We start from the raw sequence: 72,089 nt of genomic DNA, 5'->3' as shown, positions 1-72,089 counted from the left end.
TCCTCAAGCCCGTTTTTCGCGTAGACTTCCGCTTTTGGGCTGTTTTCGCCAAATTCGAGGGTCGGAATGCCCCGAGTGATTATAGAAAGTTAAGAGAGATTTGGGAGAGATTTGACATACTAGGAGAGATTTCACATATAAAGAGATATTTGGGAAAGATTTCACATTCGTAGAGAGATTTGGGAGAGATTTGACATTCTTGGAGAGATTTCTCATACAAAGAGAGATTTGGGAGAGATTTGACATTCTTGGAGAGATTTCTCATACAAAGAGAGATTTGGGAGAGATTTCACATTCTTGGAGAGATTTCTCATACAAAGAGAGATTTGGGAGAGATTTCACATACTTAGAGAGATTTGGGAGAGATTTGACATTCTTGGAGAGGTTTCTCATACAAAGAGAGATTTGGGAGAGATTTCACATACTTAGAGAGATTTGGGAGAGATTTGACATTCTTAGAGAGGTTTCTCATACAAAGAGAGATTTGGGAGAGATTTCACATACTTAGAGAGATTTGGGAGAGATTTGACATTCTTGGAGAGATTTCTCATACAAAGAGAGATTTCTCATACAAAGAGAGATTTGGGAGAGACTTCACATACTTAGAGAGATTTGGGAGATATTTGACATTCTTGGAGATATTTCTCATACAAAGAGAGATTTGGGAGAGATTTCACATACTTAGAGAGATTTGGGAGAGATTTGACATTCTTGGAGAGATTTCTCATACAAAGAGAGATTTGGGAAAGATTTCACATACTTGGAGAGATTTTTGATAAGAAGAGATAGAGTGAAAACGATTGAGAGCGGTTTCGTGTGTGACGAATGTGAGTGTCCGGCTTCGCAATGCAAGGTCCGTAAACCATGTTAAGCCTTGTTTAAAGATCTTACACACTCCCGATGAGTATGTAACATTGTTTTATCGGTTTGGCTTGTCACTTACCACTGTTTTAGGTTAAGGAGATCTAGATGTACGTACTTTTCGATTTATGATCCCTTATTAGAATAGAGAGTTGTTTAGAAATTACATAACGTAAACTCTAGTACCTACGGGCAAATTGAGTTGACCGGTTTGACTTGTTGACTTTATTTGACTTTGAATTGACCAGAATTTGACGGTTGTCACATCATCTTTCATTAATTTGAACATGTAGTTGTTGATAGCATCAACTTCTTCATTTAAAAGGACCAAAATAGCTTTATTTTGAAAATACGATGGATCATCAAGATGGTTTTGAAAGGAAAATAAATGGTGGATACAATTGAATGAATATGGTCACCAGTAGAGGGAACGATAACATTTTCTGGAAATTCAACTTCAACTTCACCATCATGAGGGTCACCGATAGTACCTCTACCAATTTTAAGAATCCATTTATCAAATGATTTTGTCTCTTCAAAATCATTGTTTGGACAACCGACCTGAAGCATCATGTTTACATTCACACATAAAACTATATATTCACGCCATAATCTTGATGAATGCAATGATGCCTGGACAATATTTGGACGATATCCTCTTTGTATTCCTTGAAGAATCTATCAAAAATCACCTTCAAATACAATGGTCTTACCTCTAAACGGTTTATTCTTGTCCAATGAAAGGATAATGTCTCTAAGTGTCCTATCAGCTGCTTCGAAACAATGACGGTGCATCACCGGGGCTTCATCCCATATGATAAGTCTCGATTTATTCAACAGTTCAGCTACATCATTACATGGCATAATAGAACAAAATGAATCCTCATTCAAGTTAATTGGTATATGAAATCTTGAATGCCTTGTCCTACCACCAAAAAGAAAGAGTGCTCCAATTTCGCTTGAAGTAACATTGATAACAATTTCACCTTTAGATCTAATAGCAGCAAACAATTAATGTCTTCCAAACAAATGTTTTTCCTGTTCCTCCATAACCATATAGGAAAAAGACACCACCTTTTTTGTTAACTGCATTGATAATTGTATCATAAACCTTTTTTTTGCTCAATATTTAATTTGGAATGCATTTGCTGATGTTCAACTTCAAGACTAGATGTATCATAATTAAGCTATCTTGAATTAACATATTGCAAGAATCTTGAATATATTTGTGATCAGGTAATGGCCCATTGGGTATTTGCTTCAAACTCAGTCCACAACTCAATAAAGATTTCTCAATGTATGACAACATAAGGTGGAAAATTGCTTCCGGTTTTACCTTCAAGCCTGAAAAGACAAAAAAATTATGAAATTATTTATTTGTAATATCAATTAATTTTAGAATGTTTTTTTTTTGTGTAAATGGGTTAAAAAAGACCTCGATAACCAAATCACTTAACCAAAGTCATTGCATCTAAGTAATTTTGTTGCTTGTAGCGGTTGCCAACACTAAAATAAGATGAAATAATAATATACTTTCTCATCATAGAAGCATCTTCAATTCCCTCTTGAGTAGCCTCGGCCAAGTTGCCATAAAGAACCACACGTAATGTTGGTTGGTTAAACCGTATATAATTAAGGCGGTCATTTTCAACCATTGTATATGAATCCACTAAAAAATGTTGGAAGGGTTTTCTGGAACATAATATCAAAGATATTTCATTAGCTCTCTGTTGTATACGGTAAGAAAAAAACTCTCTCATGGTCAGCTTTATTCGTCCTTTGGAGTTTGGTTCTTCAACACCACAATGTAATATATCCAGTCGAAATCCATGCTCGTCATAAGGGAACAATAAAGGATATTGAAGTAAAAGATATTGAGGATGAAACTCATTAATATGTTGAAGATGCTGACTCTTTATTTCCAAAACAATATCTCGTGAATCAAAACCGTCAATGTCACTTATAATGAGTGCAGCCACCTCACTTGTGGTAGAAAGATTATATTGCCTACCATCCTTTTCTATTGTCCCAATCAATTTAAGCCTAACACGCTCTGCTAGATTTGATCCAAATCGATCACGTGCCATTCTAAATTGCTTAACTAATGGATTGATAAAATCCAATAACCCATCAACTCATGAACAATCAAGAACTCGAGTGAAAAAGGATTTTCCATTGAATTAGAAGTTGTTGACTTTTTCTTTTTTGAACTACATTAAGAGGAAAAAAATCATGGATATAAATATTATGCAATATAATACAAAAAACTATATGTGTGTGTAATGCACTTATACGATAGAATATATTTACATACTCATATGCATTGAATCTGTTGTGGACCTCATGATTTGTAGCGTATATGTTCAATTGGAAAATCTTTGGTAATTCACCCTCCTCTGGTAGTAAGTTGCCTGCAATATGATAATTTTGTCCACACATTTCAATAAACATAAGGACCACCTCCAAAGTTAATGGAATGATCAATTTGACCAGCCATAGATGTAAATCCAAACATCATATTGTATCGACGAATACTTTGCATAAAGTTTTGACTTTTACAGTAACGCCTCTATATAAATCAATCAACAACTGAGGTGGGTGGATAAGAGTGTGTAATTCTACTTTTCCATTGTAACAACAAATGGAATAATATATATTTTTTTAAATCGTTATTTCCTTGAATTGTTTCTCCCTTCCAAACCTTAGCTTTACATACTGAGAATATATATATATATATATATCGCATCACCAGAATCTAAATAATCTATAATGAAACAAAAAAGCTCATCAAATTAGATATACTATATGCCTAAAATGAAAAGGGTAACAAAATTTTTAAATTATAATTTTAATTGGATAACCAAAATCATAAATTTTAATTATAAAGAAACAATACCCTTGCTTATTCTAAAATATTTAGTCTGATTGTCACCCGTTACATCATTTTAAGCAATTGAAGTATAAGTCACATATGTTAGTTTCTTTTTTTGTAGAATGAATAATAGTACTGCTTGAATGCTCCACATAATCTTCATTCAAATAAAAAAAGATATATCCTTTGTATTGAAATGTTTGTGTTTCCTTCTTGTGGATTTAGTTGTGTTATTTTCTTGAAATGTAGCATAGTTGTTGGAAACAATTAAATCATTAGATAAGCTCAATGAATATGTTGGAAGTGTTTGTGAAGTAATTTTTAAAGCTGAGAAAAAGTATAAAGTGAAATATAGCGAAGGTAAATGTATGATCAAATAAAAAATAGTATGTATTAACTAATTAATCATGAAAAAAATATGAAATCCATGACCATAGTTCAGATGGGTCTTGCGTGCATTTAAAGTTGTTTCATTTTGAATTTTTTGGTCATTTGAAGTTGACAACATACGTGAACCATTTACAGCTGTTCATTGGTTGTTTTAAAAGTTAAAAAGTATTAAAATTATAAATGTTTTTATATTATTTGTATTGTGGAGTTAAACATAATATAAAAGTAATTATGAAAAACTTACTCTGAACGGTGATTTGTGAGAGTGACGACCTTGATGACATAAATAAATGTTATTCGGGTGTATAAGGTTATGAGAGGATGAGGTTGAAAGTGATTCAGTAACTTTCCGAGTAATTCGACAATTAGGCGGTATGAAGAAGTTATTTCCTAGAAAAAAAAATTGCATTGTAAAAGAAAAGGAAATTATCAATATGTAACATTATAGTACATATATTGAAAGTAAATTTATCATAAATTAAATAAAAATATAGAATAAATAGTAATATAACAATAGGAAAACTATTACCAGATTTATAATGCGTCCTAACAGCCTTGCAACTTGTGGCATTTTGATTTGTTCGGTCATTTGAAGCGGGTGACGTATACGAATAGTTTACAATTGTTATTTAGTTACCATAACAATTAATACATTTGAAAATTATAATATTCGGTTATATGATTTTCAATGGCAGTGTGAAAATAATATAAAAGTAATTATTAAAAATTTACCATGATTGGTTATTTGTGAAACTGGCGACCTTGATAAAATTATTATAGGTTGCACATTCGGGTGTATGACATCGTGAGATGATGAGTTTGAAGGTAATTCTGTACATTTTCGAGTAACTCGACAATTAGGAGGTATGTAGAAGTTGTTTTCTTCAATAAAAAATGAGTATGGTAAAGTTGGAGGAATATATAAAAAATAATACGATAGAAGTTAAAAAAAGTATATATATATATATATATATATATATATATATATATAGAGAGAGAGAGAGAGAGAGACAGCATGAAATATAAAAGAACGTACCTTTGTGTGAAATTGTTTGTGTTGCTGAATGCGACAGTGTTTTTAGAGAATTTTGTGGAGAGTATGTATGGACTAAAGAAAAATAATATATATATATATATATATATATATATAACATTAAATATGATAATAGTTGAATTAGAAGTTTATCGTTTGTGATGTCCAACAGTGGTGTGCATGGGGATGCTTTTGATTTGGTTCTTTCATTGTTCAAAGTCATATAGGTTGGATTCTATAAGATGTAAGATGAACTAGGTGTTGGGTTATTAATGTATTGTGTCAAAGTGTTTAGTACTAGAATAGTCTCATTTATTAACGGGTTAGGTCTTTCCATCCATGTTTATGGTTTGCTAGGGTTAGACCATTTAATGTGCATGCATGTATTCTTTTAGGATTATAGATTGTATTGCCCAACTTAGCTTTTAAATAAAAGTTCACATTGAATTCTTCTAAAGCTTTGATTATATTAAGCATTCGACACACCTTTGATCATTACTCTTGTTATTTGATTCACTTTACTATTTAGAATCTATCGATCTTAAGTTTAATTCTTTCTACAATTGGTATTGGAGCGGGAGATTATGTAACTCATATGCTACTATTATGTCGAGTTTTGTTAGGGTTTGCGTTTTTATTGGATCTGTCTTATCATCTTCATCATTTCTATCGATTGTAGATGTCAGAGCTAAATCCTAGTTTTACCCTAAACTCGTTTATAATTTTACACATCTGATTCTATACAAGTTTTTGTGAGTCTCTAAATCATGCAACATGAAGATCCCTATACACTTTCTTTCAATCTATCCACTAGTATTGGATCTTCTACGAGGCTCCCAATCCTCTTCCCATGGGATTGTGAAGTCTGGGCCTTGCACTTCAAAGACTATGTTCTAGGTCTTGAAGAACACGAGTCAACAATATGGCAAGCAATGAGACAAAAGACTCACACAACAACCCGAAATGTTATTAAAACTCAAGCTGAATACAATGCTCTTTTTATTGAACACACAAATATTCCTCAGGATGAAAAAGACAAGTTACAGAGTAACATCAAGGCGTTGAGAATAATAAGTTTTGCTCTTCCACCAGATACTTTTCGTATGGTGAGTGCATGTGAGACGGCAAAGGAAATCTAGGATAGGTTAAAGGAGCTTTATTCAAGTGATGCCGATTTGGAACAATCAGTTCAAACATTACTTCTATTAGAATTTGGTGCTTTTGTTGAAAATCCAGAAGAAAAACTTGATCAAATATTCAATCGTTTTAATCATCTTTTAAGTAGGATATTAAAACACAAAATCAAGCATGAAATAATAGAGCAAAAGGTAACGTCATGAATGGATTAAGATCGGAATAGAAAGTAGTTGTATCCATAGTAAAAGCTCATGAACAATTCAAGAGTTACACTTTGGCGAAACTTGTGGGAATTATAAGATCCCACAAAGATGAAGTGGCAAAGGATTTGAAGCTTGTGTCTAACATGGGATCATTATCCCTGGTTGCGAAGGGTAAAAAGTCAGCTGAAGAAGATTCCAAATCCAATCTTTTGGATTGTGATCTCACGAAAGAAGAATATGCTCTGTTAGTGTCTAATCCCAAGAAGTTTGCTAAAAAGAACTTTCGACGTTTCAAGAACAGGAACAGACTGGCAAACTACGGTTCAGACAAGCAAAAGGATGAGAGCTTTAAGAACTCTCAAAAGGATGAATAAATACAAAAGCATAAATTGTTGGGAGATTCTCACTATGATTGCAATTACTGCCATGGTAAGAATCATTCTGCTAAGGAGTATATGTTGAGAAGATTGAATGAGAAGAAGGAGGTTGAGAAGGAAGAAGCTTACTATCTTCAAAATATAGAAGAGCTTAAGAAAAAGAGTGTTGGAAATGCGAAGCCTGCTTTGATTGTGTAGGAAGGTAGTGACGAAGATGGATGCATTGAAGTATGGTCCATAGATTCTGAAGATGATGAGGTTGAGAAGCCTACACATGGGGGATGTTTTGTTGCAAAGTCTGAAGCACGGGAGTATGAAGGAAGATGTCTGATGGTTCAGAGTGGGGTCTCGGAATAGAGGGGATGCGGGACTGATGGCGGCCAGCCCTCTGAAAATTGTTTTGCTATGAGACTTGTTTCTGAACAGGTGGGTGAATGCAAGAAGGTCATCAATAAGGTACTATCACACCCCCAAACCGGAACGACGGAAACGTCCGAGAGTGGATGACGTCATTGCATAATATCATAACAATTGAATATCAATGAATCATAGCAACAAAAACATCATACATTAAGATTACAAGTTTACATTGTTTACAGACATCGCTTGCTCAAAAGTTAAATACAAATACTGGAAAGTAGAAAACATGATTCAGCGCCACCTGCCCTCAAAATGTTTGGATACTTGTGTACTAGTTTCCTGAGAATGCAAGTGATTTTGAAAAGTGTCAACAATTAAGTTGGTGAGTTCATAAGCATTTTGTATGAGAAGGATTTGTAACGGTTTCGTGTAAAATGATTTTGTATACTTCTAGAAAATCTGATATTTTCTTTAAAAACGAGTTGTAAGCTTTATACTCAAAACGAAAATGTATGTGTTTCCTGTGTATCTCTTCCTTGTAAAATGAGTAGGTATGTTTCCAGAAAATCCAATATTTTCTTAAATATGAACTGTAGTCTTAAACTCTAAGACTAAAATGTAAGTAATGATGTATTGAAAATAGTATGTAGTTTCATCTTTTCATAAAACTAACGAAGGGTAAGTCACCTCGTAAACCAAGTAGTTTTGTTAATCCCTATGTGAGTTATTATAATCATGGTAATATGACATATATGCCTAAACAATGTTCTTCGGGCGTCGGAACTGGTAGACATTTGTCACCCTAGACTTGTTGGTTTAACTGTAGCTAACAGCTGAGGTGCGAGGTTGTCAACCCCATATAGATTTATACACAACCATCTCACTCTCCCTCAAGGAGACCGTGACATCTCCATTTTCACAGCTAGAAAAGACCAATTTTGTTTATGCTTTATAAAAATCAGAGTATCTCTTTTAATAAAAAAATTGCGAAATTTGTTCCCAGAAAAAATGATAAATACATTATCAAAGCATTTCCGAAGAAATGTATTTTTATTCATTTTAAAACATTTGGGATGTCATCGTCAATATAGAAACATAATCATAAACAAAACTTACATTCATTTATACTAGTGATCTATCTCTTTTTTAAATCTCTCAGTGTAAAGCAGCTTCATATCAACACCTGTGATATAGATAAGCTTCAGTGGGTCAAGTTGGGAAACATGGTGAGTACATGGGGTTTTCAACCCAAAATAATATAATTATTATGTTTAATCGTCAAACAATTAACCCAATTACCCATCCCCGTTATCTTCTTTATTCTTAAGGGTCTACCCTAAGAATCAGCTATTCCTCGTTTATTCATTCCTAAGGATTATCCTAAGGAATAGGCACGAAGTCCATCGTTTCCAATGACACGGCTGTCAATATTATCTATTAAGCACAACTGCCAATATTATCATTTAGGCATATATGCCAGAATTATGACATTCTTTATGAAGCGCAGCTGCCGATATTATCCTTTAAGCGCAGCTGCCAGGGTTTAGGCACTAAGTCTGCATAGTCACCAGGGTTTATCTCGTTTATTGATAGTATCATTTTCGAGAGTCCACTCACAATACATGTCAATGGGTTTTTATAGTACACCGGTGAACACATCGTTCACAACACCTACAGGTTGCGAGTCTGCTAGTGTTCCACTGGAGTGTCTAGAATAGTCCGTGGTTGTCATCCGTACTCTGCTAGATGACGGGGCCAACGATTGGGGTAAAAGGCTTCTCTCATTGTTCGCGTATCACCCTTATCTCAGGGTCTATATCACCTCTCATCTCATAATCCAACTCATATTACATTTACCCATGTTTTACCCAACATATTTTGTAGTTATAAAATAGATATACAGTTTAAATAATTTAAAGCATGTATAAATTCGTTCATCCAACATAGATAGCAAGTATAAAGATAATATGCACTCATAGCACATAATTTATATAAAATACTTCATATCTATGATTAATATGATAGTAACTATGCACTCACTTGTTAAAAGCGACGACTCGAAATTCGAGCAACACTTCGCTTCTTAACAATATGATTTCCTTCGACGAAACCTAGTATTATTACGACTAGATTTTAGTCTAATATTTATTGCGACTAATTATTAGTATAGATTCGTCATTAAATCAAATTTTACTTCATGATCTATCAAGTAAGGAACAACCAGGTAGGATCATATCGGAGGTAGGGTCCGTTTGGTATACAAAGTATACTGTTTGGAAATCCTACTTTAAACAGCTCACTAAATCATAGCCTAAACATCATCCCTGTAAGTAGTATAATGACTCGGAATCACTGATAAATCTTGTTTATAAGTTCGTAATAACGATAATGAAATTAAACATAAGTTATACCTAAAGTAGGGTAAGCATAACTCACTTATATTGGAGTTTAGCGAAGAACAGGACTCTGCGCGGGAAGAACTTCTAAGCCGAAAGCTCTTCTTCTCGGAGCCTTCCTGTGCTCCGGGACTCACCTATAGTACTTAGAAGTTGATAGGGAAGGGAGAAATGACTTGGGGGTAATGGGAGAGAACGAGGATGAAAGGTGTGAAGAAAATGGGTGATTTGCGCCTCTATTTATAGGCTGCCAGCGTCGAGTACGCTGAGCGTACTTAAGAATTACGCTGAACGTAATGGGTTTTTAAGGGTTACGCAAAGCGTACTAAAAATTATGTTGGATATAATGTGCCACGTGTTGCGATCTCATGCAAAGTCGTTAGGAAAAAGGTGCGGCTCAGATTATGCCACGTGCCACTCGCTGGTTACTGTAAAAACTAATTATCTTCTAAATTTCGTAACTTTTGCATACAAGCTCCGTTTTTGACGTTCTTTATATCCACACTTGGTGGGACCATACTTTACAAATTTCGTTTAGACTTCGTTGGCTAATTTTGATTTTATTTTTAAAGTTATATTTTTTACAGGCCGGGACCGGAAAAGTCCGTTAAAAATTCATAACTTCTTCATCTGACGTCCGTTTTCGTCTTTCTTTTTAGCATTGAGCTCCTATTAACGAGATCTTCGATTCTTGTTTAGGTTGTGTCGGCTAAAAATCGGTCGATCTAAAATTCGAATTTCAGGTTGTATACTACTTTGCCAAATCTTACAAAAATCATAACTTCCTCATACGGAGTCAGATTTGACGTTCTTTTTATGTACGTTCTCGGTTTAATGTATGCTACAACTTTCATTTATATCTCTAAGGAAAAAAAATTAGTTTATAAAAAAAAATCACTTTTTACGATTCCCGATGTCGTGCCGGTTTTACTATAAAAGTTCGACAGGTCATAACTTCTGCGTTATAACTCGGATTACGACGTTCTTTATATGTACGGAACCCTTGTGACATATATTATGACTTGGTTAATATTATTTATTCTAAATAATATTTTATTAAAAATTCATTTTTTGACGCTTATTGTCTCTAAATTGACTAGCCCGAAGCTGCGGGCATTACAGAGACTCTGGTTATAATGCAGAACTTAAGGAGTACGCTAGGTAGGTACGGTGAAGCGAATGTCTCACAAGAGCATCACCAGATTCACAGGAATTATGACTCCTTTTTCTTGTAAAATGAAATAATTATACCTTTGAATAGTTATATGGTTCATCTGAAATGAAAATATGGTTTTATGACTCCCAACTATACCAATTATAGTTTATCTTGTATGTTTATTGAGACGATTTATATAATCTTTTATATAAATATAAAGTTGTAATCTTGTCTAGAGTCAAAATATGAAATCAAAATATGATGTCCTTGGGTTGTAACCAACAAAAATAGTAAGTAACCATATTGTAAACATTTTTGCTAGAAAAGCTATCTTTTAGTAAAATTTTTCCAAAACCTTGTAGTTTTACAAATCATATTTTCCCGATGATATTTGTAACATATAATGAGTCATGTTTTTGGTTAACTTTGCATATAAAAACTAATTTATCACAAATATTGTATAAAAGTAATGATAATCCTAACTTGAGCAAATAATGGTCTATACTTCAACATCAAGAAGTAATAACATGTATTTATGTAGTAAATCAATTTTGACTTTTATTCCCCCCCCCCTAAAAATATGAAAAAGCTTGAAAATGTGGGGGTACGAACTCACATTGAGTGGATTTGTGTGTTGCTTGAAAAGATCGTGTGGAGATTTCCAAGCCTAACACTTGAATGTGGTGGTTGAACTTTCTTGGCAAGAATGTTATCCTAAGAGTTTAACACATAATAATATGTATGTAAATATAATGTAACTAACATAAAAGTGTATAAATACACTAGATTTGAAGGAATACTTACCAGGAATCTAAGAATAATCCTAGAGAACTTGAACTTTGAGGATATTTAGATTTAGTTCTTGAGAGAAAAGGAAAGTAACAAGAAGCAAAAAGGAGGAATGGTGGGGTTGTCGAGATAATCTTGTCCAACTATAAGGAGTAGAAAATTGATGTGATATTTACTTTGATACCTCTTGGTTATTACATGGATGTATGTTGGGTTATTGCGTGGGATACTGTGACTTTGCATGGGAAAAGGGGTGAGATATCAAATCTTAAAGTCAAACCTTATCCCTTGTATCCTACTGGAAATACTTTAGGAAGATTCAAATTGGGGTTTTCGGCCATACATGACTGAAATCACCTTGTTTCATGGGTGATATCGGTCCTAACTCCTCCACACATTGAGCTTTCGGCCTTAGTGGGCTTGGATATTGGAGTTTTCGGTCCTAGGGTGTTCTAGGATTGTGTTTTTGGTTTGATGCTTTACATGGGAGGGTGATTTCGATATTAGAAGGACAGAAATCTCATGCTTTGTGGGTTCTAGGCTTAAACTATAAAGTGGTGTTCTTAAATCAATGATTTGCACCAATTTGATTTGCTTGCTAAACTTTTTAAGTGTTTACTACCAATATGATTCTCAAGGTATGTATATATATATATATATATATATATATATATATATATATATATGCTTATAGGAATAATGACCCTTTTAACTTTCAAATGTTTTATTGCCTCAAGGTTACATTGTGGTTGTACTTATACATAGCTACATGTTAAACCTTGCTTAATCAAAATTTCCCAACTGTCACAGCTACACTCTATACTCCAATCTCTTAATATTACTGTTACTCGTTACGAATTTGAATTAGATGATTTAAATTATATTGTCTCTAATTTTAGTGATAGTTTAAAGAGAACACATCTAAGCAATTAAAACTATGTCAAATGATGATGCCATTTATCTTAAGAGAGATAATTTAGCACTTTTGAAATAAATAACATTTTCTGTTTAATTGTAAAGCGTTTATATTTAAATATCACTCAACTACTTCTTGATTGTGAAATAGGTAAAAATACACTCAAAATGATTTTACCCTTTCTTGAATTGAAAGAGGATGAAATCGATGCAGAGTGCTATAAGTGTGAATCTATTGTGTCCTCTGATGATGTTTCCGATTCATACAAAATTAGGCTTGACAAAATAGAAGCATATATTCAGTCCAAAGAACACATGAATATGTTAAAAATGTTGGATGATAAGGATAAAGAACAAATTAAATCTAATATTGTGCAAAAATTTGACTCGTTCTACACAAAATTTAGTTCAGAAAATACTTTTGATGCTGAAAACGTTTCTGAATTTGACGAAAGTGACATGAGTGAGATTTATGTAGAGGATGAGACAGATTGTTATACATTTGTACAAAATGAGGTTGAACCATAGAAAAAATTGATTTTTGAAAATTCAATTAAATATATTAGTGTTGTTGAAAATAAAGGTTCATAAGTTTTAAAAGCAAAAGCCTTAGTTTTTCCAAAAGTACAAACCGTCCCTAATCAAGTTTTCGTAAAAACTGGACTGGACAAAGCTGATACAACAGAACTGACGTCCATTGTTAATAATGATAATGCTGATAGTTGTGACAATTTTTTTGGTCTGGACCAATAGACAATGCAGACAAAACAAAATGTCTTTCCGAAATGACCTTATGGAAAATGAAAGGAAAATATGTTTCGGAACCACTGAATTGTGTTGACCTTTGTTATGATCATGCAGGGCCAAGTGGCACAAAGAATGTGTCAAGTGAAACATCTTTCGAACAGACTGACACTCCGGTCAGAAAAGAGAAACCTAGAACTAACATACATAAGTCATCTGAAGAACTTATTGCTAAAAAATGACAACTGAATGCTAGATATAAGAAGAACTTGCAAGAAAGAAAATGTTTCTGGAAAAACAAGAATTTCAATCAAAATTTTGTTAATTCAAAAAGATCTTCAGTTCAAAATATGAACCATTCTCCTATTCAGAAACCGAAATCTAAACCTTTTTCAAAACCACAAGTTTCAAAACCAAAAGTTTCATAACCTCAAGTTCCAAAATCTGTTAAAACATCAAAATCTAGTTTTCCTCCGAAAACAAATTTTTCAAAATCTATCAACACATCAAAAGATGTTAAGGGTAAAAATAAAGTTATTTCGGAACCAGAAATTTCTCTCGAGGAATACGAAGCTAACTTGAAAAAGGAGGAAAAAGCCTTTGCAAAGAGAATGGATAAGAAACACAAAGAATTTATTCAACGAAAATCAAATGTAGTTGAAAACAAAATGAAGATTTTAAAAATATTCAAAGGGTATAATAGTGTTTTGCTAAAAAGAACCTTCTGGGTTGATACGGATATAACTTTTCCCGTTCTTAAGAAAACCTCACTAGGACCTAAGAGGGTTTGGGTTCCTAAATCTCTCTAAACTTTGTAGGTAATGTGTGACAAACAATATGACTCTGAATGGTACATCGACAATGGTTGTTCGCGTCACATGACTGGAAGGAGAGAAGAACTGAGGGAATTTTGATTGTTGAAGAACTGAGGGAATTTCGATCGTTGAAGGACGGTGGCAAAGTAAAGTTTGGAAACAATGCCAAAGGAGAAATTAAAGGATATGGCATGATTAGAATGGCGAATTCTCCACTCGGAAAGTAGCTTACGTGGAAGGCCTGCAACATAATCTAATAAGCGTTTCGCAATTGGTTGTAGGTATAGGGCTGAAAGTGTCATTCGATTATGAGGGATCAGAGATTATTGAGAAGAAAACAAAAACAGTGCTTCTGAAATCCAAAAGAAAGGGAGAGATGTTTCCCTTGAACATAAAACTAATCATCGGGAAGCCATCCATTTGCCTACTTACAAAAGCATATTCGGATGACAGTTGGCTATGTCACCGAAGGCTCTCGCATCTGAATTTCAGGGACATCAACAAACTTGTACTAGGAGATCTTGTGCGAGGCTTACCTCTTCTGAAGTTTGAGAAGAAACATCTGTGTGCTGCTTGTGAGAAAGGAAAGCAAATTCGTAAAAGTCACTTGACTATTATCAACACCAAAGTAATTGAACCACTAGAACTTTTACACATTGATTTTTGTGGTCCATCTGCTATAGAGAGCATTAGTGGTAATAAGTATATTCTAGTTATAGTTGAAATTTTTTCATGATTTAGTTGGGTTTACTTTCTTAGATAGAAATCAGATGCCACTTCGAAGCTAAAGGATTTCATCGCAGATCGAGCTTCAATTACGAAAGCCCGTTTGGAAAGTTCGCAGTGATAACGGTTCTGAATGCAAAAACCAAGCGTTTTAAGAATTATTAACTGACAAAGGAGTTCTCACAACTTCTCTGCTCCTTACACTCCTCAGTAGAACGTTTTCGTTGAAAGATGAAACTGATCCCTTTGCGAAGCTGCAAGGATTATGCTATCTTTTGTGAACCTTCCACTTTATTTTAGGGCTGATGCTATCATAACTGCCTGTTTCACTAAGAATCGTTTTCTAATCGATAAAAGATTCTTAATCACACCTTATGAGATTTTGAATAAACAGAAACCTAATGTAAAGTTCTTTCATGTCTTTGGTTGCAGGTGTTTTATATTTAATTCCAAAGAGCAACGGAACAAATTTGATGTGAAAGCAGACGAATGAATCTTTTTGGGGTACTCTCTTACTTCGAAGGCATATAGAGTTATGAACAAATAGTTAAAAAATATAGAAGAAACCTATTATGGCACCTTTGACGATAATTATCTAAAGAAGTATCAGAAAGCTAATTGTCCATCTGAGGAGACTTTTCCTTCGACAAATCCAATGACGATTCTTATTTCAAATCTTTACGAGGAATTGCTGAACTTGTTTTATGATCCCGCAAAGGCTATTTCTTCCGAATATAATGCAGCAGATAATAAGGAAGATGAACTGAAGAAAATCATTGATGGCGCTGCCAAAGATCATGGAAAAGAGCCACCCATTCCAAAGGGTTTTGAAATTTCACCTCATCCACAAGCTTATAATGATCGAGTTCAGGGGGAGGGTTCCACATCAACCTCCACATCTGATACACCTATTCAGGGGGAGAATTCAAATCCCGAAGTCAATGCTGATATTCCAATCCAAGCGGAGATTCCGATTCCGAACGTAGAGTTACATGCAAACTTCCAGGGGGAGAATGAGAATAAAAATAATGAATCTAATGCTCAATCGGAATTTGAAGACGTTAATGTAGAATTGGATCCAACTTATGATCCGAACAATCCTCCATTGGTGAAATGGACCTAAGATCATCCAAAATCTCAAGTTATCGGAGCAGCTTCTTCAAGAGTTCTCACAAGAGCTCAACAAAAAGCGAATCAAATTGCATTATTTTCAAAAATGGAATTTTTCATGTTTAATTCGTTTATCTCCAAAATCAAGCCTAAAACTATAAAGATTGCTCTTGATCATTCTAATTGGGCGCAAGCTATATAGGAAGGGATTAATGAGTTTGAGTGTAACAAAGTATGGAGATTGATTCCAACTCAAAAGGAAGCATCCATGGTCAGATTAAAATGGGTATTTCACAATAAGCTTGACAAAGAAGGCAACGTAACTCGGAACAAGGAATGATTAGTTGGGAAGGGTTACTGCCAGGAGGTAGGCATAGAATATGAAGACACATTCACACCAGTAGCAAGGTTAGAATCTGTTTGGATTTTCCTTGCCTGTGCAACTCATAAAAATTTCGAAGTCTATAAAATGGACGTGAAATGCGTGTTTCTGAATGGAGAATTAGAGGAAACAGTCTATGTGGAACAACCACCATGTTTTGTAAATGCAAAATATCCAAATCATTGCTATATTTTGGATAAGGTTGTATATGGTCTAAAACAAGCATCTCGTGCATGGTAAGAAACCCTAACTTGAATCTTGAAACAATCCAAATTTAAACAAGGCTCGGTTAACCCAACCTTCTTTTGCAAGAAAGATGGTGGCCATCTGATGATCGCCAAATTTATGTTGATGATATCATTTCAGATCCATTAATCCTATATTAACAACTAAATCCCAAAAACTATTGGAAACTAAATTTGAGATGAGCTCAATGGGTCCTATTAACTTTTTCCTTGGTTTAAATATTAGACAGAGTACGGAGGGTATATTCATCAACCAGGAAACCTACACCAAGACCTTGCTTGTGAAATTTGGAATGGTGGGAGATTCAATGGTCAACGTTCCAATGGCGTTTAGAACGAAGCTTACACCATCCTTGGACAATCCAACAATGAATATGACTAATTATCGATAAATGATTGGATCTTTAATGTATCTAACATCTAGACGTCTAGATATAATGTTTGTTGTTTGCTATTGTGCCAGGTTTCAAGCGAATCCACCTGAACCACATATGAATGTTGTGAAGAATATTCTACGATACCTCAAAAGAACTACCTCTCTTAGAATCTGGTACCCTTCTAACTTAGGATTCTTTGTGCAAGCATATTCTGATGCTGATCTTGGTGGATGCTGTCGTGATCGTAAAAGTACAACTGGAGGATGTCAGTTTCTAGATGGAAAATTAGTTAGTTGGCAATCTAAGTAGTAAACATGTGTCTCCTTATCCACTGTTAAAAATGAGTGTATCGCAGCTGCATCGTCCACTTCTCAAGTTGTATGGATTGAAATTCAGCATAGAGATTATGGGATAAATATGAAGACGATTCTATTATATTGTGATTCAGAAAGCGCACTTGGGATATGTTATAATCCAGTGCAACAATTGCACTGAGATATCATTTCATCAAGGATCACGTTGAGAATGGAAACATTGAAGTACACTTTGTAAGATCCTCTGATCAATTGGCTAATATATCCACAAAGGCCTTACCAGAAATGACGTTCAATCGTATTTTACAAGATCTCAGAATGATAGAAGCTGATTCGGTGCCAAAATCCCTTTCATAATCGGAAGTTACTGTTCACATTCCAAGCATTTGAAATGATTCGGATTTTAGTGTTCACATCCGAGCATTCAGAATCATTCGAATTTTACTGTTCACGATTCGAGCTTCAGAACGGTTCGGAGTGCACTATTCATTTGGGTTTCAGAACGCCTCTATATACTTTGTATATTAACTGTCTTCCGATTGATTCTTAGCCCCGGAATGCTTCGGAAGCCACTATTCATTTATGCTTCTAAATTTATTTTTCTTAATATTTTTATTTTATTTTTCTGTTTTATTTTCTTTTTCAGAAAATAAAAAATCACAAAAATATTTTCTTTATTTCTGTTGTATATTTTTCAGAAAAATCAAAAATCACAAAAATATTTTCTTTATTTCTGTTTTATCTTTTTCAGAAAACCCAAAATTACAAAAATATTTTTCTTTGTTTGCGTGTTATTTTTAGGTACAAATTCTTGTTTCCTCAATTCAGAACTATGGGTCAGGTATATCACTTTAAATCCTTGTACTAGCTAAGTGTCCCTAGAAGCATGTTGTTGCATCTTGAACCAAGAGTTCTGAGACTCTATGTTTGAAGCCTTAATGAAACTTTCACTTTGATTGTTTCTTCCCAATCAGGCTGATATTCATATAAGTCATTGAGCTACCTTACTCTTCTTACAATGAGTTAAGAGTTGACTGCTTAGTCACTATTTTATAGCAGAGGTATACTTTTCTCTTCGGAACCATCTCCAACATTTCTCCATCAACCTCAACTTTATACAATGTAACCCTTGAGACTCTCAAAATTTATCACTAAAGTTATGGTTGCACAACATCTGTTTTCATGATCATTAAATTGTTATAACCATGATTTAAGTGAAACCCTAAATCTGAAACCTATTTCTGAATTGACAGTGAACAATTAATATGTTCTAGATTATTTCACCAAGGAATTGACGATATAACCTTTTTGGTTGGTACCTTAAAAGTTTGAAATCTCATTTTTTTTTATATTTCAGTGATCTTTATGAAAAGCTCTCAACCCAAGACTTTTCTTCCCAAAAGGTCCAGTTTAATTTTTTTTTTGAGAATTTCTAAAATATCTTGCCACTCAAAATAGATGCAAAGCTTACTTGTTATTATGACTACATTGGTCAAACAAGTACTTCTTCCAGACTTTCAGACTTATGTTGAGTTTCGAAATTTGGTTGAAGCCAAATCCACCCTTGCAACCTACTTAAAAGAAGACTTTCACTATTTCTTAACAAATAGATGATCATAATATAACGAGAAACTAAACAAACACTTCTGAGTTTCTCTTAACTCCGAAGGAAGAGATCGTTGCCTAGGATCCAACTGCTTTTGTGTTGATTTTCAATTAACATCACAGAATCCCCCAGATATAAACAATTTTATTTCTTTTTGTTTGGCACACTCTTGCACAAGAATCTTTTTGATTTTCCAAGTCGTGTTCTGGTTCTGATTAATTACTGTAATTCAGCGACAAGTTGTGGTGATTTGTTATTTATTCTGAAAAGAGCATAATTAAACCAACGGTTTCTTGGAGATAAGATTTCAAATCCGGCGGGTCTTTTCGAATTCTTGACACCATACATGTTAGTTACAACGGCGTCTGACATTTACAGTTGTCACTTCTATCAAGGCTACTTTATCGGGATATGGAAACGTCCAAGCATGATTTTCTCACCTATCATGACGTATAAAAGGGGTTTTCGATTGTTTATTTCCTCTCACCGCTTACAAAGAAGTCAAAAATATCTCAAAGAAAAAACCCTCTTTCTTTCACTGTTCATCGTCGTCTCCAACCTCTTCTATGGCTAGCTCATCTGAGACTGTGTCTTTTGCTGATCAATCCACCTCTGTGGTTATGTTGAATTTGAAACCAGGGCCAAATTTGATCCTCGATCTTACTGCCTCACGCTAAAATGAAACCCTACGCCCAATGATTGAGAGTTTGTGTTCCTCGATCTTACTGCCTCACGCTAAAATGAAACCCTACGCCCAATGATTGAGAGTTTGTGTTTCTCGCCTGGATTGATTTGATTTGTTCAATTAGCCATTCTTCATAAATCGGAAATTGGGAAACAAAAAATGGACAAAGAGAATGATTATAATCCATGTCTCAGTCCATATGATATCTAGAATGGAGGAATATATGATCCCTTATCTAATGGACATGTCATTTGATTTGTTTAGAGTTTGACAGCGGCTTTAAGAGCTACGATTGCTAGTCAGGATCTTGGAGTCATACTTGAATAATAGTTTTAGACTTATCCAAGTAGGAGACTGTTGGATTAGGTGTCTAAGCCCATAACTATTATTGGTATGTATTCGAGCCGAGAGTAGCATGGTCCATTTGGGTTGCATATCATCAGGACAATTTGTTAGGATGGACTTTTGAGAGAAGGTTATTTATGGTTTGTTAATATATTATAAGTAATAATATATTATTATGAAATCATATTTTTTAATTAGTACTGATCAAGAATTAATTTGGAATTAATTTAGTGGTCGAAAGAGACTAATTAAATCTATGGGACTAATTATGATAATTTGTTATATTTATATGTGTTGGGCTTATGATCCATGTTGGAGCAAGTTTATGTATTGATACATAAAGAGTTGGGCCACATGAACCATGGATCATAAAACCCATGGGTATCGATTTGGGTAATATCCGTGACCCTAGAAATCCCACATATAAATAGATACTTCATTGCCCAAAATTGCCACTTGTATCTTTTTAGAGTTCACAGTGTCTTTTGTGTGCATGGAATTCTCTCTCAAGTTCATCCATTGTCCATGGTGTGTTGTGATTCCATTTGAGGATTCCACACTATTGGGGCTAAGCTCTTTAAGGCCAAATACACCAAGAATTCAAGCTCCATCAAAAGGTATGTCATGCTAACTAGTATATTATATTTTTATGTTAAATGCATGCTAGTTATAAGATTAATACCTAGGAAACCATTTGCATGTATAATTAGTGAAAACATAGATCCAAGTTATTTAGGGTTGTATGTGCACCATAGGATGTTGTAGTATACCAAAACCCTACAGTGGTATCAGAGCCATGGGTTGTTTTCAATTATACTTTATGCAAGTTGCTGGAAAAAACTGAAAAAAAAATCAAATTTTTTGCTATCGGGACAGCAGACTCGACGAGTCCATGAACAAATTCATCCAACTCGTCGAGTTGGTTCATGCACTCAACAAGTTGGACCCCCTGACAGCTTATCTTCGAGTTTTTTGGCCTGTTTTGGATTAGAATCATTACCGCAAAGTGTTTTTTGTTCATAAAATTTGTTTTTTGATACTATGGTAATGTTTATTCTCATCCAAATAAAGGATAATAATCAAAGTTTTAAGTTTTATACATGTTTAAATGATGCTTGAAAAATGTTGATTATGAATGTTCATGTTTATGAGTTTGTTTAGATTAATAGGAAAAAATTATGAGATAGTTGTTTTCAATCCAAATTAATCTTGAAGTTGTTCATAATATGTGTTTTTGTAACTTGTCCTCATGTTACATGAAAAGTCACATTTATGAATTTAAAACTCATAAAATTTCCATAAGTTATGAAAAAATGAAGAGTCACATTTTTTAATGCTTTTAAAGTCTTCCATAACTTGTCTACAAGTTATGGAACTTGAAGGTTTTTTTTCCATTAAACGACTTTAAAATTCATAAATTATGGAAACCATAAGTTTTTTGAATTGTTCAAAACTTGTCCTCAAGTTTTGGAATTTGTAAAGTCAAACCTCATATACAGTTTAATTCCAAACCCAAGAATTTTAAAAGTTAAAGTTCAAATTTTATGGACTTCATTAAATTAATTAAAGTGTCTAATTAAAAGAGTTAATAATTTCATAAAGACATGGTTTAAGTTTAATTAAATTAAGAGTATAGTTTAATTAATAGATTAAACCACGGAGTATTTTAAATGTTTAAAATACACCCTTATACTATTATAATATTAATATTTATACTTATATATATATGTATAAGAACAAAGTCAGTCTTACCGTTAGTAGACCTCATTCACGAAGCCAGTCTATAAGGGGGGTATAAGGTTACTGCCTATAAAATGGCAGTTTAATGGGTGTCCACTCTCACCCACCGCTTCCTTGACCGGTGGATGGTCGTTAGCCGAACGGGTAGGACAAGTACTATAATTCTCCCTTCATTAAAAGTATTAATAATAAATACTAAGTAACTAAACCTTTTATAAATACCCAATCTTAGTTACTTAGGAAAAAAGTGAATAAGGTGCTAATCCATGAAATTACACTTTGCACTTTGTTTAAGTCGGTTAGTGGAGCGTGTGTGGTTAACCGGCACACTAACTCGTATTTAACAAAGTAGGCAAAGGGTAACTTAATGTTTATCATAGTATCGATGGAGCGTGTGTGGTTAACCGGCACATCGATTGAGGGGTAAACACTTAAGGGTACCAAGTAATTTGCATGGTTACTTCACACCTTGTTTTGTGATCCTCGGCATCCCAGTCACAAAACCTGAAGGGCACACTCGAGATTGAAACATGCCATTGAACAGTTCAATGAATCTCAAAGATCTAGGAGTTTCAAAAACCAATTAAAACCTAATAATATATATTTCATTTTCATGGTGGAAATTGGTGAATCGTCATTCACCTTCCTTCAAATATTTTATAGCGTGGATTATGGCATCCCTCTTCCAAGTTATAAAAGTATTATGTTGGGTCCTAGCCTTAATATTTCATATTGGGTGTTATATTAAGGACTTTAAATCAACTATCTTGAATATCTCCCAAAAGATGTCTGGTTTAGACATTTATGATCTTCCCAAATCTCTTGAAACAAGATTTCCTAAATGAAGATGATGTCCCATGGAAATCATGCTTCTTTCACCTCCTCCGATTATTCTCCCTAACCCACAAGTTCCTGAAAAGTTTAAGGTCACTCAAGCCCTATTGGCAAGCAAAGGTCTATGTGTGATCACATCTTGGAGATGTAGTCACATATTGACAAGCCGGGAGAGTTGGGTGTCAAAGTCTTGAGAAAGTTGGTGTGTCAACTACTTTCTAAGTCACATAGTAAGTTCTTTTGGAACACCTATGAAATAGACTATGACAAGACCCTTAATGATATTATCTATTTGCTAAGATCAACTTCCTAAAAACTTTATGGACATTGACAATGATGACACTGGAAATCCAGAAAAAGTATTCTCTTCCCAATGGAAAGGGATCGTCCATAGTCAACTCGGTTGACCAAATGGTAAAGAGAAAAGCTAAGTCTGAGATAGTCCTATTACCAAAGGGTCCATATGTTTATATTGCCAAAGAAAGGGGCATTGGTTGCGAAGCTGCCAAATTTACCTAAGGATGTTAAAGTCAATAAGTTTGACTCTAATTCAGGTAAAGTCCACTATCTAATGGTCACATGTTGATGCTTTAAGAATCAAAGAAAAGTGAAGAAACTTAAAGAAGGAATATGCTGAATCCGATCGCTTAGATGGATTTCTATCGCATTGTTTGAAGATCGGATTCTTGAGCTACTTCTTAGGAGTTATGATATTTTGCTTTGGAATAGATAACAACAAGTTTTCATATGGATTGTAAGGATAAGTTTTTCCGCAAAGTATTAAAATAAAAGGTAAATCTTTTGATTTGATTTATTTTAAAATATCCTTATAATGGCATTTGTGAAAATCTGTGTTGCTTATAAGATTCCATTAAGAGCAAGAGTGGAAATATGAATTTGATTCTTTCATTTGTGGTAGTGTCTAAATTTACCAAATAAGGAAAAATTCTCATCACCCAAGTTTCAGTTGGATAGGAAATTGGAATCATGCAAGTTGTATATCATGATGCATGAGAACTTTCTAGCATTGTAAAAATTAAGACTAACTACTTGTTCACATGGATGTGTGAGTCAAGTGAAGGACAAAGGGATCGGGTACACATTGTTGTGCACTGGTCAGAGTCCACCACAAACGATCGATAAGACTATTCCTCATAATTTACTATAGCTCAGTAAATATGGTTATACTTACAAGCTTAAGTGTAATTCTGAGACATTGGAAAATGTTACAATGTATGGCAGAGCGAATAAGAAGAATCAATTTAGGTAGAAAGATAAAAGTTTCTCAAATCTAAAAAGATGGGAGAGTACTTTCGTATCATGTTTTAAGACCATCTTAATGATTTTGAGACCTTATCACAATTCATCCTCTAAGTGCATTCTAATAGTTAAGAAGAGGAGTTATGAATTGTTGAAGTGGTTAAATCAAGAAGATGATTCATACTTCGTTCCAAAAACAGTTCTTAGAGTTATACTCTAAGATTGTAACTTGAGTGACATGTCTTAAAGAAGGTTTAAAACACTTATCAAATGTAAGAGTAAAAGTTTTCTACTCTTGTACATTTGAAATTGGTAAGTTGTGATGTTTTGGATAAAACAAAGACCAACTAAGGCCAATTGTGTGAAGTGTTTGTCTTGATTAGAATCCACATCTCTTGAATATCTGACAAGAAAGTCTTATATGTCAAGAGGACAGTGGGAGTCTTAAAGGTCTTGAAAGTCTCAAGAACTAATCAAGAATAAAACCTGAAGTTCTTCACTAGCACACGACTTGAGGTTTATAACCTATCGTGTTGACATATTTTGTGCCCATTCCAGTTAAAGTTGGCTTTGCATATGAGTTCTTAGAGTTCTCAATTGGTTGCACAACAACTTGGAAGCAATGGCAGGCCCTTGAGCTGCCAGGTGGCAAGAAATTAAGATTGAGTTCAATCCATATGAGTTTGGATTTGTCATTATCCTTGTCTTGTGACTATGGTTTTGACAATTCACATGGATAAGAACACATACACCATTAAATCTAAGGGTCATAAGGTTTCTCTCCGATTCATGAAAATGATGGTGAGGAAACACTTCCACCAAGTAGATTTGAAGTAGATAGAAATTGTGATATTTGCATTCTCAAAGTCGTTAGTGGAGCTGTGTGGTTAACCGGCACACTAACATGGACTTGTGAGAAGTGGCAAAGGTCTAAACAATTGAGACTATGATTACGGAATCCCTTTTCATAGTTCTGAAATTATTTAGACACACCTATGAGCTATCTAAGATACGGTGTATGATATTAATAAAGTTTTATCAAAGCAATCTAGTATCAGAAATCTGAACTTTGGTACGAAAGTCAATAAAGTATTGTTTTTTTCTAGAAGTTCAGCTGATTTCTGAGTACATGTCAAAGCTCGTGTGAGCATAAGTGTTATGCTAATAATCATCATGTTAGTGGGAGCATGATAATTATGATAAAGGTTGCAAGTTAGCAATGTTAATTATAGAAAACAAAAGGTTTTAATTGGGAAAAAGTTGTTTTGCTATAATTAAGGGAGAGGAAATTATACTTCATCTCAAATCTAAAAGCTTAGATTGAGGTTTTAATCGTATTTAGTCAAGTATATATATGAATGTTATGTTGGAATGGCTCAACATAAAAAAATCTAATATATGGGTCCATTATTTGCGTTCTAAAATTCGATTATGATTACGGCATCCCTTTTCATAATCTGAATTATGAGAACTTGGCAAATTGAAATGGAAATATTATAGCAAAAGACTGGTTTAGTCTTTATGTGAGACATCATGAATCGTGTCCCATATGCTTCGGATATAGGATCGATTGCATGTGCTATATTCATCCTTTCTAAAATTTTCCAAATGCCTGGGGCATTAAGAAGGGAAAAGGTCTAGAATTGGATATGACTAAAAGGATTAAACAATTTTTGAGGACAATCTAAGGTTTACCAAAGATTGGTTGCTCAAGGACAGTTGGAAGTATAGTGATAATTCTGAAAGGACCATATTACCATAATCTGTAAATAGGCAACTCTTGTTCAGAAGTGATAGTCAAAATGGAATATGGAAATGTTTCAAAGTTAGAAATTATTCAATCTGTGTAAGATAAGGAAACTTAATGCAAGAAGGATGTTTCCAAGGAGTTGATCTCCTTTGGAATGCTTTGTAATGTTTGTTTTCAAGTCTTTCTGACTTTGTGCATAATCATTACAAGAGGATCAATGCATATAAGTTTAGAATCTATCAGATTTCAGTAAATGGCATGAATTTGGAATTCTTGCATTTGCAGTAAGGATTTGGGACTATGAAAAAAGGATCATTGGAGTTATGTTCAATTGATCTATTTCACAAAGTAAAGATCATAGACAAACATAGTATGCATACTTGGTGTATGGCATGAGTAGTGTTTAGAAAACATAGTGTACATGCTTGGAGCATGGGACAACTATTGTTTTAAATTCAAGAATAAAGTTGATAGCTGAAATAGTATATAATGAATAATGTGTAATCATATGGTGATAAATAAAAGGTGTTTTATTTATGTTCATAGGTTTTGATACCATATTCGATTCAATTATTCTAGTGTTTCATTTTGCATGTTTTGACTTCCAGAATAAACTAGGTCATTGTTCTAGATGACTAAGTTATTCAAACCATCCACAGTCGGTCATATGTTGGAAGTAGATATGAATTAAGACTGTCATGGGTTGGCTTGTAGAGGTCTAAGATGTTGGACAAAGGGTTACAACACTCATGAGTGCTCATAAGTTCTGAGTATTAGATTCAACCCGCGCTCATTGGAATCACTTCATGGATTTTATCACGAGTGATCATGAGACGATAATATCTTATATTCTTCAAACCTAGAGATATGAGTTGTTACTATGAGTTGGTTATACATTGATTGCACGAAAATGCATTGGTAACTCGATGTTATAAAACATGCCTTTGTGTATGATTCAACAAGTAGTAGAACAAGCCATATGAGTCGAAGTTTATCCATTCCTTTTACCTTTGGGATAAAAGCGATATCTGTGGGCCCCTTGATGATTTGGTGATGACAAACGTAAGTGCTCGGCCGGGCCTGGACTGATTTGATTTGTTCAATTAGTCAGTCGTCATAAATCGGAAATCGGGAAACAACAAATGGACAGAGAGAATGATTATAATCCATGTCTCAGTCCATATGATATCTAGAATGGAGGAATATATGATCCCTTATCTAATGGACATGTCATTTGATTTGTTCAGAGTTTGACAGCGGCTTTAAGAGCTACGATTGCTAGTCAGGATCTTGGAGTCATACTTGAATAATAGTTTTAGACTTATCCAAGTAGGAGACTGCTAGATTAGGTGTCTAAGCCCATAACTATTATTGGTATGTATTCGAGCCGAGAGTAGCATGGTCCATTTGGGTTGCATATCATCAGGACAATTTGTTAGGATGGACTTTTGAGAGAAGGTTATTTATGGTTTGTTAATATATTATAAGTAATAATATATTAATATGAAATCATATGTTTTAATTAGTAGTGATCAAGAACTAATTTAGTGGTCGAAAGAGACTAATTAAATCTATGGGGACTAATTATGATAATTTGTTATATTTATATGTGTTGGGCTTATGATCCATGCTGGATCAAGTTTATGTATTGATACATAAAGAGTTGGGCCACATGAACCATGGATCATAAAACCCATGGGTATGGATTTGGGTTATATCTGTGACCCCAGAAATCCCACATATAAATAGATACTTCATTGCCCAAAATCGCCACTTGTATCTTTTTAGAGTTCATGGTGTCTTTTGTGTGCATGGAATTCTCTCTCAAGTTCATCCTTTGTCCATGGTGTGTTATGATTCCATTTGAGGCTTCCACACTATTGGGGCTAAGCTCTTTAAGGCCAAATACACCAAGAATTCAAGCTCCATCAAAAGGTATGTCATGCTAACTAGTATATTATATTTTTATGTTAAATGCATGCTAGTTGTAAGATTAATACCTTGGAAACCATTTGCATGTATAATTAGTGAAAATATAGATCCAAGGTATTTAGGGTTGTGTGTGCACCATAGGATGTTATAGTATACCAAAACCCTACACATAGTTCAGATAGGTCTTGCGTACATTTAAAGTTGTTGCATTTTGAAATTTTTGGTCATTTAAAGTTGACAACGTACTTGAACCGTTTACATCTGTTCATTGGTTTTTTTAAAAGTTAATAAGTGATGAGTTGTAAGATCGTTTAGATTCTTAACAAGTAAATCGGAAAGCAAACAATAGTAAGAACACACGATGAATCAAACAAATGTTGAATGATTAAGACTGCAACACCTCAGAAGAGCTCGACAAAGAACTTCTACTGTAGAGGTGTGCTAGGGTTACAGTAAAACAAAAGAGATAATAATTGTGAAGCCTTCTTAAGACGATGCATGCATGCACCATAAATACTAAACCCTAATATCAAAAACATAGATGGACAGGCCCAAACCGTGATACAATTGGACTAAGCTATTAAGCCCAATGATGCAACTCCTAGACTCAACAATCTCCCCCTTTGCGTCAATTGAGGCAAGAGATCACTTCAGTTGAGTGAGGGTGGATACCTTCACAATCTTGAATAGCTTCGGTATGATGGCGAGAAGAGTTTGATGGAAGTTAATGTACCACCGAAGCATATATGAAAAAATCTTCTTATCAGCTTCACTGTTTAAATTACACTTGTAAATGATGTCCATAATGTGCTCCAGACAAGAAGTGGAGAACAGATGTTTGTCAACAAGAGCGAACAAGCACTTTTGGCCTTTGGCTCCGGTGAACATGACAGTGTGATACTTCAGGTCGATCTTACCCATCAGCATCATGTTGACGTCGCTTGGCTTCCCAATTGGTTTGATTGTAGGCTTCTTCCTTAAGGTAGAGGCGATCTCTTGGTCCATCTTGGAAAATTAAAGAATGTAACACACCAAAATTCTCTTGAAGTGATCTATGATAGGCTTGTACTGAATTGGATCAGTTAGCAAAATGTTGTTGACTTATGATTTTGGTCTCTCGTCATCCTCTGAAAAATCTAAAGAAGAAGAAGATGTTGAAGCAAAAAAGTAATTCTCTCCAAAGTTACCTTGGAATGCAATCAAGGTAACAAGGCTCAAGTTAATCCGGTTGAACTATCCAAGCCCTCCAAACCGCATGATGATGCAATTGATGAGGATAAGAAATCTAAAAGTTCTAGCTTGGATACATGATCTTCAGATGAAAATACTGCAGATCATTTTTCCTTGCTAGAACTCCAAGACGATGTTGCGTCAGCTATCTACAAAGTCAACTCCCTTGATCAAAAAGTTGCAAGCCTTGATTCGAAGCTTGATCAAAAGGTTACAGGTCTTGAATCTAAGCTAGAGCTCATTCTTAAATCTCTTTCCGAGATCCAAGTTGTTGGTACCTCAGAACTTGACTGAGCCAATCAGCTTGACCAACTCATTTCCCTTTGTCTTAAGCCCAAAATTCAAGAAGTTGAAAAGAAGTACAATGATAGTCTTGAACATCACATCTCCACCACCACTATCATGCTCAAGATTCATGATGATATGAGTTCTTCTACCAATGAACTCATCAAGCAGAATCATGTTCGTCATGAGAAACATATTCAATGACTTGAAAAGGAGATTTGTAAAAAAGATGCCATGAACAGGGTCATGCGAGATGTACTCATCAAGCTTATTTGTGCAACCTGGAATGTTATGTATATTCCGAACAACAAGTTTGATGAGATGCTCGTCATTTTAGATAAAACATTTTTCCATCTTAAAGCTCAAGATTTTACAACCAAGGCTTACGACGCTCTCACCGAACAACTCAACACAAGTTTTCAATGAGTCTTTGAATGGTTGGATGAACTCAAGACTGAATTTTTACTTGCATTGGAGGTAGGGCCATCCCATGCAAGAGGGGGAGAAAGAGAAAGAACAATTTAATGGAAACTTGTCTAATATTTTGTGCTCTGAGATGAATCAAACGATGACGAAATTCTCAAGGTTGAAACTCTTGAACCTCTTGAGATAGATGATGAACAAAATGAAGACTTAGCTGAAAATGTGATCGTTCGGACTTCAAGCCATCATGGAACAACTTGTGAATATTCTCACGGAAGCAGAGAAGATGAAATGGTCCTCGGTTTCTTGGCCATCATCTTTATCAGAAGTGTTCAAACGAATTCGAGACATGGCAAAGCTCAACAACAAACTGACAATTGATGCATTTCGAGCCACTCAGTCCATGCTTCCACTAGTTCCTGCTTCAAGGATCACTCAAATTGATGAAGGTTCTCCCACCCAGAAACCAGATGATCTCCCTAAAGACCCTCTGATTCATCCTCCATCTAAAATATTCATCACAAAATCCGGTCATCAAATCATTTCATCCATTTTTGGTATAAATGACAATACCCATGATAAAGGGAAAAAATTGCAACAAATCCAATCATCAAATCATTTCCTAAAGCACAACTCTTAGCAGAAGGCCCCATTAAAGAACCAGAACTCAGTTGTGTATATCCCAAAAGAAAGACTAATCGAAAAGAATTATTTAGAGTTCTTGACAAACACCTTGTTCCAACAAAATTCCTTTAGATGTTCATTACCAATGCTACCAAAAGTGATTCATCTGAACACGTAAAGAAGAAATTCATCGAGTATCTCAAATGGTACTTCGAAGTCCGTAGCTTGCTGCAAAGTGCTTATCTCTTTGTACTTGGTGAAGCTAAGTGAAGAGTTTTTTGATTGCAAAGGACATTTAGGGGGAGATTGTTGATACATGAAAAGTGAAGCTTTTGCAATCCAAAGTCAAGCCAATCCAAAGGTGAAGTGCATTTCGAAGTGATGAATTCTGAAATGAAGTTGCATCCAAATGGACTACCTATCCGAGAAACACCTAGTATTCATTTCTATTTTGAGTCTGCATTTGCATTTAATGTTTCTTGTCGTTTAGTCTTTGTTTTATTGTAAAGTTCACATGACAAGATTGAGAAAATCCTATGTGTCAGCTTTTGACTTTTCAGCTTTACATAGTCCATGAAGTCTTTGTAGTTTGTCTTTTTATCACTCATTATATATTTAAGGAGATTTAATCTTCATGCAATGTAACAGCAAGTATAACATTCTCTTTCACATCAATAACAAGTATCTTTTAAGTCAAATCATTCTCTCTATCTTTCTCATTGTTCTTAAAATCTGTTTATATTGTTCATACTCATTTTCAATTACTTGAATATTTTGTTGAACTTCTTACTTCAAGACAAGACTGGTTTACCAAACTTGACTGGACTCTTAATATTAGCAGCATACATTGATCTTAAGTTAATTCAAGGTTTGATCTTTCAAACACTATCCGCGAACATATTCTTGCACTCGCACTTATCTTTTTTTTTTTTTATTTCCTATAAACTATAATTCCCAATATGATGGTAAAAAAATTATTTTTATAAAATCATGTTTCACCAATTAAATACAAGTGTTGTTTATATTTACTAATAATCAAATTACATTAGTAAATAATGAATTACTAGTAACTTGCTATAAGGTGTGACCCCATAGGATCATATGTTATTAGTAATATCACTCTATAATGACACTTGGGCATAAAAATATTTCAATCTCCTACTTGCGCAAGACTCATCATAGATTGATATAGACAGTGGTAAACGTCTTGCTACATTGCATTGCTCCTAATAACACATGAAGAAGTATGTCATTCATCAACATCCAACTCCCAAAAGCTCAAAGCTACAATTCATGTATAAGGTAAGTTTATTATTTATCTTTTTGTTGCAGACATACTGCTAAACATGAGCCTTCGATTGCAATCAAACTCATTTGGTGTTCAACTTTGGGTAATGTGCATTAGATGTCTATCTCTCAACACATATGAGGAACAAATCCCAACTTGACTACATAAGCCTCATGCATAGTTCATACCGCACCTGATAATATCCTTTATAATTGCATGATTCAATATTAACATTTGACCACATCAAAATATAATATTCCATACACTTAAGTCCCTATATGCATCTCAGGTATTAAGGATACAAAGATAGTACCTTTTATCAAGTATCACTCATACCAGCAATCTATGACGTGATCTTGATGTGGGTCAGTTCGGTACTAGTTATCTAACAAGTATCTATAAATCTTGGTTACAACCTATTACCTACTTTCATCTTATGAGAGTCAACCAATAAAATTCACATTAGTTTTACTTCATAATTTCTCCATAATTATAAATGACTATAGACTTTTAGTATAATTAGATTATTCATGGATAAAATATGTTAATATAGAACACAACAAGTATTGATGTGAAGATTATATCCAAATATATCAAAAAATATAATAGTTGTTCTCTTAATAGACTCATATCAAAATACTAAATCCAAATCAAATCCCATTTCAAGAATAACAACGTCTTATAACTCAAGCTTGACCCTTCATTCTTAGTTTAAAGGAAGGTCTTTATTAGGGGGTATGACTAAATTTAATTTGTGTGAATTCTGTGAATACGAACATCTCTATGTTTGACTATATTCTAAGTTTACTTAAATATGTTTGGAGAATATGATTGGTGTTCCGATGTAATTTAGAGTCTCTTAGCTTGATTAAGTATATTCTTAAAGTCACAAAAGACTTTAAGGTTATCCTTGAACAAAATGAATCAAATTAGATTTTCAATGAATTCATTCCTCAAATCATATTTGATAAGATCTTATAAAGTAGCAATTTATTCTTATTTTGTAGTAGAATGTGCTATTTTCTTTTTGATTGGAGCTCATTCCAAAAAAAATTAGTCTTCATTTGATAATGAAGTCATAATCCAATTATAATTCATATATATATATATATATATATATATATATATATATATATATATATATATATATATATATATATTGAAGTTAGAATATTGTGTAGCTTTTTATATAAATATCTTATTCCAAACTGATTGACACATATACATTCACTTAATTCTTCTTAAGTACTCTTACAATGTCCTTATACTCATCTAATGAATTTCCCATGTATCTAATTGGTATCTTATAATGTGTGTGTGTGTGTGAGTGTGTGTGTGTGTATATATATATATATATATATATATATATATATATATATATATATATATATATATATATATATAAAGCATTATCATATACTTCGTCATGTGTATAATATGGCATAAATGATGAATTCATTTGCCAAGAAAATAGAATAAAATTCATTTTATCTAGCTCAAACCTATTTTTAGGTTGTTTTGAGATTAGCTCAAAATTGGTGCCATGTGGCAATACGAAGAGTCCTCCAAATATTTTGAAACTTATTTTTGATTTTTTTCCATGAGTGGCTAAGTACTCCATTTTGGTTGACTTGGGCTAAAACCCCTAGATATTTGTGATCTTTTAGGGATTCATTGTAGCACCTGGTTCTTGGTACGTATTCTTTTGTTAAATACTTTGCATTTTGGCCTTGGACTCGGCGAGTTGAAGGTCCAACTCGCCGAGTAAAAGCGAGAAGGGATGCGGGACTTAAGCAATGGAGTCGGCGAGTCGGGTCCCAGACTCGGCGAGTAGACCCTGTTTGGACAAAACCCTAATCCGAGGGTTTGCACCCTATTTAAACACTTTAACTCGGCCTCCTTCGTCCTGTTTGTACCCAGAAGACCCCCGTAGCAAACCCTAGCCGTTATTGAAGCAATCTAAGGCATTTAGAGTGACTTTGGTGTTTCTGTAATCCAAGGAGGGAAGGAAAAGCTTGAAGGAACAAGAGAAGGTTAAAGGGATCCGAGTTTGTGCACCATTTTCAGCTCATTGAAGGTTAAAAGCATGTACCTTGCTCTTCCATTTTCTAGATCCCATTTTGTGAAGTTTTAGGGCTTTTCTAAGCCATTTTGGTCACCAACCACGTTTGCAAGCATGGTTTGGAGTTGATGTTTCGGATCCAGGCCCTTAGAGGGGTTACAAGGCAGAAAGGAATGACTCTTGCACTCAAAGAAGGCCCCATGCTTTGAGAGGGCTTGTTTAAGGACCTTTTAAGCTCAAAGTCCCATGCAAGCACGTAAAGGTTGTAACTTTACGTGCTAGATCGTTTGTAGAAGCATAGATCTATCTTTTGATCAATGGTTGTACGTCAGAAATCGAAGATCCAGTGAGTGGTTGTGACCAACTCGACGAGTCCGTTCTTGGACTCGGCGAGTCCAAGGTTCTGTCCCACATCAGTTGAGGGTCCTAAGGACCCAATTGAGTGTGGTAAGTTTTAAGGGGGGTCCCAGGGAGTGACCCAACGTTCTGGACTAAGCCATTGTTCTTGAAATTCATGGGACTCGGCAAGTACATGAATAGACTTGGCGAGTCCAAGGAAATCTTCTTAAGGATGAATATGAACTCGACGAGTTGTTCATACAACTAGGCGAGTCAAGGACAGGACATGTGTATCAGTTGATGATGAACTCGACAAGTTGTTCATACAACTCGGCGAGTCGGATGAGGATACAGTCGATGTTCATTTAGAAGGTAAACTCGTCGAGTCATCGCCTAACTTGACGAGTAGAGACGGGTATGAGGTCTAACGGAAGGATAGGGACTCGACGAGTCAGGTCAAATAGAAGTTGACTTTGACCTGGTCAGGGGTAAATTGGTCATTTTACCCTAAAAGTAGATGTCAGTTTCTGACTAAGTGTTTGTGGGGATTGTAGCCGGAGGATTTCCGAAGCAGCAGTGGCAGCAGTCAGAGGATTCTCGCACAGTTCAGCAGCTACTACGAGGTGAGTTACCTTCCAGTAGCGGTGGGACTACGGCCACAATGTCGGCCCACCAGTAGGGATCGTATGTTAGATGTTTGTCTTTGTGATATTCATCTGTGTTGCTGCTACCTGATATGTTATATGCTAGTGTGATATGATATGTGATAGTGATAGAGTTCGGTTGTTAGGACCGAAGGGTAGGTTAGGCACCCCAGATATGCCTAACAGTATTTTATGATATGTTTAGCTGCTAGCATGATATGTTATATGAGATAGAGGTAGTAGGAGGGGGAGTAGTGCCTGAGATTCGGTTGTTAGGACCGAAGAGTAGTTCGGACACCCCAAATATGTCTGACAATAGATTATGCTATGATATATGTGATAGTAGTAGTAAAGGGGTGAAATAGTCCCCGAGGTACGGTTGTTAGGACCGAAGGGTAGTCAGCACCCCAAAATGGCTCGACATGGGTAGGTCAGCGCCCTAGAATGGCTTGACATGGGTAGGTCGGCACCCCAGAATGGCTGTACGGGTAGGTCGGCACCCCAGAATGGTTGTACCGGGTAGGTCGGGCACCCCAGAAATGTATGGCAGTACGTATGTCATGTGATTGTATGGTATGTGTTACGGTGGGGGAACTCACTAAGCTTCGTGCTTACAGTTTTCAGTTTTGGTTTCAGGTACCTCTTCAGCAAAGGGGAAGGACCTGGCGCGGTAGCGGCACATCATACACAAGCTCTTTGTTTTCTGCACTATGAGATATTCTGGGATTTGTACTCTGACATTATTATGTTTTATGATTCGGTTTTCAGATACAAGACATGTTTTTATTAAATGAGATGATCGGATGATATTTTGTTACAAATGTTTTGCAAATCACTTAATCAAAAATGAAATTTTTTGGACGTGAAAATTGGGTCGTTAGAAGTTGGTATCAGAGCCATGGTTTGAGGGATTCGGACACACCTTCGGGGGCGTCTGGACTCAAACCGAAGGATTAAAAGATTTTATAAGAAAGTGGTTTTTCTAAAGAATAAGACAGAAGAGTTTTTGAGAAAGAACAAGTGTGTGATGTGCGCGACCGGCCGAGCTCAAGTAAGTATTCCCCAAAGTACCCATACAATGTTATACTATGTTTATCAGATTCAGTAGAACATCATGCTAGAATAGGACTAAGGATCTATGAGTGATGCCTTATGTGCCTGCTTTGTGTGCTTCAGTTTATCAGAATTGCATGCTAGTATTGAGTAGACAGTAGTAGGATAGCCTATTTAGGTTATGCCTGGTAGTATGAGCTTAGCATTATTTTCTAGTTCAGTTCTCATTATGAGGACAGATTTGCTTGAGTAGTTTTCCTGCGTCCGAATGCTGCTTGCTTTGTGCTTTGTGGGACTCTGAGTGATGGAAGTTACTCATTAGTTGAATATGTCACGTTACATGTGATCAGGGTTGAATAATCTCAGAGTGCTGGATTTGGCCCTATTGCGCAGCTCTTGTTTGAGTCTAACCGTTGTAGGGACGAGTATGTTACTCGAAGGATTATCTGAGCCTCATCACATGTGATGGTATTCAGGTAATGACTAATTGGAACTACAAGGAGGTCTTCTGCAGCTGAGGACCGGTTTGGGTGGAGTTAGAGATTTTCCCTAGGGCAAGCCTAGAATGGGAATAGTAGAGGATCAGCAGTGGTGAAAGGGATCTGGCGGAGTCAAAGCTATCCTTGAGGAAGGTACGGATAGATGTGGAAGGTAGTATGGGTCTGTACTACTGAAAGTAGAGGATCCGTACCCGAATTAAGGAGGGCTGAGGCAAGACCAGGGAACTTGTAGTAGATGTGGTCCCTTTAGAGGTATTAGTATCATTAATGGTTACCAGTATGTATTGCAGAATGGTGGTACTACGTCCGAGGCCAGCAGTTGGCAGTTCAAGAGAGGGATCGGGTTTGGGATCATATTCTGAGCCAGTAGATGAGAGGCTACATGAGTTCATCGCGTCAGAGATCACCAGAGGCATCCTTGATTCAACCCCCATCATTTTTCGGTTGATCAAGGAAAGAATAGTTGAGCTGATGCAGGACTGCATCAGGGCGTTCAAGAGTGACATGGCATCTGGCCAGTCAGGATCTCGCACACTGTCCTTTAAGGACTTCAGGGGTAGTGGTGCGCCAGATTTCCATGGGGCGAAGGAACCCATTGCTGTCAAACGATGGATTGCGGGCATTGAGTCCGCACAGCTGACCAGCTTTTGCCCGAGGGGTCGAAGGTGAGATATGCAGCAGGGTGTTTGAGAGACAGAGCTAGAGACTGGTGGGAGTCTGTTGGTGACTCATTGGGATCCTCGGCTGTTGAGGCTATGACATGGTCGGATTTTGTGACCCGGTTCCGAGCAGAGTTTGCGCCAGCGGTAGAGCTTCAGCAGCTGGCCAGAGAGTTTTTGGACATGAGGCAGACTACGGGGACTGTGGCGGAGATCACTGCCAAGTTCCGGGAGAGGGCATTGTTGCTGCCCCAGTATGTGGGAGATGAGGATATGAGGAGGACTCGCTATCATGACATGCTGCAAGCCAACATTCGGGAGCATGTTAGTTTTTCAGCTTGCCCTACCCTGGAGTCCATGATTGCCAGGGCAAAGGAGAGGGAGATCGATCTAGAGCATGTCCGAAAGAGGAAAGTAGAGTAGGGGAAGTCGATTGGGGCTTCGGGGAAGAAGCCCAAGGGATTAGATGGTAGGTCGAAAGGCCAGTCAGGACCGGGCCGCTGCAGGAAATGCGGCAGGCCACATGAGGGGGCGTGTAGACTGGGATCATCGGGCTGTTACAAGTGCGGCAAGACGGGGCATTTCAGCAGGTATTGTACTACCCTTGCACCAATTATTCAGACGTATGAGTTGCTGTGTTTCCACTACAACCAGAGGGGCCACAAGAAGACCAATTGCCCCCAGTTGATAGCAGCGTCAGCGCCAGTGAAGGCGCCAGCTCCAACGACCCTGCGGATCACTGATGGCCGGCAGGGCAAGGCAGAGGCTCCAATGGTAAGGAGCCAGGCATTCTAGTTGACTACCGAGGAGGCACGCGTTGCACCCGATGTAGTGACGGGTATGACTTCTTATGTATGCTGTTATGATATGCTGCTGTGATTTTGATATGTTACGTATGTGCTCTGTTTAGGATCGTTCCATGTGAACGGTATCCCAGTTCCGGTACTATTTGATTCGGGTGCTACCCGATCATTTGTCTCTCTTGCGCTTAGCAATAAACTCTTGCGCTTAGCAATAAGTTTGCTGAGTCTTCGGGCATGTTGGATTGTCCTTTAGAGGTAGAGATTTGCTGATGACCGATCGGTGCGAGCATCGACGGTATTCCGAGACTGTCTGTTGAGATTATTCGAGGAGCGTTATCTGGTGGACCTGGTTCCCATTCCGTTGAGAGGGAACAAGGTGATTATAGGCATGGATTGGTTGAGCCCCAACAGGGCAGTGATAGATTGCGCACAACAGCTGGTTCAGATCAGGACCCCAAGTGGGGGAGAGTTGGTAGTTCAGGGCGAGAGGCCACAACAAGGACCAGCATTATGTTCAGCAGCGTGAGCTAGGCGTTACCTTCAGCAAGGTTGCGCTGGATATATCGCTGATGTTATGGATGCCCGAGAGGCGGGTAGGGCTACAGTGGGCGATGTGCCCATGGTGCGCGAGTTTACGGATGTATTCCCCGAGGAGTTGCCAGGGATACCTCCGGAGAGGCAGGTGGAATTCAGGATCGACCTAGTCCCTGGTGTGGCTCTGATAGCCAAGGAACCGTATCAGTTGGCTCCTCTTGAGATGCAGGACTTGTCTATACAGCTGCAGGAGCTGTTAGACAAGGGATTCATTAGACTGAGTAGTTCTCCCTGGGGAGACCCGATTCTGTTTGTGAGGAAGAAGGACGGGTCACACCGGATGTGTATAGATTATCGGCAGCTGAACAAGGTAACGGTGAAGAACCGTTACCCACTCCCGAGGATTGATGACCTCTTTGACCAGCTACAGGGAACATCTTGGTTCTCCAAGATTGATCTGCGTTCAGGATATCATCAGATGAGGGTTAGAGAGGAGGATGTGCAGAAGACTGCGTTTCGGACGCGCTATGGCCACTACGAGTTTGTGTGATGCCCTTCGGGCTCACCAATGCTCCTGCCGCATTCATGGACCTCATGAACCGCGTGTGTAGACTGATGTTAGACCGGTCTGTGATAGTGTTTATTGATGATATCTTGGTTTATTCCAAGATGCAGGAAGAGCACAAGGAGAACCTGCGGGAGGTGCTGGAGACTTTGAGAAGGGAGAACTTGTATGCAAAGTTCTCCAAGTGTGAGTTCTGGTTGCACGAGGTGCAGTTACTTGGGCATCTCGTCAACCAGAATGGGATTTTAGTGGACCTGGCCAAAGTGGAGGCAGTGATGAGATGGGAGGTTCCGAAGTCTCCATCTGAGATTCGGAGTTTCCTAGGATTAGCCGGCTACTATCGGAGATTCATCCAGGATTTCTCCAAGATAGCCGTACCGCTGACCAGGCTAATGAGGAAGGTTGTGGTCTTTCATTAGGGGCCTGAGCAGCAGGTCGCATTCGAGACACAGAGACAGAGATTGTGCGAGGCGCCAATCTTAGCCCTGCCAGAGGACATGGAGGATTTTGTTGTGTACTGTGATGCGTCTATCTCAGGTTTGGGCACAGTATTGATGCAGAGAGGGCATGTCATCGCCTATGCGTCGAGGCAGTTGAAGCCTCACGAGGCGAACTACCTGACACATGATTTAGAGTTGGGGCTGTTGTGTTCGCCCTCAAGATTTGGCGTCATTACCTCTATGGGGTTCGCTGTACCATCTACACAGAGCATACGAGTTTGAGGTACCTCATGGATCAGCCGAATCTAAATATGAGGTAGTGGCGGTGGATGCACGTGGTAAAGGATTACGATTGCGAGATCCTTTATCACCCGGGTAAGGCCAATGTGGTGGCCGACGTGCTTAGCTGCAAGGCAGCGCCAATCAGAGATATCTGTCTGAGGATGACAGTGGTAACTCCTCTATTGGAGCGGATTCGGGAGGCCCAGCAGGAGGCCATGAAGGAGGAACATCGGAAGAGCGAGCGGATCGTGGGGCAGGTTTCCTCCTTCGACTATGACAGTCGGGGATTACTGACACTACACCGTAGGGTGTGGGTGCCATACCTCGGGGGTGTGCGTCAGGTTCTGATGGAGGAGGCGCACAAATGTCGGTTTTCCATTCATCCCGGGACGACGAAGATGTATAGGGATCTTCGTGTGGACTATTGGTGGCCCTGCTTGAAGCGGGATGTGGCATGGCTTGTGGAGTGGTGCTTGACCTCCAGGAAGGTCAAGGCTGAGCATCAGAGACCTCACCGCAAGATGTAGCCATTAGATATTCCGCTATGGAAATGGGAAGACATCACGATGGATTTTATCACAAAGCTTCCCAGGACCGCACGGGGAGTGGATTCGATTTGGGTCATCGTCGATCGATTGACCAAGAGCGCCCATTTTATCCCGATTCAGGAGAGTATTTCGGCCGAAAGGTTGGCCGATATCTATATCAGGGATGTAGTGGCGCGGAACGGGGTGCCAGTGTCGGTGGTTTCAGACAGGGATGTGCGGTTCACTTCAAGGTTTGGGAAGAAGTTTCATGATGAGCTAGGTACTCGTCTACTATCAGAGATTTATCCAGGATTTCTCCAAGATAGCCGTACCGCTGACCAGGCTAACGAGGAAGGTCGTAGTCTTTCGTTGGGGGCCTGAGCAGCAGGTTGCATTCGAGACACAGAGACAGAGATTGTGCGAGGCGCCAATCTTAGCCCTGCCAAAGGACATGGAGGATTTTGTTGTGTACTGCGATGCGTCCATCTCAGGTTTGGGCGCAATATTGATGTAGAGAGGGCATGTCATCGCCTACGCGTCGAGGCAGCTGAAGCCTCACGAGGCGAACTACCCGACGCATGATTTAGAGCCGGGGGCTGTTGTGTTCGCCCTCAAGATATGGCATCATTACCTCTATGAGGTTCGTTGTACCATCTACACGGACCATAAGAGTTTGAGGTACCTCATGGATCAGTCAAATCTAAACATGAGGCAGTGGCGGTGGATGGACGTGGTAAAGAATTACGATTGCGAGATCCTTTATCACCCAGGTAAGGCCAATGTGGTGGCCGACGCGCTTAGCTGCAAGGCAGCGCCAATCAGATATATCTGTCTGAGGATGACAATGGTAACTCCGCTGTTGGAGCGGATTCGGGAGGCCCAGTAGGAGGCCATGAAGGAGGAACATCGGAAGAGCGAGCGGATCGTGGGGCAGGTTTCCTCCTTCGACTATGACAGTCGGGCATTACTGACACTACATCGTAGGGTGTGGGTTCCATACATCGGGGGTGTGCGCCAGGTTCTGATGGAGGAGGCGCACAAATCTCGGTTTTCCATTCATCCTGGGGCGACGAAGATGTATAGGGATCTTCGTCTGGACTATTGGTGGCCCTGCATGAAGCGGGATGTGGCATGGTTTGTGGAGCGGTGCTTGACCTACAGGAAGGTCAAGGCTGAGCATCAGAGACCTCACGACAAGATGCAGCCGTTGGATATTCATCTTTGGAAATGGGAAGACATCACGATGGATTTTATCACAAAGCTTCCCCGAACCGCACGGAGAGTGGATTCGATTTGGGTCATCGTCGATCGATTGACAAAGAGCACCCATTTTATCCCGATTCAGGAGAGTATTTCGGCCGAAAGGTTGGTCGATATCTATATCAGGGAGTTAGTGGCGCGGCACGGGGTGCCGGTGTCGGTGGTTTCAGACCGGGATGTGCGGTTCACTTCCAGGTTTTGGAAGAAGTTTCATGACGAGTTGGGTACTCTTCTTAAATTTAGCACCGCCTTCCACCCATAGACGGATGGTCAGAGCGAGCAGACCATCCAGACCCTGGAGGATATGCTACGAACATGGGTATTAGACTTCGGAGGTAGTTGGGATACCTACCTTCCATTGGTAGAGTTCTCCTATAACAATAGTTATCATGCGAGCATTGATCGTCCTCCCTTCGAGATGCTGTATGGGAGGAAGTGTATGACCCCGATATGTTGGGGCGAGGTTGGCCAGAGGGTGATGGGGAGCACTGAGGTAGTGCTCAAGACGACGGAGAAGATCCAGCAGGTCCGGAGCAGGCTTCAGACTGCTCAGAGTCGGCAGAAAAGCTATGCCGATAAGCGTCGATCAAACCTGGAGTTCCAGGTCGGGGATATTGTTCTCCTAAAGGTGTCGCCATGGAAAGGCGTTATTCGATTAAGGAAATGGGGAAAGTTGGGCCCCAGGTACATTGGGCCGTTCAGGGTTATAGCCTGGGTGGGCAAGGTGGCATATAGGCTGGATTTGCCAGCCGAACTCAGTCAGATACACAGCACTTTCCATGTTTCTCAGCTGCGAAAGTGACTGGTGGACGACTCCGTAGTGGTACCCTTGGAGGACATTCACGTTGATGGCAGCCTGAATTACATCGAGCGGCCTGTAGCGATACTTGACCGGAAGTCGAAGGATCTGAGGAACAAAAGTGTGGAACTCGTGAAGGTGCAATGGTAACACCGGAAGGGGTCAGAGTGGACTTGGGAGCCAGTGGATGAGATGATGGAACATTACCCCGAGCTGTTTCAGGATCGAGCAGCAGACTTCGAGGACAAAGTCTAAAATAAATGGGGGAGATTTTAAGCACCTGGTTCTTGGTACGTACTTTTTTGTTAAATACTTTGCATTTTGGCCTTGGAATCGGCGAGTTGAAGGTCCAACTCGTCGAGTAGAAGAGAGAAGGGACGCGGGACTTAAGTAATGGACTCGACGAGTAGACCCTGTTTGGACAAAACCCTAATCCTAGGGTTTGCAGCCTATTTAAACACTTTAACTCGACCTCCTTCGTCCCATTTGCTCCCAGAAGACCCCCATAGCAAACCCTAACCGTTATTGAAGCAATCTAAGGCATTTGGAGTGACTTTTGTGTTTTTGTAATCCAAGGAGCGAAGGAAATGCTTGAAGGAACAACAGGAGGTTAAAGGGATCCGAGTTTGTGCACCATTTTCAGCTCATTGAAGGTAAAAAACCTGTACCTTGCTCTTCCATTTGCTAGATCCCATTTTTTGAATTTTAGGGCTTTTCTAAGCCATTTTGGTCACCAACCACGTTTGCAAGCATGGTTTGGAGTTGATGTTTCGGATCTAGGCCCTTAGAGTGGTTACAAGGCAGAAAGGAGTGGTTCTTGCACTCAAAGAAGGCCCCATGCTTTGAGAGGGCTTGTTTAAGGACCTTTTAAGCTCAATGTCCCATGCAAGCACGTAAAGGTTGTAACTTTATGTGCTAGATCGTTTGTAGAAGCATAGATCTATCTATTGATCAAAGGTTGTACGTCAGAAATCGAAGATCCAGTGAGTGCTTGTGACCAACTCGACGAGTCCGTTCTTGGACTCGGCGAGTCCAAGGTTCTGTCCCACATTAGTTGAGGGTCATAAGGACCCAGTTGAGTGTGGAAAGGTTTTAAGGGGAGTCCCAGAGAGTGACCCAATGTTCTGGACTAAGCCATTGTTCTGGAAATTCATGGGACTCGGCGAGTGCATGAACAGACTCGGCGAGTCCAAGGCAATCTTCTTAAGGATGAAGATGAACTCGATGAGTTGTTCATACAACTCGGCGAGTCAAGGACAGGACCTGTGTAAAAGTTGATGATGAACTCGACGAGTTGTTCATACAACTTGGTGAGTCGGATGAGGATTCAGTGGATGTTCATTTAGAAGGAAAACTCATCGAGTGATCGCCTAACTCGACGAGTAGAGACGGGTACGAGGTCTAACGGAAGGATAGGGACTCGGCGAGTTGGCGAGCCAACTTGGCGAGTCAGGTCAACTAGAAGTTGACTTTGACTTTGACCTGGTCAGGGGCAAAATGGTCATTTTACCCTAAGAGTAGATGTCAGTTTCTGACTAAGTGTTTGTGGGGATTGTAGCCGGAGGATTTCCAGAGCAGCAGCGGCAGCAGTTAGAGGATTCCCGCATAGTTCAGTAGCTACTACGAGGTGAGTTACCTTCCAGTAGCGGTGGGTCTACGGCGACAATGTCGGCCCACCAGTAAGGATCGTATGTTAGATGTTTGTTTGTGTTATATTCATCTGTGTTGCTGCTACCTGATATGTTATATGCTAGCGTGATATGATATGTGATAGTGATAGAGTTCGGTTATTAGGACCGAAGGGTAGGTTAGTGTGACATCCCTAATTTCATGGCCAGAAAGACCGATTTGTTTATGCTTTGTTTTATAAAATGTGAGTAAATCCTTTTGATTAAAAGAGTTGCGGAATTTGTTCCCAAAACAAAATATGATAAAATTTATCAAAACGTTTCTCAAAGAGAATGTATTTTCATTAAATAATAAAACCTCGGGATGTCATGTTTCGATACAGACCAAATGCATAAACAATATACAATATACCTTACAACAGTTATTTGTAACTGCTGATCTATAATCCAAAATCTCTCGTCAAGTCCACCAATTTATACTCTTGTGCCATTACCTGTAATGCAAAGAAAAACGAGTGGGTCAGGCTTGGGAGCCTGGTGAGCATATAGGGTTTTCAACCCACAATAATACATTTATTATATTCAATTATCAAACAATCAACCCAAATACTCATTCCCCTTATCTCCTTTATTTCTTAAGGATTTACCCTAAAAATCAACTATCCTTTATCCATTTATTCCTAAGGATTGACCTAAGGAATTGACAATAAGTCCACCACTGCCAAGGTCCACAAATTACGACTGGTAAACACTTAGTTCAACATACTTAACAAACACCTAGTTCTAACACTCCTAGTGAACAATTAATTCAAAACATCTGGTGAATACTTAGTTCTAAAACACTTAGTGAACAAACTCAGTTCAACAACACTAAGTGAACACATCTAGTTCAAAAATACTTAATGAACACATTGAGTCCAAAATACCAAGTGAACACATAGAGTTCGGAAATACCTAATGAACACATTGAGTTCAAACACCAAGTGAACACATAGAGTTCAAAAATACCTAATGAACACATTGAGTTCAAACACCAAGTGAACACATAGAGTTCAGAAATACCTAATGAACACATTGAGTTCAAAAATACTTATTATTTCGTCTCACATCAACTATTTCATCTACCCATGTTCTACCCAACATATTTGTAGATGCAAACACACATACAGTTTAAATCTATTAAAACATTTATAAAACATTATTTCAACATCTATCTCAAGTAAAAAAAACAATGTATAAACACCTAGCACGTACTTCATAGCAAATACTTCATATCTATGCGGTAGAAGAAAGTGAATACAATTCACAAATATAACAAGAAAATATACACATAACACGTATTTCGTATAAAATACTTCGTATTTATGTGTTAGAAGAAAGTAACCACACACTCACTTGGTTAGACAATGCTTGGACAACACTACAACTCTAAGAGTAGTATTCTTCGGTGAAACCAGGATCACTTTGCACACCGGGCTTCTCGCGGGCAAAGCTTCGGCTCGGAAACTCTTTTCTTCTCGGGATCTTCGGGCTTCGGGACTTGCTTTGGGTCTCGGGGTTGATACTGGGGCTTCCGGGGTATTTATTTGCATGTAAATCGAGGTAAAACGGGAGAGAGAGGAGAGAAAATAGCAACCCTAAACGGCTGGCCCTTCAAATCTATTTATAGGGCAAAATCTGCCCTTGCCACGTCGTGGCACCTTCTTCCACGTCGTGGGCTTGATCGTCACTGCATGTATCATCGCAAGTTGCGTATTGGGGACTCTAGGAGGTGTCAGAAGACTTGCCACATCGTGGCACTGCTTGCCACATCGTGGTATCTGACACAGCTTTGGGGTTCGCGCCCCCAACATCACAAATTCATAACTTTTGCATACGAACTCCGTTGTCGACGTTCTTTATATCGACGCGAAGGTGAGATTATGCTCTACAACTCTTGCTTAGACTCCTTTGACTAATTTTGAATTTAATTTTAATATATTATAAATATATTATATTTATATTATTTTTAGTAGGCCGGGACAGGAAAACTCCGTTATAAATTCATAACTTCTTCATCTGACGTCCGTTTTTGCCTATCTTTTTATCGTTTTACTACTATCGATGAGATCTTCGCTTCTCATTTAGATTGTTTTGGATACAAATCAATCATTCTCAAATCGAGGATTCGGGCTGCATACTGCTAAGTCGAAATTTCGGAAAAATCATAACTTCCTCATACGAAGTCAGATTTGGGCGTTCTTTTTATGCACGCTTTCGGTTTAATGAACTCTTCAACTTTGGTTTATATTACTAAGGCTAGATATCATTCTATCTTAAATTCGTATTTTACGTCATTCGGCGTTGTGCCGGTTCTGTCACAAAACTTCGACAAGTCATAACTTCTTCGTTATAACTCGGATTTCGGCGTTCTTTATATGTACGGAATCCTTGTAACATATACTATAACTTAATTAAGATTAATCCTTCTAAATAATATTCCATCAAAAAGTTATTTTTGATGCTTATCGTCTCTAAATTGACTAGCCCGGATCTACGGGCGTTACAGTTAGGCACCCCAAATATGCCTAACAGTATGTTATCATATGTTTAGCTGCTAGCATGATATGTTATATGAGATAGAGGTAGTTGGAGGGGGAATAGTCCCCGAGATTCGGTTGTTAGGACCGAAGGGTATGTCGGACACCCCAGATATGTCTGACAATAGATTATGCTATGATATATGTGATAGTAGTAGTAAGGGGGTGAAATAGTCCCTGAGGTTCGGTTGTTAGGACCGAAGGGTAGTCAGCACCCCAGAATGGCTCGACATGGGTAGGTCAGCGCCCTAGAATAGCTTGACATGGGTAGGTCGGCACCCCAAAATGGTCGTATCGAGTAGGTCGGGCACCCCAGAAATGCCTGACAGTGCATATGTGATGTGATTGTATGGTATGTGGTACGATGGGGGAACTCACTAAGCTTCGTGCTTACAGTTTTCAGTTTTGTTTTCAGGTACCTCTTTAGCAAAGGGGAAGGAGTTGGCGCGGTAGCGGCACATCATACACACGCTCTTTGTTTTTCGCACTATAAGATATTCTGGGATTTGTACTCTGACATTATTATGTTTTACGATTCGGTTTTCAGATACGATACATGTTTTTATTAAATGATATGATCTGATGATATTTTGTTACAAATGTTTTGCAAATCACTTAATCAGAAATGAAATTTTTTGGACGTGAAAATCGGGTCATTACATTCATGTTTGTTAGTTATTTTGCTCATCTTTATGATTCCTAGTTCTTAATTTCTATGCTTGTTTAATACTTTTATTAATGATTTTGGTATTTGATGAGCAATTGTTAGTCTTTTTCTTTGATTAAGTAATGTATCATTTAATTAGTATAAAACAAGAAATTTTTTATCCCATAAATCATCTCTAGTTTATGGGTCTTGACTCCTTTATAGATGTCTAAGCATTGGCATCCTCCAAGAATTGGCAATTCCTTAATTTTTAAGGCTAATCATTTTTCTTCGGTTCAATTGCTTCAATTGGATCCTTGAATTTGATTAAGAATGAGTGTTTTTGTCTTACCCAATATCCATACTACCTTTGAGGATTTTTGGTATATCATGATTCATGATTGCTACAACCAATTTGGGTTGGATGATAAGCTTACATATTGAATCCTAATGATAAACAAACAAGTATTTATGGTGGTGACTTGCGCAATTCTCTCTCATATTTTAGCATCTCACCATCTTACTCAAATGCAAAAATTTTAGTGTCTTCAAGTCTGTTAGTTTTCACACAAATCACAACCCCCTAGTTTAATTTTAGTTGCTTAGTTTTCTGTTAGTTGGATTACAACCATTTCCCCTGTGGTTTCGAACCACTTTTTCAATTATATTATAAATTATTTTCAATTAAAAGGGTGTGTAATTTGCTTGGAGGTTTGACATCTCACCAACTTTTGGCGTTGTTGCCGGAGAAATTGGTTTATTGCTACTTGATTGTTTATTCATAAGTCTACATGAATGGGTGAACTAATTTAGAATCCCAAGATTGATAAAGAAGAAAAAAGACTATAAAAAGCTAGCCAAATAAGCAAAACAACTCGTTCAAGCTTCTTCTTCTTCTTATCCACGAGTCAACATAGAATATCAAGTTCATACTTCAAGTGAGATCGACACCGAACTGCCATCTCCAATTTTTGGTAATTTCTTTGAAGTCGTTATGTTTGAAAACCACATATCCATGAACTATAATCTGCCTCACAATTTGTAATGCCTGGAAGCATAGGATTTGTACTTGAATCATGAAGAGTCACAAGGTTACTAAGGGACTAGTAGTTGGGTTTGTTTTCATGTTTTGTTATTACCTGTAGTATGGTAAAGTGTAGATGAGTGGTTCTGGTTTAGGACCTAGTGCTCAGGAAGGATCGAGTCTAAGTAATATAGATTCTCATAAGTGAGTAGATTGATTATGAGAACTTTGTTCAATATAGTAACCGAATTTAGTCGGGAAATTTAAGAAGGTGGCAATGGAGAAGTGAAACCTTCGTTAGGGCTGAGTAGCCAGCTGCTAGAGATGCTACTTGCTATAATATGGTTGTATCAGATTGTCAACAATATATAGAAGGTGTCTTCCATGTTAGTGTTCGCCTTGTGGAGACGAATGTCTATTTCATTATGTATTTTTTGCACCGTGCAATGGAAGGTCGTTGGAATATGACCATTTCATTTATATAGTTGAATTAAAGACCTTACCTTGGGTTGAGTCTATGACCAAATTTGAGAAGGAGTGGGAGTCTCTAATGAAGGAAGAGTTTGTAACTCGAGGGTTAAGATTGTACGTCAATAGAGGATAAAGAGCGGGTTTAAGTTCGGGCACCACAGGCTGCTAAGAAGTCCAAGAGTTTGATATTCGTTAAATGAGACATATGAGTTATGGTTGTTGTGGAAAGTATGGAAGTACATGTAAGGGTGTTTTATGTGCATTTTCACCTAAGTGCTTCAGATATAGTATAGATAATCATTACAAGAGAATCAAATGGTGCGCGACAAGGTGGATCAACGCAAAGAAGAGAAAGGAATGGTACCGAGTTTAACAATCGTCGTTGCTACTAGTACATTCAATTTCATTGGTAATACCCTCTTATACTATTTTGTATACATATATGTTGGTGGACGACTTCGTTCTTGTTGTGAGCTTGATCAGACTATTATTGTACTATATGAAAAGATCACTTGTTGTGGGCACAAGTAGTGATACTATGTTGGGGATGTTAAAGTTATTAATATGACAATTAGGAGTTTCTTACAAGAAGAAAGAAAGCTAAAAATCACATAGGAAGATCCAACATGGGCTTTTATTAGTTGTGAGTAACAGCAGATGAGGGTTCGAACCCAAGTGTGGGTGAACCAATAATTAAAACAAAATTACGAAAGGAAACTCAACTTCAGTTTATCTAGGGGATTTGCAACACATGTAGGAAAAGGAGAGTTATTAGCGTTGGTTTTGTTATATAGATAATAAAATGAGTGTTTTGGTTGGAATGTGAGAAAATCAACATCAAATATCGGGAGGGAGCTTGAAACCTTTACATGTACCTATGGGTAAATGGCACGATCTTATCTTAGATCTTTTTATCATGTCTCTCGGAATTTGGGTGAAACCATGATGGTTATCAATTATAATTGACCAGGGGATGAAAGTATGCCTTTCTCGGCATCACATATGCAGGAAATTGGTCTATAAAGAAGGTTTTCATATACTTATTATCATGAATAAGTGAATGTTTTGATTTAAGATTATTCTTTGATTTTATTGAGAATACTTATTTTAGTGGTAATGTGAAAATACTTGTGGTCGACAAATTCGAAACCTGAAGGGAACACGGGTCGACAAATAGTTGTGTGGGGAATTCAGTGTAATAAATATGCTTAGTGAAATTTTAAATCAATAGGGTGGATGTTTCAATAATGAAACTAGATCGAAAACCTGATAAGTTGTCATAAAGGAACCTAGAATATTATGTAGAGTATAAGAAAATAGAGTGAGTTGATTTAGTATAGTGTGGCATAGAATGGAGACAATTCTTACTTTGGAAAATTGAAAGCGAGTGGCAGGGGCCACGTTTGTTCGTTGAGTTTGTGATTTTGGGACAAAATCAACCTAAGTAGGGGATAACTGTAACACTCGTAAGTTAGGCCTAAACGTTCAAGAGATTTTAGTTATGATTATTCGTCTTATTGAATAATTAAAATCCCTGAGTTGGATAATTGTACCTCGTACACGTTACAAGCAATATAAATATTTATTTATTGTATAAACGTTATATGGACAAATGTTACGAGTATATAATATTTGAAGAAAAACTTGTTATTAAATTATTGTCGAACGATAAAATTACGTTTATAATTAAAATGTTACTTAGGATAAATAATATTGACTAAAGTTGTAGTGGTCGTGATTATGAGCCAATGAGTACAAGGAACGCCCAAATCTGACTTCATATTAAGTAGTTATAAAATTTGTAGTACTCGTCGTTACGAAACTAGGGATATAAAGAACGTTGAAAACAGAGCTTGTATGCGATGGATATGATTTTTCAAAGTTTGTGAAATTTACCTGCTAAATGCGACTCTGAACCACCCAAAACTGACCACATGTCACGACCACGAGCATTCCTTACTGTCTATGCTAAGGCGTGACATGTTAAAGTGGATATTCCAAATAGTATACTATGTATACCAAACAGATCCTACCATTGATATGATATTACCTGTTATTCCCTATTTGATAAAACTCATTATTTCTTGGGATTATTAAAGAATCCGAAAATAATTGATATAAATTTATAAAAACGAACGACTACTAAGACGTAGTAATATTCATATTTAGGTTGTTTAAAAAGGCAAAGCAGAAGTGTTGGTCGATGAGCTAACTTTCATGTGGATCTTCCACCTAAATTAGGTGAGTATGAAGTCACTTTCATGAGAACGCTTTAATATAAGTATTGAATACATAACGGATTAAATATATGTTGAAAGTCTGTTATTTGTATTTTATGCTCACAGTGTACTCTATATGTGAGTTAAATGCCTATTATCTAGAATACATGTTAATTGTATATTTGATAATACTACATAACACTCTGTTTGATCTAGATATGATTATATGAGTGATAAAAGTATTTTTGGTTATAGCATGTGAAGATCTTATTACAAGTATGATTAGATAAAAAGATTTAACGTATAGCGAATACTCACCGGTTGAATTATATGCTGAATATAAAAAACTACAAGATGGAAAATATTTCATAAAATAGGGATATGTATTGGGAGTTGATTATCAGGATTGTAGTCTTGACTAGTTTTTAACTATGAAATATAAGAGTTAATGATCATACATTTCATTGAAAAGGAAAGATGTACCTTTGGGTACTCCATCCTCCTCAGGGATGCCTTTTATGACTTACATATGCCAAGGAATCCTCTAGTTGTGTAGTCAAATAATTGCTTTAAACAATTCTACAGGTAGGGTGATACTTCCGGATGATATTTGATTAGGATCCGTGAGAACCAGCTGGGCAGGGAATGTATGGGTACAATGTTTTATAGATATCGTCATTGGATTATATATTTATAGTGTTTGATAACAGTTGGTTTTGTAGGTTTTATGATTATGAATTATTATCATAATAACATCGTGGGATTGATAACCCTATGTATCTCACTAGGTTTCCAAACCTGACCCACTCAATTTATATGCATCATCGGTAACGATGTAAAGGCTACTAAAACTTGAATAGGATGTTGAGTGACTAAAGAAAAGACCTACAATAGTGTTTTGGATCGTTAGGTCTTTATGTTGTAACTTATGTTATGTGTTGATTATGACATCCTTCGGGTTTTAATTTTTTAAAACAATCATTTGTGCTCAAAATATTTTAGTATATTGGGATATTCCAGAAACAAAGATACTATGGTTTTTTGGAGCGTAAATTTTTTTTATTCGATTATGGAAAATAGGGGATGTCACACAATCCCAACCCAATTAATCAAGATGCCAATACTCCACCTCAGCAACAAAAACAACTTCCACAAGTGCCACCACCTTATAACTATGAGAGTCCTAATAACCCAAATCAACCAAATTCTTAACAACCATAATCACAAAACAAAACAACCAACCTCAAAACAATCTTCTTCAAGTTCAACAACATCAAGTCCCTTAATAACATCAATAAAAACAATAACCTATTTACCAACCACCTCAAATGTATCAATATCCTATGTACCAACAATAACAACCCCTCTATAACCAATACCCTAACTATCAACTTTATGCACTAAAAATGTTCAATCACCAACAATACCCATACCCTATTGGGTTTGAGCCATAAGAACTTTCTTATGTGCACATGCAAACCCTAATGCTTGGATCTAGGTTTCTCTAATTGAACATGCAATGTATCCAAGGCTTACAATTCTAGATCTAATGTAAACAATTGAATCATATCATATATAAAACAGATATAGAATAATACCTTAAGTTGCTTACTTGAAACTTCTTTTTCTTGTAGCTTAGAGTCACAATTGTCACTCCTCTAATGGCTTACAAACACCAACTAGCAAGAGGATGATCTTGAGAGAGAGATAGGAGGGTAACAAATCGGCTTTAGGGTTTCTTGCCTTGCATGAATTCCGATTTCCCTCACCCAAGGGATCTATTTATACTATGAGCTATTAGGGTTTCACCCTTAACCCTAATTGAATGACTTAGGCCCTAAGCAATCCAAATATCCTCCTAGATATTAGGCTTGGACGATTTTAAGGTCTTCCAACCCTAAAATCCGTCCACCCTTATATTAATAAGGATACATAGCCCAAAACACAACTATCACACATTTGACAGTTTATGTCCCTTTATTCAATTAATCTCTTTAAGTCACCAAATTAATTCTCAATTAATTTATGACTTATATATATCAAGTAGCATTATTATTCCTTTCATATATTACTCTCATAACATATTAACAATAATATCTTTTCTCTTTTAACAAATCATCTAGTCAAGTTGCTATGGTGAAGGAAACCCAAAAGGACCATGCATAAGCAGGTCAAGTACTTACCAAATATAGTTACAACCTTAGATACTAATCCAACAGTCTCCCACTTGGATAAGTCTAGTAACTATATATGCAAACACAATCCGATTAGCAATCGTAGCTCTCAAAGACGCTGTCAAACTCTGATCTTATCAGTATCCTGTCCTTTAGCTAAGGAATCATACAGTCCTCTGTTTAGATATTGTGCGGACAATCTCATGGAAGTTATTGTCCAGCAGTTGGTTTCTCAATCTCAGATTCATTTGACATAGAACTTAATTGAACACATCAATTCAGTCCTGACCGGGCCCGACACATAAGTCAAATCAAATCATCGAGGGGCCCTGATATCGCTTTTACCCTCTTAGGATAAAAGTAACAGATAAACTTCGACTTATATGCATTTACTATTTACTAATCAACTACACACAACAATGTGTTTTATGACATCAATTTACTGATGTGGTTTCGCATTGTCAATGCACAACCAATTAATAAACAGTAAAACGATATATCTTGTTTTTAAGACCATATGATATTATCTTCTTGTGATCACTTGCATCACATTCCATATAGTGATTCCAGCAAGCGTGGGTTTATTCCAATGCTCAAAACTTGTTCATAAGCACTCATGAACGTTGCAGCAAACCTTTGCTATGTCCAATACCTTTTAGACAATCTACACACCAATTCATGACAATCTTCATTCATACCCACTTCCAATATATGAACGATTGTGGACCATTCGAATAATTCGATTATTCTTAATAACTCAATTATTCAGGAAGTCAAAACATGCAAAGTGAAACAATAGTTAAACAATTAACATAAGACAATAGCTTTACTTATAAATAATACTCCTTTATATAATCATCAAATGTTAATTACATTTATCTATTACATGTTTCCAAAACTATCTAATCTAAACTAATATCGTCTTTAAGCCCAATGCTCCTAGCGTGCTGCAAATGCTTAACCCTACTCAGTCCCTTCGTAAGCGGATCTGATGGGTTATCCTCTGACCATACCCTCTTTACTACGAGCTGTCCTTCTTCTACTCGATGTATAATAAAGTGATATTTTCTGTTCCTTGGTCAAGGCAACCGCTCCTTCATTATCAAAGAAAATTTCCATAGGCTCCTTTATGGTAGGCACAACGCCAAGATCACCAATGAAGTTCTTCAACCACATCGCCTCCTTTGATGGTTCGCTCGCTGCAATGTACTCTGATTCACACGTTGAATCAGCTACGGTCTCTTGCTTGGAACTTTTCCAAGTCACTGCTCCTCCATTAAGGGTAAAGACCTAGCCCGACTGCGAACGGTAGTTGTCCCTGTCGGTCTGGAAGCTTGCGTCACTATACCCTCGCACCTTTAAGTCATCACTCCCTTCGAGGACTAAAAACCATTCCTTGGTCCTCCGAAGGTACTTAAGTATATTCTTGACCGCAATCCAATGAGCTTTGCCTGGGTTCCCTTGATATCCACTGACCATACTTAAAGCAAAGGCCACATCATGGCGAGTACAAGTCATAGCATACATGATTGAGCCAACTGCGGAAGCGTAAGGTACTCGGCTCATCTCAGCTATCTCGGCTTTTGTACTCGGACTTTGAATCTTACTCAATTTGGCATTACTCTGTATCGGTAGTTCTCCCTTCTTCGAGCTTTACATACTAAAATGTTTTAGTACCTTATCCAAGTAAGTATTCTGACTAAGCCCTATTAGTCTATTACTTCGTTCTCTCATTATCCTTATTCTCAAAATATAGGAAGCCTCTCTGAGGTCCTTCATAGCGAAGCACTTCCCGAGCCAGGACTTAACCTCTTGCAAAGTCGGGATGCCGTTTCTTTTGAGTAGTATGTCATCAACATACAAAACGAGGAAGCTAACTATACTCCCACTGGCCTTGACATATACACATGATTCATCTTCACTTCGTACAAATCCAAACTCTTTGAATTTCACATCGAAGCAAAGATTCCACCTGCGAGATGCTTGCTTAAGTCCATAAATGGACTTCTCAAGCTTTCACACTCTATTGGGATATTTCGGATCGACAAAACCTTCTGGCTGAGCCATGTAAACATCCTCAGACAACTTCCCATTAAGTAAAGCGGTCTTGACATCCATCTGCCATATCTCATAATCATGAAATGCAGCCATGGCTACCTTCACCCTAATAGAATTTATCTTAGCAACTGGTGAGAAGGTCTCATCATAGTCAACTCTGGGAGTTTGAGTAAATCCCTTTGCAACCAGTCGTGCCTTATATGTGTGTACATTCCCATCCACGTCGGTCTTCTTCTTGAAGATCCATTTGCACCCAACCGTCTTACGTCTGGGCACATTGTCAACCAAATTCCAAACTTGGTTGTCATACATGGACTGAATCTCGTTGTCCATCGCCTCTTTCCATTTTACAAACTCTAGGCCTGCCATGGCATCCTTATAGCTATTAGGTTCATCTAGATTTATTAGTGTACCATCACTAATATATATATGTCCCCTTTGGTAGTAATATGAAAGCCATAAAACTGGGGTTGAACTCTAACTCTTTCGGAATGTCTAAGAGGTAAGGACTCGACAATTGGTTCAACCGGAGTTTCCTCCTCGGGTTGAGCGCCAGCGTTAGAGGTTCCTTCATCGCTTGACTCTTGAATCTCGTCAAGATCGATTTGCCTCCCACTGTCTCCTTGGCTTATGTGTTCTCGCTCTCGGAAAACCCCTCTCCTCGCAACGAAGACAACATTGTCACTCAGTCTATAGAAAAGATATCCAAAGGATTTCTGCGGGTAGCCGATGATAATACACCGCTCACTATGAGGTTCGAGCTTGTCGTGAGTTTCTCGTCTTACGAAAACTTCACAGCCCCAAACCTTGATATGTCCCAACGAGGGAGCTTTCCCTGTCCACATCTCGTGATGTGTTTTGGCAACCTTCTTTGTAGGGACTTGGTTAAGGATATGGGCAGCAGTCTCTAAGGCATACCCCCAAAATGAGATAGGTAGTGAAGCACGACTCATCATAGAACGAACCATGTCTAACAGAGTTTGATTACGCCTTTATGCCACACCATTCAACTGTGGTGTCCTAGATGACGTCAATTGCGAAACTATTCCACATTCCTTGAGATAGTCATGGAATTCAAGACTTAGGTACTGTCCTCCTTGATCAGATCGAAGCATCTTAATTTTCCTGCCCAATTGATTCTCCACTTCTTATTTGAACTCTTTGAACTTTTCAAACGTTTCTGACTTGTGCTTGATTAAGTAAATATACCCATATCTACTATAATCATCGGTGAAAGTCACGTAGAAGCGGTTCCCATCCTTTTTGGTGGATCTAAAGGGCCCACACACGTCGGTGTGTACGAGATCCAATAAACCCTCACCCCTCTCACAAGTAAACAAGATTCGCACGTGTCATCTTCCCTAAGGTCGAATGACTCCAACACTCCATCCTTTTGGAGTTGGGCTATGCGCTTCTTGTTAACATGTCCAAGATGACAATGCCACAAGGATGCTTTATCCATACTATTGGAAGAATCCATACACAACACATCATTTCCTAGGTTATCTACAACCATAACGGTTTCATAAATTCCATTAAAAGGCATTGCTTCAAAATATAAAACACCATTTACATAAGCATAAATCGAACCATTCTCATTATTAAACGAATATCTAAATCCTTGTCTAAATAAACCATGAAAAGAAATGATGTTTCTTGCCACATCTGGCGAGTAGCGACAATTATTTAAATCTAAATTCAATCCATTATTAAGCACTAAAGAATACACTCCAATCTTGGTAACAGGCGATGATCTTCTGTTCCCCATGATTAGATTTATTCTTCCAAGCTCCACATCCCTATTTCTTCCTAGTCCCTGCAAATCAGAACAAATGTGGTAACCACACCCTGTATCAAGAACCCAAGAAATAGCATGAGATGAATCATTAGATTTAATTGTCTAAATACCTGCGAAAGATGGCTTGATCTTTCCATCTTTGATGGCTTGCAGATATTCCGGGAAGCTTCTCTTCCAATGCCTTATTTTATGGAAATGGTGGCCCTCTGCCTCCTTTGGGTTTGGGTTGGGCTTATCAGGGTCAACCTTGGTCCCACTAGAAGAGGAACCATCTAGGGACTTTCCCTTGCGGTGGTTCTTCGAAGAAGCCTTCCTCTTCTTGCCCCTTCCCTGCCCAATTGCCAAAACAGGAGCAGCGGGTGGATTGGGAGTTAGTGCAAAATACTTGTCCTTGAGGTTGCTCTCAACAGTCCTTAGGAGCCCTTGGAGTTTTTTTTAGGGTGACCTCTTCCTTGCTCATGTGGTAGGTCATCCTAAATTGGTTGTAGCATGAGGGAAAGGAGTGAAGAACAATGTCGATAGCCAAATCCTCCCCAGAGTTGACATTCAACTTGCGAAGACGATCAACATACCTTTGCATCTTTTGCAAGTGCACGGTTAGAGACTCTCCACTTCCCATTTTAGCAGTGACAATATTCGTTATGATCTCATAGCGCTCTTGCCTCGCGCTTTGGTGATATCTCTCCATCAAGTCTAGATGCATCTCATAAGGATACATGTCCTCATAGGACTTTTGGAATTCAGAGTTCATCGTGGCTAGCATGATGCAATGGACTTTCATTGCATCATGCTCATGGGTCTCAAAGACAGCCATTTCTTCGGGAGTAGCAATTTCTAGATTTATCTTCTCGAGCTTCTCATCGAGGACATACTATTTGTCCTCGTAACGCATGATCGTGCGAATGTATCTTATCCATTCGCTAAAGTTCGATCCATCGAAAGTCACTTTTTGACAAAGGCTCATTAGCATGAATAAGCTAGCAGCAGCGTTGTTTGCATTAGAAATCTACAAATAGAAAGGAACAAAGTTGATTAGAATTAAGTCCCAAATTAACACCCAAAATGAAAAATTAGGGCTAGGACCTAACAACATTATTTACAAATTAGAAAAGGGATGCCGTAATCCAACATGAAAATAATTTGGAGGTAAGTGAATGACGATTCACTAATTCTTCACCAAGAAAAACATAAGCTTTAAGTTTTGAATGTATTGAGAATTCCTAGATTTCTTTGAGATTCATTGAACTTTTCAACAGCATGTTTAAATCTCGATATGCCCCTCTAGTTTGTGACTGGGATACCGAGGATCACCAAGTGGGTGTGAATAACCATGAAAATCTACATGGTGCCTTCATTGTTACAATCATCTATTCGATGTGCCGGTAAACCACACACACTCCACCGAACTATGACAAACAATGAATCACCCTTTGCCACCTTTGCTTAGAACCAATTAGTGTGCCAGTTAACCACACACGCTCCGCTAACTTCTTAGCAAGGGTGCAAAGTGTAATTTCATGGGATTGCATCAATTCACTTTTCCTAAAGTAACTAAGATTGGGAATTTTATGAAACACGTTTAGTTACTTTATATAGATTCATTATACTTATTAAAGAGAAGAGGTTTGCCCTATCCTTCCCGTTCAGCTAACGACTCTCCACCATTCAAGCAAGTGGTGGGTGTGAGTGTACACCCATTAAGCGCCATTTTATAGGCAACAACCTTATACCCACCTTATAGACTGGCTTCGTGAATGAGGCCCACTAACGGTAAGACTAGCATTTTTAAATCATATATATATATATATATATATATATATATATATATATATATTAAGCTGGTAATAATATATTAGTATAGTGTTGAATTTTAAACTTGTAAAATTCTAGGGTTTGAAATTTCAGTTATTCAAATTAAACTTTTAATCACAAAACTTAAATTTCAAAACTTGAGGACAAGTTTTAAACTTTTCAAAACATAAGGATCAAATAGCAAATAATATAAATCAACTAATTAGATTATCTCAATTTGATCTTATTCAATATTACTTGCAATACAATTCACCAATTCAATTCAAATAATCAATTCTTATCATATAAGGAAATTATTATTCAACTAATTGGTAATTATCTTTTGTTTGATCAAGAATATACTCATATATATGATTAAAATCGAATTTTAATGACCCAAAACAGTTAAGCCAAGTATCCTCAAGAAAAATAACAAGAAATCCCGAAACTACCTCCAACTGATGCTCGAACTCGCCGAGTTCTACTATGGACTCGCCGAGTTGGAGCTACTCTCCGAGTCCACAGTGGAACTCGCCGAGTTCATCAGACAGAATCACAAAAATCGATTTTTTCAAGCAACAAGCAATCAACCAATGCATCAATTCAATAGAAATCAATCAAATCTCTGATACCACTATTGGGTTTGAGCCATAAGAACTTTCCTATATGCACTTGCAAACCTTAATGCTTGGATCTAGGTTTCTTTAATTGAACATGCAATGTATACAAGGCTTACAATTCTAGATCTAATGTAAACAACTGAATCATATCATATATAAAACAGATATAGAATAATACCTTAAGTTGCTTGCTTGAAACTTCTTTTTCTTGTAGCTTAGAGTCACAATTGTCACTCCTCTAATGGATTACAAACACCAACTAACAAGAGGATGATCTTGAGAGAGAGAGGAGGGTAAGAAATCGGCTCTAGGGTTTCTTGCCTTGCATGAATGCCGATTTCCCTCACCCAAGGGATCTATTTATACTATGAGCTATTAGGGTTTCACCCTTAACCCTAATTGAATGACTTAGGCCCTAAGCAATCCAAAGATCCTCCTAGATATTAGGCTTGGAAAATTTTAAGGTCTCCCAACCCTAAAATCCGTCCACCCTTATATCCATAAGGATACATAGCCGAAAACACAACTATCACACATTTTAAAGTTTATGCCCCTTTATTCAATTAATCTCTTTAAGTCACCAAATTAATTCTCAATTAATTTATGACTTATATCACTCAAATAGCATTATTATTCCTTTAATATATTACTCTCAAAACATATTAACAATAATATCTCTTCTCTCTTAACAAATCATCCTGTCAAGTTGTTATGGTGAAGGCAACCCAAAAGGACCATGCATAACCGAGTCAAGTACTTACCAAATATTGTTACAACCTTATACACTAATCCAACATACCCACCATACCAACAACCTCACAATTAAAAGAAACAAAATCGCAATCCCCCAAATCCCCCTCAAGATTTGACACTTAGACAAATTATAGAGACATATGTCACTCACACACCTCTTGGTATTTTTTATCCTAGTACTTGTTGAGGGATCGAATTGAAATCCTGTTTCACACATCAACTCAATGAGTTCCTTGGTTTAGATAGAGAAGACCCTGAAATCCACTTGAAGTTTTTTCATATGATATTTCTCAGTATGTTACCCAGACATGTGATATTGGATGAATTCAAGTTAACCACCTTTCCACTCACTTTTGAAGACAGAGTTAGAGAGTGGTGGTTCAACTTACCTTCAGGATCTATCCACCCACAGGAGGAGTTACTTAAATATTTCAACAGGAAGTTTTATCCCACCGATCAAACAACTACTTATTTAACAATTTTATGATGGTATGAATGAAAAAAGATCGGAGGATGATTGATGGTTCTAGTGGTGGTGATATATTCAACAAGACACCACAGGAAATAAGATCACTTTTTGGAACCATTTCTCAAAATCAAGAAAGTGTGGACCTCAAAATGATATGAAGAGAAGTTCTCCACAAGTTCTTGGTAAAGTTAGTAACTCCCAACATTTAGAGTTGAAACTATTGGATTTGACTAATGTGTTGAGTCAAATGGTGGTGGGTAGTGGTCAACAATTGATGATTTTTTGTCTTTTTGTAATGACGGAGCATTAGACGGATATGTTTCCCACGTTTGGGAGTGAGACAGAGGATGTTAATTAAATGTGTGGATATCAAGGTCAACTAAGACCCATGAGATTTCAAAAAACATACAATTCAAATTGGAAGAATAACATAAACAACCTACACCCACCAAAATCAAACTCCACAACATGCTTTGATGAGGCCCCAATATCCACAATATTCATTATTAAAAAATCCTTATCCACAACATGCTCAACCATAATATACATCACTATAAACACCTAATCCCCTACACATGACTAACAAACTCAACAACAAGCCTAAACAAGTGGCAAGCATCAAATCAGTCTTCAAGAACTCGTTACTTATCTTGCTCAAAGTCAAACATAATTCCAAGAAGAGACAAAGAACACCTTCTCCAAAATACATGATTATATATGAGACGTGGCTACCACTCTCAACAAGATGGAAAAACGGGTAAAAATTACATCTTAAACCAAAAAAATCATAATATTGTGAATGAAATAACATTGAGAAGTGGGAAAAAGTTGGAGAAAGCAAACTCAAAAGAGTCTCTAGAGAAGAAGAATTTGAAATTATTGTGGCAGTTCTTCCAAAGGAACTTGTTGTGAAGAACATTGATCAACTCTAATCATCCAACAAACCTATCAAACCATTGGTCATACCAACACCTTTCCCCTCCCAGTTAGTCATCTCAAAGAAGAAGATGGATGTAAATGAATTCCTTGAAACTTTTTGTAAGGTTCAAATTAACATTCCACTGTTGTATGCCATTAAGCAAATCCCAAGTTATGCAAAAATTCTCAAGGATTTATGCACCAACGAGAAGAAATTAAAGGTGAATGAATAGATTCAAGTCAATGAAAATGTATCCACATTTAAACAAAAGAAATTACCTCCTAAATGCAAGGATGCATGATTTTTTTATCCTTTGTACTATTCGTGACTTGCATGTTGATAGTGTCATGTTAGACATTAGGGCCTCGATCAGTGTGATTCCATATTCTGTCTTCCAGTCTCTTAATGTTGAACCCTTGGAAGAATTTGGAGTAATCATGCAATAAATCGATAATTCAAGTGTGCTTCCGTTAGGAGTGTTAGAAGATGTATTAGTACAAGTAAATCTACTTATCTTTCCTGAAGATTTCTTTGTTATTTATCTTGAAGAGAAGAAACCTTCTTATTCATCTATGATCCTCCTTGGAAGATCTTTCATGAACACCGCTCACACGATAATTGATGTCCATAAAAGCAATATCACCACGGAGTTTGATGGAGAGACCACTGACTTCAACATGTTTGAAGCAATGAGGTAATCTAGCAATATTTATCCATTATATTGGGTTAATGTGATTCAGCCAATAACTCAAGAATTGTTTGATTTATATCATGAGGATATTTTGGAGATGGTACTCAACATTAGCCTTGACTATAAAAGTTTGAAGGGAAAGTTGGAAATGTATATATTGGAATCCGAAGTTGGAAAGATTATGAACACTTTGGAAGTTAGCAATTCAACAAAGATAAATGTCTCTAAATTTTCCTTGTCTCATTCCCCCAATAAGACGCCCATTCCATTTTCCACCCACCCACACTAGAATTACATGTCTTACTAGCCACTTGAAGTATGCCTACTTAGGTAAAGTCGAAAATCTTTTGCTCGTCATTTCCTCCCAACTGAAAGAATTTGAGGAAGACCAATTGGTTAAAGTCTTGGAAGATCACAAAGAGCCCATGGGGTGGACAATAGGCAGACATAAAGGGGTAAGACCTATAAGACCTAATGTATGCACACACAAGATTCTCATGGGAGATGATTGCAAACCTTGGAGAGAGGATCAAAGAAGCTTGAATCCTCCAATAATGGAAGTACTCAAGAAGGAGATAATCATGCTCCTCAATACAGACATGTAACACCCAAAGTTTTGAGGGCCAAGAAAGGAAGAAAACCCTAATTCTTAGGGGCGACTCGGCGAACCCAAGGAGGATCTCGGCGAGTCCGAGCGGGATCCGGGTCGAGGTGTAAGTGACCAACCCGGCGAGTCGGCCAAGTGGACTCGGCGAGTCTGGTCTGTGCCAGGAAAACCATAAATCCGGGACTTGGAGCCTATTTAAGCGCCTCATTATCTCCCTTAGGGTTCCTTTGCTGCCTCCTTCACCCAGAACATTAAAACCTAGCCGCCATATCCTCTATTTGAGCCATTTTTTTGCCTTGGAAGGTCCATTAAAGCTTGGAGGAGGAAGAAGGAACTTGGAGGAGTAAGAAGGGACTATAGATCTGGGATTATGAATTCATTCTGAGCATTTGGAGGTAATAAACTAGTTCCTGGACCCTTTTTGCACCTAGATCTATGTGTGGTTGTTGGGGATTTTAGCCATAATGTTATTATTTTGAGTTAGAAGCCAGATCTGAAGTTGCTACTTCGGATCTAAGCATATTATGGTCTTGAGAAGCATAAAGTAGCAACCCTTGATTTGATTATGGAGCCTCCTTGCCTAAAACCCTAGTTTGTGGTGTATTTTGCCTAGATCTCCTTCTCTATACGTAAAGTTTGCAACTTTACGTGAGGAATAGGCTTGGGAAGGGTAGATCTACAGTTTGGAGTCAATGCATGACTCAAAAGTCCTCTGCATGTATTGAGATCTGAATGGACTCGGTGAGTCCTTTGAGTGGACTCGGCGAGTAGCATGAAGATTTGGAGAAACTCGACGAGTGGGATGAACAGCTCGTCGAGTCAGATGAAGTTGGGCAGGAACTCGGCGAGTTGGAAGAACAACTCGGCGAGTCTGTTGAAGGATGTCTTGGACTCGGCTAGTCTGTTCTTGGACTCGGCGAGTCAGGTCGCGAAACCCTAATCCCTTCGAGTTTAGACTTGAATCAGCGAGTCGATTAGAGACTCGGTGAGTTGGTCAAGTCAGGACTCGGAAATCGGTAGAATCGGCGAGGCATGGACTGACTCGGCGAGTAGAGTCGCGAGTGGAAGGACTCTGAACTTATGAACTCGGCGAGTCAGTAGGGTGACTCAGCGAGTAGGGTTGACCTGGAAGGTTGACTTTGACCAAGACTTTGACTTTGACCAGAGTTGACTTGGTAGTCTTTCGGGGGTCAGTTTGACTCAATGTTGCATTGTTATTGGTAGTTCAGGGAGCGGGTAGAGCAGGAGTTCAGAGAGTTGTCGGGCAGCGGTTAGTGGGATCATCAGCAAATTCAGCCAGTGCAGGTGAGTTTCCCTTTGTATGAATGGGTCTATGGCCACAATGCCGGCCCATGTAGTTATGAGTAGAAGACCCGGGGGTTAGCCCTAGGCACAGTATGCTAGTATGATATTCAGGACAAGGTCCAATGATAGCGGGCGGGTGCCCAAGGAATGGTTTATGTGATAGTTTATACTTGTTGTCTGTGTGATACTTGTATATGCTTGGTAGGGTGGTGAGTGTGGGAGAGGTCCCGTACCTCACCGATAGTAGAGTGTGGATGGCGTTCCACATCTCATTAGCAGCAGATCAGGGGCGAGGCCCAAGATAGGGAAAGAGTGAGGGAGGGCTGGGCGCGTATCTCACAATCAGTAGGAGCATGGACGGGGCTCCCTGGCTCATCAGTAGAGTTCGGTTGTTAGGACCGGAGGGTAGTCAGACACCCCAGATACGTCTGACAGTATGGGATGTTATGTTATGTGCTAGCATGATATGATGTTATGTGATAGTGGTAGTAGGGGGTGAAATAGTCCCCACTTACCGGTCGACAGGACCGAAGGGGTAGGCCAGCACCCAGGTATGCTAGGCAGTATATGGCTTGTGTGTTTATGCTATGCTTTTATGTGTTAGTGTTAGGGGGTGAAATAGTCCTCGGTTACCGGCTGAAAGATACCGAAGGGGAGGCCAGCACCCAGATATGCTAGGCAGTATCCGGTCAAGAGGACCGAAGGGGAGGCCTGCACCTAGATATGCTAGGCAGTATCCGGTTGAGAGGACCGAAGGGGAGGCCAGCACCCAGATATGCTAGGCAGTATCCGGTCGAGAGGACCGAAGGGGAGCCAGCACCCAGATATGCTAGGCAGTATCCGGTCGAGAGGACCGAAGGGGAGCCAGCACCCAGATATGCTTGGTAGTATCCGGTCGAGAGGACCGAAGGGGTAGGTCGGGCACCCAAATATGCCTGACAGTATATGTATGTTATTTGATTGTATGGTAAGATGGGGGAACTCACTAAGCTTCGTGCTTACGGTTTTCAGTTTTGGTTTTAGGTACTTCCGGTCGCGGATGATGGAGCTCGGGATGATCGCATTGCACACACCATAGATTTGCCAGCCTGGGAATGTTTACTCTGATAATGAACATGTGTTTTCAAAACTTATACTCAGATTATGTTTTGGAACGATGTCCTTGCTTAAGTAATGTTTTATTAAAATAAATTTTTGGTCTTAAATTTTGGGTCATTACAAGTTGGTATCAGAGCCTTGGTTTGAGGGATTCGGGCATACTCTCGGGTCTGCCTGAACTCAAACTGAGGGATCGGAAAAAAAGTTTTCAAAAATGAAAGGACAGTTTTGTAAAAAGAAAGTTTTTAGAATAAAACAGTTTTAGAAAAGCAAAAGGATTCAGAAAGAAAAGAGCTTTGAAAAGAAAAAAAGGGTGTGGTGCATGCAATCAGCCGAGCTCAAGTAAGTACCCCAAAATACCCATACAAGTTTAGGTTATGATTATCAGTTAATAGAACAACATGCTAGAATAGGACTAAGGATTTAGGGATGATGCCTTATGTGCCTGTTATTTGTGCTTTTGAGCTGCATGATAGTGTTGATTAGACAGTAGTAGGATAGCCTGTTTATGTTATGCCTGAGTTTATGAGTTTGTGTTGCATGCTAGTTCAGATTCTTGCTATGTGGATATGATTGCTTGAGTATGTTGTGGTTAGATTTTCCCTTGCCCGAATGCTGCTTGCTTTGTGCATTGTGGGATTCTGAGTGATGGGAGTTAGCCATTAGGTGGATACGACACGCCACATGTGATCAGGGTTGAATAATCTCAGAGTGTTGGATTTGGTCCTACTGCGCAGCTCTTGTTTGAGTCCAACCGTTGTAGGAACGAGTCTTTTACTTGAAGGATTATCTGAGCCTCGTCACATGTGACGGTATCCAGGTGATGACTAGTTGGCATCACAAGGAGACCTTCAGCAGTTGTGGACTGTTTTGGGTTGAGTCAGAGGTTTCCCTAGGGTAAGCCTAGGATGAGATAGTGCTGGGAGCAGTATTAGTGGATAAGGGACCTGGTGGAGTCGAAGCAATTCCTGAGGAAAGTACGGATAGATGTGGAAGGTAGTATGTGCCCGTACTACTGAAAGCAGAGGATCCGTACTCGATTCGGGAAAGGCCGAGACAAGACCGGGAACCTAGTAGGGTGTGTTTGGTCTTGCAGCAGTGATCAGTATTTGGATTGTGGATGTATTATATTTTCAGCATGGTGACGTTGCGAGAGAGACCAGTGGGCGGATCAGGCGCCGGAGAGGGATCAGACTCGGGTTCAGGGGCCGAGCAGCTCGAGGAGCGAATGAGGGAGTTGATATCTGCCGAGGCTACGCGCAGTATTTTGGATCATACTCCTTTGATCTTTAGCACGGTCAAGGAGGGTATATTGGAGATTTTAGATGAGAGGTTGGGAGCCTTCCGTACTGAGATGATGCAATTGATGGGAGCGCGTACCCTGACATTTCGAGAGTTCAGGGCTTGCGAAGCACCAGATTATCATGGGGCTAGGGACCCCATCGCTGGTAGTAGATGGTTGGCTGATGTTTCCAACGCATTTCGTACGAGCCGGTGTCCTGGGGGGCACAAGGTCAGACTCGCTTCCTGTCTTCTAAAGGACAGAGCGAGGGATTGGTGGGAGGAGATTGGTCATGCTTTGGGGGATAATGCCGCGTTGGACGCGATGACTTGGAGCGATTTCTCGGCCAGGTTCAGGGCGGAGTTTTCGTCGATTATTGAGGTGCAGCAGTTGGCACGGGAGTTTCAGGATTTGACGCAAACCACTGAGACTGTGGCGGAGATCACCGCCAAGCTCAGGGAGAGGGCTCTTCTTGTACCGCAGTATGTCGCGGATGAGGAGATGAAGAAGTCCCGATACCATGAGATGTTGAGGGATGACATCAGGGAGTTCGTGAGCAGATCCAGTTGTAAGACGCCGGAAGATATAATTTCTCGGGCTAGAGAGAGGGAAATTGATTTGGAGCAGATGCGGAAGAGGAAACCGGATGAGGTTCAGGTAGCTGTAGGTTCAGGCAAAAGGCCCAAGGGATCGGATTCGAGATCGAGGGATTATCAGGACCGCAGTCGGTGCAGGAAGTGTGGCAGGGCTCACGGAGGCGCATGCAGGAGTGGTAGCGGTTGTGAGTCTGGCTGTTTCAAGTGCGGTCGGACTGGTCACTACAGCTAGGATTGTACTTTACCACCGCGCAGGGATCTGACTTGTCATGTTTTCATTGCCATCATCAGGGCTACAAGAAGGCCCAGTGCCCCAGTTTGTTTTCAGCGGGACGGGTGATGGCACCTGCCCCTGCAACTTTGAGGATCACAGACGGCCGTCAGGGCCGTGCAGAGGCGCCTGCGGTAGGAGGCAGAGCTCTTCAGGTGACTACCTCAGAGGCGCGATCAACACCGGACGTTGCAGGTATGCGATTTCTGTCTTCAGTTCTTTTATTTGTGCATGATTATATTGTTATGGTTCTGCATCATTATCGGTATGAGTATTTTATTTTTGAGCGGTTGATTGTGATCGAGTTATATGCCATCTTCATACCTTAGATACTCGAATGGTAGTGAAGGTATGTGCCCTATTGGAGAAGGTTGCATAGGATGCAGTAACTGTAGCATGCTTGGGAAGGACTTGGTATGTCTCGCTAGATCGGAGTTGTATAGTGTTAGAGATGGATTGGTTAGATCCCAAGCTATGGTAAGCTTGGGTTCCTCAGCAGATTGATTATGAAATGGTAGCAAGGATTGGGATTTCTTTTTAAGTATTGAGTAACAAGGGGTAAGCAGGATCGAAGTGGGGGAGAATCCTCCGAGTGTGCAAAGGTAGGAGCACGCAGACCCAGGATGAGTGCGTGACCTCCGAGAAGGAAAGGAAGTAGTTCAGCGTTTGATGGATTGAGGATTTCAGGGTTGGGAGTTTGAGAAACTCCCCATCATCTAGTGCGTGTGATGGTAATGGTTAGTGCGTGGTTGGGAATACAGGTTGTGGATCGCCCGTAGGACTCGAGGGAGTTGAAATGAGGATCTTGAGAGCTAATGGCACATGGGTGCCATCGTGATAGCAGTCAGCGGTGAAAGTGTTGTAAGACTACGGGGCAGCCGTAGCATTCACTAGCAGTCAGCAATGGATGGTGATGTAAGACTATGGGTAAGCCGTAGCATTCCTTAGTAGCTTCGTTAGCGGAGTTGGGGCGAGGCCCGTATGAGATTAGTAGTGTAGATGAGACCTGGGAGTAGGGTTGCTCAGTAGTATGGTTGGGTGAGACCCGTGGGCGAGGCCCGAGCGAGAGTGATTAGACTAGTGGGACTAAAAGGATAGAGGCGAGTGGGACCCGTGGGCGAGGCCCGTGAGTTTAGCAGCACAGGTGGGACCTGGTAGGGACCTTAGTGTCAAGTTAGGGGATCGGGGATCCCAGGGTTGTAGTGCCTGAATGGCTGAATTGATTGAGCAGTTATAGGTGGTCGAAGTTTCTTTGGGAGTCGCTGGGAGCGACTAGTGGTGGTGTTGGGACTAGCCACCGGTGGGAGCCGGTAATCCAGACACTGATAGGTTGGTAGGGACCAGGGTGGTCTCAGTTCATCCGGAAGGCAGACAAGGAATAGCATAATTTTCAGTCAGTGGTACTGCGGGTAAGCAGTGTATGGTGGAATTCAGTTAGTTGAATCGAGGGGTGCTCAGCACCAAGTTTTGGTAGAGAGGAGTGTTAGTGGTTACTGACGGTGATGACCCGTACTGGAAATAGCGGGGGTGATGGAGTTGGTGAAGGATAGGACCTTCACAGTGACAGAAGGAATAGTTGGATATGGAGCATCGCCTTAGGAAGGCAAGGGAATCGCGTAAGGAAAGAAGGGGTCAACCCCTATGAGTTCAAGTGCAGTACTCGGAGAATACCAGAAAGATTGTCGGTGGAGTAAGTTGTGTTTCTAAGTTGTTCAGGGTCAGGTTTGACCCGAGGTTTTATCTGCGAGGTTTATGTTAGTCAGAATGACTAGGTGGAAGACCAACGAAGGTAGGCAGCTGGTGTTGGGATAATTGGTGGGTTTTGGAAGCCGATCGCAGGCGGTGGATCATGGCAAACTTCGAGGAGAAAGTTTAGTTTAAGTGGGGGAGAGTTGTAACACCCAAAGTTTTGAGGGCCAAGAAAGGAAGAAAACCCTAATTCTTAGGGGCGACTCGGCGAGTCCAAGGAGGAACTCGGCGAGTCCGAGCGGGATCCGGGTCGAGGTGTAAGTGACCAACTCGGCGAGTCGGCCAAGTGGACTCGGCGAGTCTGGTATGTGCCAGGAAAACCCTAAATTCGGGACTTGGAGCCTATTTAAGCGCCTCATTCTCTCCCCTAGGGTTCCTTTGCTGCCTCCTTCACCCAGAACATTAAACCCTAGCCGCCACATCCTCTATTTGATCCATTTGTTGCCTTGGAAGGTCCATTAAAGCTTGGAGAAGGAAGAAGGAACTTGGAGGAGCAAGAAGGGACTATAGATCTGGGATTATGAATTCATTCTGAGCATTTGGAGGTAATAAACTAGTTCCTGGACCCTTTTTGCACCTAGATCTATGTGTGGTTGTTGGGGCTTTTAGCCATAATGTTATTATTTTGAGTTAGAAGCCAGATCTGAAGTTGCTACTTCGGATCTAAGCATATTATGGTCTTGAGAAGCATAAAGTAGCAGCCCTTGAGTTGATTATGGAGCCTCCTTGCCTTAAACCCTAGTTTGTGGTGTTTTTTGCCTAGATCTCCTTCTCTATACGTAAAGTTTGCAACTTTACGTGAGGAATAGGCTTGGGAAGGGTAGATCTACAGTTTGGAGTCAATGCATGACTCAAAAGTCCTCTGCATGTATGGAGATCTGAATGGACTCGGTGAGTCCTTTGAGTGAACTCGGCGAGTAGCATGAAGATTTGGAGGAACTCGACGAGTGGGATGAACAACTCGTCGAGTCAGATGAAGTTGGGCAGGAACTTGGCAAGTTGGAAGAACAACTCGGCGAGTCTGTTGAAGGATGTCTTGGACTCGGCTAGTCTGTTCTTAGGCTCGGCGAGTCAGGTCGCGAAACCCCAAACCCTTCTTGTTTAGACTCGAATCAGCGAGTCGATTAGAGACTCGGTGAGTTGGTCAGGTCAGGACTCGGAAATCGGTAGACTCGGCGAGTCATGGACTGACTCGGCGAGTAGAGTCGCGAGTGGAAGGACTCTGAACTTATGAACTCGGCGAGTCATTTGGGTGACTCGGCGAGTAGGGTTGACCTCGAAGGTTGACTTTGACCAGGACTTTGACTTTGACCAGAGTTGACTTGGTAGTCTTTCGGGGGTCAGTTTGACTCAATGTTGCATTGTTATTGGTAGCTCAGGGAGCGGGTGGAGCAGGAGTTCAGAGAGTTGCCGGGCAGCGGTTAGTGGGATCATCAGCAAATTCAGCCAGTGCAGGTGAGTTTCCCTTTGTATGAATGGGTCTACGGCCACAATGTCGGCCCATGTAGTTATGAGTAGAAGACCCGGGGGTTAGCCCTAGGCACATTATACTAGTATGATATTCAGGACAAGGTCCAATGATAGCGGGCGGGTGCCCAAGGAATTGTTTATGTGATAGTTTATACTTGTTGTCTGTGTGATACTTATATGTGCCTGGTAGGGTGGTGAGTGTGGGCGAGGTCCCATACCTCACCAATAGCAGAGTGTGGATGGCGTTCCACATCTCATTAGCAGCAGATCAGGGGCGAGGCCTAAGATAGGGAAAGAGTGAGGGAGGGTTGGGCCCGTATCTCACTATCAGTAGGAGCATGGACGGGCTCCCTGGCTCATCAGTAGAGTTCGGTTGTTAGGACCGGAGGGTAGTCAGACACCCCAGATACGTGTGACAGTATGGGATGTTATGTTATGTGCTAGCATGATATGATGTTATGTGATAGTGGTAGTAGGGGGTGAAATAGTCCCCGCTTACCGGTCGACAGGACCGAAGGGGTAGGCCAGCACCCAGGTATGCTAGGCAGTATATGGCTTGTGTGTTTATGCTATGCTTTTATGTGGTAGTGTTATTGGGTGAAATAGTCCCCGGTTACCGGCTGAAAGATACCGAAGGGGAGGCCAGCACCCAGATATGCTAGGCAGTATCCGGTCGAGAGGACCGAAGGGGAGGCCAGCACCCAGATATGCTAGGCAGTATCCGGTCGAGAGGACCGAAGGGGAGCCAGCACCCAGATATGCTACGCAGTATCCGGTCGAGAGGACCGAAGGGGAGCCAACACCCAGATATGCTAAGCAGTATCCGGTCGAGAGGACCGAAGGGGTAGGTCGGGCACCCAGATATGCCTGACAGTATATGTATGTTATTTGATTGTATGGTATGATGGGGGAACTCACTAAGCTTCGTGTTTACGGTTTTCAGTGTTGGTTTCAGGTACTTCCGGTCGCGGATGATGGAGCTCGGGATGATCGCATGGCACACACCATAGATTTGCCAGCCTGGGAATGTTTACTCTGATAATGAACATGTGTTTTGAAAACTTATACTTAGATTATGTTTTGGAACGATGTCCTTGCTTAAAGTAATGTTTTATTAAAAGAAATTTTTGGTCTTAAATTTTGGGTCGTTACAAGACATGAAATACCCCATTTCCGAATCCAAATGGGTGAGTCCGGTTCAACTAGTTCCCAAGAAAACAAAAATCATGGTTGTTGAAAATAAGAATGGAGTAATGTTACCACCCTAAGTTCAAAATGGGTGGAGGGTGTAAATAGACTATAGAAAATTGAATGTTTGTACAAGTAATGACCATTTTCCCCTTCCTTTCATTGTGCAAATGCAGGAGAGGTTGATAGGAAAATTGCATTACTGTTGCCTTGATGAGTATTCGGGTTTCTATCAGATACTCGTTGCTCCTATAATTCAAGACAAAACGACTTTTACATGCCTTTTAGTAGATTTTCCTGCAAGCAGATTCCATTCGGATTATGCAATGCGCTTGCCGCATTCTAAAGGTGCTAGGTAAGGATCTTCTTCGAGTACGTTGAGAATATAAATAAAGTATTCATGGACGACTTAACAGTGTATGTGAATTTATTTGATGAATGTTTGGGCAACTTAAAGGAGATCTTGAAATGATGCATTGATAAGAAGTTAGTTTTGAACTTTGAAAATTGCCACTTCAGGGTCAACTAACACATCATCTTGGGCCACACCGTCTCCAAGAAGGGAATTGAGGTTGATAAAGCCAAAATCAATGTTATCCAAACCCTTATTTACCCAAAATATGTTACACAAGTCAGATCTTTCATGGGAAATGTTAGATTTTATAGGTGTTTTATAAAAGATTTATCAAATATCACAAGACCAATGTGCCTACTTCTCCAAAACATGTTGAATTTAACTTCAGTGTCACATATCAAGAAGCTTTTAACAAACTCAAAGACTTGCTCGCCTCCGCTCCCATAATCCAACCTCCTAATGGGGAGTTTCCTTTTGAGATTATATGCAACACAAGCAATTTCGCCATAAGAGTTGTTGTAGGTCAAAAGGAGGGAAGAGCATCACACATTATCTAATGTGCTTCCAAAACCTTGGATAACGCCCAAGAAATTACTCTATCACCGAAAAGGAACTTATAGACATTGTCTTCGCCTTGGAAAAATTCCAAAAATACCT

This window comes from Lactuca serriola, chromosome 9, assembly GCF_051521515.1.
Source record: "Lactuca serriola cultivar US96UC23 chromosome 9, Lser_US96UC23_V15, whole genome shotgun sequence".
Classification (NCBI taxonomy): Eukaryota; Viridiplantae; Streptophyta; class Magnoliopsida; order Asterales; family Asteraceae; genus Lactuca; species Lactuca serriola.
The sequence above is the reverse complement of the archived record's forward strand: the minus strand, read 5'-3'. Positions refer to the sequence as shown.